The following is a 72,089-nucleotide window of genomic DNA, read 5'->3' as shown; positions in this document are numbered from 1 at the left end:
GTATATTTTGGTGATATTTTAGATTAAGCATCACAGAGAGATCAATAATTCAAGTAACGTCTTGGAAACTTCTACTGTTCTGACTGACCTGTCTCCAAAATTTCTGAGGTTCAGATTGTGGCTTACTCATTGTTTGAACAACTTTGGTTAACATGTCTTCTGATATAGCAAATCCTATACAACTCTTTTTTTTTTTCTTTTTCTTTTTTTTTTTTTAGTAACAGAGAATATCTTTCTAGACGAACCCTTTGATTTTATGTATATGTTAGGAACTTTATTCACTTCACAGAAAGAAGTAGAGAGGGCAGAACTGAGCCCTTTCTGAAGAACTGTGAGAGTTTTCCCTAAATCTAGAAATATTTTCCATTTGACAGCCCATTAGGATATACATACTACGTGAAATATTTTTCATCAGATAGTAGTAAGCTGTAAATACATAACACAGAATTATTTTTTCTTCATTTTGTCCAATGGACCTTGCTAAAACTCCAGCACCATACTACGAAATTGTTTGTGATTTGCCACTGAGAAAATGTGTGTATAAACAGCATCATTAAGCCAAGTTGTTCCAGTTACATGTATTTCTTTCAAAGTGAAGTGAAAATAAAAGGACTTGACAAAATGAAGCCACGCTCATGCTCACATTTAGCTTATTTAGAAGTCTGGTTGCTCATTGACAACACACTGCTAGCCGTAGGGAATGGGGCAGGGATGGTTTGCAAAAGATGTTCAAATTCCTCTGCAGGTAAGCACCTCACTCCTATGACCTATATATGATATGGATTACACATGGCTTCCTCCTCCCCCTCATCCCCGCAAACTTATGAAGTAGTGGCATAAATTCCTTTTACAGATCCTGTTTCTTCGTCTTTAGCTATAAAGCTGGCAGAACTGTAAAATCCGTATGGTTTTTTTTTCCCTTGTACATCATGAGTCTAGAGATAGATCAGAAGACATTATGAATATGAGTTAGAGTGAATGTGACAACAGCCTGAAGCCATATTCCTTGGGCTGTAATCTTGTTAAATCTTGCTAGCTAAGCAGTCAGACGTTTCCTGATACTTAAATGGAAGAACTCAGGTGTATTTGGTAGGAGTGACTGTGCTGAATTTGCTTGTTGATATGGAGTTAATGGGTCACTGCTGATGGCATTATCTCTCAGTCTGTGGCTTCTAAACATACTATTAGAAGAATGTGTCAAACTGAGTCGTGAACTTTAAATGGGAATTCTCATTGCATAAGAAGCACTTTAAATGTCACATCCCAACATAACTTTAGCAGCAATTTCACTTGAACTGATTATTCAATAGAATAGCTAACACTTTGTCCCCTTTTTTATGCCACGCTAACGTTTTTAGAAGGAATTCTGGCTCAGTTCATGGGACCAGTGGTTTGAGATTCAAGAGTGCATTTTTCATTGAGTCATAGTGAAATACCTATCTCTCATCTTTGCTTCCCAGACATAGAACAGGAGAATTCAAACATGGTAATAAAGTAGATAATGAGAAAAAATATGTATATGTAGACAGGAACTAAGAGAATTATGAAAATTAATTTTACATGAGATCTGCAAATGAAATCTCATTGCTTAATACTGATCAGTGTCTGCTTTGGAATTCTAATGTGTCATATCCCCAAGTTCGAAAATGTTTCCCTCATTTTGCTCACGTTCTTTCCACAAGAATCTGAAATGCCGCTTTCTTAAAAGAAATCCAGAACAATTTCAGCTATCTGGCTTTTGACTCAGTTCTTAAGCTTAGTTACTGTTTAATCAGTGATTTTTCTAGAAAAGATAATACAGTTATCTGGATATATCCCCCTTCCCTGTCTGTTTTTTCCTTCATCCTTTCTGATCATGTCAAGAAATTTTCTTTGGGGACCTGACTGCCAGAAAGCTTGGAGATGGTTTACACTGCAAATTATTACACAACATATTGTAGTAGTTCGTGAAATGCTGATGTTTAAGAACTTTGCTGCAGGTGACAAGATGATGCACACTCAAGGTGATAGATTTAAACTACCTTTAAAGACATAGAGACTTAATGAAAACCTAATCTGAAGATCCAGCAGGGTAGCATCTTTATTGCTATGTGCAGAACAACAGCAACAACAAAGCTTCGTAATAGTTGATTTTAATCCTTGGGTATCCTGAGGCCAGGGTGAATTATTTATTCATGTTCTATATATAGACATTTCTAATAGATGTATAGACATGACCTTTGATTACTATGAGTGTACATTACATTATAATACTCTTCAAATTGAACTATTTTAATGATTTTTAGCTTTTAAAATTCCTACCATACCTGGCATAATTTTAAAGCTCCCATCTTGTATTACATGACATCTAGTCCATAAATCACAGGCCTTAACATCTCTGACAAATATTTCTTTGACTACACCATTTCTCTTCATAGAATAACTTGTGTTTGAACTTCAGACAAAGTAGATCTTTTTTGTTAATTTTCTGGCTGGCAGATTTGGTCTTCTGAAGACTACAGTTTAGATAAGAATGGATTAAAAAGAGAGTTTGGAAGCTAGAGTAGATGAGCTTTTTACAGTCTCCACCAGATCCTGGTTCTCAGCTCAGTCAGAATCCATGGCAATGTAGTTCAGAAGGCAAGTAACTGCCTTGATTTTGTGTCTCAGGTTGCACTTGAGGTCAGGCATTTGAACAATATTTATTGTAGTTTTGGGCTGGTTCAGGTAGCCCATACCTTGGTAATCTATAGAAAAAAAACCCACACTGAGAGTGTTCATAACTCACTCTTCAGTTAATACCTTGTTTTTACTATGCAATTCATATTGAATAAGCCCAAATTGCATGCTCACCCATTCTTCAAAATGCTAAACTGATTGCATTTTTTCTCTTCTATCATGTCATATAGAAATGAGTGAAAAAAATATGGTTTCTTTCAGGAAACAAACTTTTCCCAATTTAGAATGAAAAAAAACCCCAACAAATAAATTTAGAAGAAGTAAAGCAAGGTGCAATTTCAATGATTTAGCATTATTACTTCAAAACTCCAAAGCTGGAAATAGTCTAAGTTAGCGCAGTACAGAGATCTGGACATATTTTTATGTTGAATTCAGCCACTGGCGAGGAAGCTGTTTTTTCCCTATGTACCAGTCTGCTGCATAATAGCTGGAGCATCCCAGTGATCTGTTCATCCATTTGACTGAACTTTCTGAAACTAGCTAGGAGCATTTTTCTCCCATACTTCTCCCTGCATAATCTTCAAAATTTGAAAAGCCTGTAAAAGAGGGACATCTTTTTACTGGCAGTCCTTTGCTGACAGCTCTATACCACAAATCAGGTATGTTCACCCTTCTCCCCTCCCCACTGTCATATTGAATGTTTTTCCTGAGCATTCCTAGTTGGCAGTGTTCAGCCTGTTTTTTTAAGGGTCAGAGACAATGGCACTGTTCTGGCAGTTGCTGGTAAAAAAAATTCAAAATATTCATGTTTCTTTGAACAAAAGATATTTTCTTCTCTGGTACAATCCTTCAGCAAAAAACATAGAAACCTTTAATGAATGGGTTTAAAACTTTTGAAACCAAAATCTTCAGGAATTGTTAAAGCACTTGAAACAAGATGGGTGGCCTGTAGCTGTAGCTCTGTAAAGGCTGTCTGGGAATGCTATTAAGCGTTGTGCAGAGCAAATACTCTAAGAGTTCTTCAGAGAGTACTCAGTGTGACAGGAAGGGAGGAACAATGTATGGAGAGCCTGCAATGACACATTCTTCAAAAGCATCTGTCATGAACCTCAGAATCACATCTGTGCAGAGCTGTGTGAACCTGAGAAAACTGGCTTGGTGAACAAACTTAATTCCTCCCTGCTTTCCTACTGTCTGTAATGCTTCTTGAGCATAGTTCAAGAACTGGTGGAGACAGATAAACCAAGAATCAGTGGCCTCCAAGACTGAATAGATACAGCTAGAGACATTTTATGAAAACATGGGTTGAAAATACCTGGGAATAAGATAATGCTAAAGATGAAGGCATTTAGCATTTTTTCTCTGCAGATTTGGACTCTTTCCTTAGGCGAGACTATGAATGGAAATTAATATAGTGATCTCTCCCAAGGGTTTTATCCACAGCTGAGTAGGACTGTCTATGTTGACCTCAGTGACACCCTGCCATGGATTCTTAGTCTCATTTGGACTATTTCATGTTTGAAAAACTGTGATATAATTTGCTATATTTGAAAATTACTGTATTATAGCCACCTAGAAATAGAATTATGGGGAGAAAGGGAGTTCAGGGTCTGAAAACATGAGCAGCATTACAGTAATGTTTATACAGCACTAGAGAAATTAAACACTTCTTTCACAATAATTCCTTTCTAACTTGTTCCACTGAATATCAGAGTGGTTTTTTGTCATAAGTCTGTTAATGAACATGAATTATAAAATGAGTTTAGTTTTACTGTCTTGGAACTTTTAATCTTCATCATTGATTTAAAGAATCAAGGGCATCGAAGAGATGGAAGCATAAAATAAAAAAAAAAACAAAAAACAAACAAATCTGTAGACACAAACACATAACTGACTCTTCTAATGTCATGTTTCCCTTCCAACCTCATACAAATAAGCATGAGCCTGCAAGGTGCTAAACTCTCCCAGTTTCCACAAAAGTGTTTGAATTTTCCCATGTTGCAGGTCAATCCCAAGGATTCCCAGACAGCTAAAAAGATCAGTAGCACACTTCACTCCTGCAATCTTTTCTTTGCGGTTATGCTAATGGTGCTGTGGTTGCTCTGCACCACACAAGTGTCTACGTATTTTTTTCTCTGAAATTGCAACATCTTCCTCTTCTCCCAACTCATATATTGGTGTTTTTAAGGTTCTTGTGCAATTTTGCTCTTGTGTTCCGGTCAAGTTTTTCCATTTTCTGTATAACAGGTCTTCACACATAAGCAAGACAAAGTTTACCTTCAGTTAAAAGAAATAGCACCTAGCTATAAGCTTTAGTCTCACAAGAGCTTAGCTTTTCGTTTAGGACTGAATAAAATAAAGACTTCTGGGGGTGAGGCAAAGCACTTAGAGATTCTTCTGCTACTTTTCTTTCTTTTTCTCCCATCCTTGTGCTCAAAATGCAAAGTCTTTATCTTCTTCCCTTGACTGATCACAGAGAAATGGGTAGGCGGAGGTGGAAAGGGCAGGGAGGAGAAGAGGAAAGAGTTTTCTTTAGAAAAGCATGGAACTTTCCCCAGAATTGGAAGTATCCTGGAATCACAATGAGGGGCATCCAGCCCAGGCAGAGAGAGCAGCAGCAAGCCAAGTTCAGTGCCTGTCCCTACTTATCCTTTCCTGCCATGTTTCTATCCCCAAGAAAGGTTAAGCTGCATGTGAAGCAGAAAGAGGGCTTGGAGGGTCTGTCCAATCAATCCTTTCCCTTTTGCAGCACTGGGGGTGGGGGCAGGCGGGAACAATTGGGCTGAACTAGCTTTAAATCACTACAACTGCTTTTTTCTTCTTTTCTCAACGGTTAGCATTAATAAGAATGACAATAAAAATGCTCCTGCTCTGAAGTGTTTTTGGTGCTTGATTTGTGCTCGCTCTTCTCTTAGTTTCATAGATGCTTAAGAGGCTTAAAAGCCCTTAAAAGCAATGTTTAAGGACCTGAGCCGTTCTCTTTCTTTTCCCAGTTCCCTTCTTTCCGGCCCTCCAAAGACGTTTCAAAAACAAAGCTCTCCAGATAGGCTTGTTTCTCCGTCTGTGTGGCACCCTCTTCACATTTTCCTCTTTGTGTCTCTGAGTCACTTGTCTCTACCAGTCGCACCCCAGCTGACTGCAGCTCTGTTATTTCAGAACTTGGAGCTGGTCTGAATTTCCCAGTAGAAATTCAGAGTGATGAGATATTTCCAGCCCATTTTCAGGGTTTTTCTTCATGACTGTTGCTAGCCTCACTGCCACTTGCAAGCTTTTGTTGAAGAGACCGCTTACTGAAGGTCTTGTGACAGTGGGAAAATGTCACTTGAGTATGGTTTGTCTAAATGTGAAAGTTGTGCTGAGATGCGACTGGGCAGGAAAAAAGCTGAGGGGTGACAGCTCCAGATGGGTGGCCAAGGCACAGGGTCCTGGAGCTGCCAGGAGATGCATTGCCTCCTTTTGGTGGGCAGAAAGTGACAATGGTAAATGCTGTAGATATTGCAGTGTGGCTTTCAGCAACAGGCTCCTGAGCTGTCTCTTCCCTAGTTAGAAGGTTCTTGCTATATGCCAGTCAGTCCCCTAGCTCTGTCTTTGCTCACCACCTTCGCATAACTACAACAGACCAGCATGCCCAGGGGATAATTACCTAATGAGTAGTTTTTATCTGGGCGTTGGAGCGGTAGGGGAGTATCCCAAGGGGAGAGAAGGGCATGTTCAAAGATAGTTTCAGAAACCGCCCTTCTGAGAGACTTGTTGGTCATTGCTCCCCACAGCAAGACGAATGGTACAATTCCACCTTCCCTTCACACTGCTCGTGCAGTTGTAGTGGCTTATATCATTAGAGTCCATGCTTACCCTTCCTCCCTTACATAAACTGTAAGTTACACTCAGACAATGACATTCGCTGTATTGGTGCAAACACCGTGACAATGTCAGGCCATATCAATCATATCTATGAATAGCTGTCTGAGTTCATGCAGTAGATGTTCAGGAAATAAATTTGAGAACATTCAGAAGAAATAAGAAACTGAAAGGTAGGAGCATTGTTAAAGGGATAAGAGAAAGCCAAACAAGTGTCGTGTATACCTCGTGGATACGATAAGCCTCAGTGTCTGAAAGGGAGTAGTTAAGAACAGAGCTACAGATCAAGCATTTTATTTATCCCTAGGTATACAAGATCTTGAAGCACACTTCTGGGCAGCGAAAAGTGTTGGCATTATTTCATATCTTACTTGCCTTGACTAACAAAGATGAGGTTTCTGGTTTAGGCACAAGCAAGCTTTCTGATATATTCTGAGATTTAAAAAGGAGAACCCCAAACTACTTATGTTTGTCATTTCTTGATCTCATGGCTTTTCAGCACCATCACTTAGGATGAAAACTGACTGTCAGTGAAAGACCTGTCAACACATGGGCATCTGAGCTTGGGTTAGTCTGGTGATTGACAGAATGGGTACGCTTTTGCTCAATACCATTAATTTGGAGTTTCCGTTGATGCCAATTTTATTAACAGTGACTACTGACCATTAAAATACTCTATTCTCATGTGGGAGGCAGAGTCCAGAGTAATGTCTGAAATTATTCTATATCCCAAAAGCTCGGAACCATAGTAGGCTTTCTGAAGCTTGCTTTTGAATTATGCTTTTGGAATAATTGTTACAGTTTCAGATAAAACAGGGAAAAGAGAAAAATTCTGTGCAGAATACTTTTCTACTATCTACTCATAACTTTTTCTCAGACTACTTGATAAATTATAGTTTTTTACCATCTAGAAGTTATTTATCATTTTTTTCAATAAAATACCCTTCTTTGGAGTTTCTCTGCTTTTCTTTAAAAATAGAATTACTATTTTTAGCAGGCTCAAAATGTTTGTTACAGCCACAGAAAAAATGGTCTTGAGGCTTTCTGGTCTGAGTCAAATTGTAAAAACTGTTTATAGAAATGAGAATTTCTTCTAGAAGTTTCTCATCAAAGTTCATTTTTTATCTAAAAAATAACCTTGTTTGATGGAAAACGTTATGATCTAGTTTCTTTTCTTTTCTTTGTCATATATGAGGAGAAGAAAGTTGATCCAAATATCAAGATCAAGAAGGGCTAATTTGTAAAGTGTGACAATTCAATGCATATGCTCATGCAGTGTTTTTCAAATTCTTCACAAGCTGGTTGTCAGCCTGAATTAATTCTCAAATACCTCTGGAATGTCATGGAAAGGTATGATGATGTCCTTAAACCGTTTGCTTGTTATAGGTAGAAATAGAGACTTGATGGCTTAGCGGCTTGCTCAATATGATGATAATTTGTGGAAGTGCTAGGATAAGTACAGAATTTCAGAATATTTTTCTTACTCCTGAAGATCACATTGCTTTCCAGCATATGAATTTGGGAGAGAAAATGGGAAATAATAGTTTTTGAGTGCTTGTGCCTGCATTTATTTTTCCATTTTGATTACTGAGACATGTACACATCTTCCAGCTTTGTGGGTTTTGTTTTGTTCTCTTTTTTCGATGAACTGACATTTAAATTGAGATCTTTAAATGGACTTTTAGCAACTCAGGTACTTGCTTGCATTGATTTATTGCATAGACTGGTCATCAGTAGTTCACAGAGGTTAAAGTGCATACTACTGATATATTTGTCTTGCATTTTCTTTTATCATTTGGTTGCTACAGTCAGTTCTTCAGCATTTGTAGATAGAGTATCTGAGATGTTCGGCTGTGGGTTAAAGACGCTTGGCTGGCTCTGTGTAAGCAAGTCTGGCAAGAAGGAGAATATAGCCATGTTCAGCCAATCTATCCTGCGTACTCATCTGTTTGCATGGTCACTAGCTCAGGAATCTGTGCTCCACAGTCAGCTGTCACCAATTTTCTTTTATCCTTTACATCCTCCTTGTCCTTTCTTCTGTTTTATATGTATTTCACATGTCATATTTCTGTTTTATCCAGACACTTCTCCTCAACTTTGCTGTCTGGCTGCTTATTCAGGATAACAGATAATTGGCAATATGGAGGTGAAAAACCTCTTGTGTTTTAAAGAGCACTGCTTCTCCACATTCACCTAATCAGGGCTCCCTTGTCCCTGGGTGATTAAGAATTTGTCCACAGAATGGTTTTCACATTCATCTGTCAGATGGCCTCAGCAGTTGACTAAATAAGAGAGTCTGTGTTTTATTTTGAACTGTTGCCTTGGGATATAACCATCACAGACACTACAGTTACCATCCAATTATCCTCTCCCTCCTTTCAGAAGGATCTATTTTTACAATATTTTTAAGGAAGAGGAAAAAAAAAAAGAAAAGGGAGGCAGGGAGAAAAAGAAAAGCACAATCCCCTAGCATGTCTTTATTCTGGCCACTGTAACTTTCTATAGTCAGCACTGGATGTCTCACACTCTTGCCTCTGCATCACTCCTGAAAGGACTGCAGCCTGGCATCACAACATCCAGATACAACATGTTCCCCATCATCCTTCATCTCTATTTATCTCCCTGTGGAGACATCTCTGCCTTGTAATGGACATCTCCACTACATATGTTTAGATAGTGTCATCTTGAGTAAGAAATAGTTGTTAAAAGCACCTCAGTAAAGAGAGGGGGAATAGGCTTCTGGAAAAGAAAGTAAAACTAAGGCAAGAAGATCTGGAGTAAAGATCCCCTGGACTCCGTTCTAGTGTTACTTTTGGAAGAAGAGTCACTGTAAAACCTAGTATCTACTGCTTATTTGTTGAAACGAGTAAGGAATTTCACCATCCTTTGCTGAGTATAAAGTAACAAATGCAAATGGTGACACTCTTTAGTAAATTTCACAAGTATTATCCATGTTTGTGGTGCTGAGTTTAGGACAGAGTTAGAACGTTTGTAGGGTTTTTGTGACATCTTACTTTATGATGAAAGGAGCCTTGAACTTATTTTGTTGAACGTTTGCTGGATTACTTCTACAGAAACATGTACTTGCTTCGCTATCCAACCAGATGGACAAAAATGCAATCAGGGAGGAAACTGATCCGTAAAGAGAGAAGAATGGCAGTTGTTCAGCTCAGAGTTCCTTAAACACAAACAGTACCACAGGAGAGCTGGACCTAGAAAGGAGAAGCTGTCCTGCTTGTCCCTGGGAGCACAAGCTTGCCCTAACAGTTTAATTCAGAACATCCTTTATGGCTTAGCAGACCAAATGAAAGCCATAACTAACAAGACCTTTTGTAGTTCTAATTCCAGGTAGCAGTTTGTACTGTTATTATTGCCAAAGCAGCTTGTAAGATGCTTAGCATCTGATCTACAAGGTTTTATATTTCTCTTGGTCAGGCTTTGATGGAATTTCTTATTTTCAGCTGTTTTATTCCAAAAATTGTCCACAAAATGCAGGTCAGACTTCTGTCTCAGTGATGTAAGGGTTAAATCTGCAGTAACTTCCATGATTTATTCTTATTCTACCCCAGCTCTAAGGAAGTAGAAATCACACTCAGAATCTCATCCCCATTGAAACTCATTATACCAATTACGTGATGGCAGCATTTGTCAGTGTTATTTCTTCATTACTTCAAAAGAGAATTACTAGGTACATGATGATGCAGTTGTCTTATACGTTAGGCAGCAAGGAATAAGTTCGTAATGATGCATTTACTATATCCCTTAGCTCACAAGCAGAGCCTTTTCTGAATATTTACACCCTTAAAAAGCTTCATATGGGTTTAGGCAATATATGCGTCTCCGTCTGCATTTTGAATAACTGAATGTGGTTATATGCTTTGTCACATGTTGAAACACTGCAAGATTTTTCTGCATTATGTTTGGGACCTAGTGGTAACTCTTTGTGTTCACAAGCATTAATCATCCATGGTGTTGGATACCAAGGGCCCTATCTTCACTGCCATTTATCACGGTGTAGGCTTCCTTTGTGTCCTGCGGATGCACTCACCCTTACTCATGAAAGCACACCCCTTCTACAGGGTGAAAGGTGAATGAGCCATTGCTCTGCTTTTAGGTTTTCCTCTAATGATGATCAATCGGCCTCATACATAAAAAGATGAATACGGCAGTTTATATGGCAGCTGCCTAACTTCCAAGCTGACTTGGAGAAGAACGGGTCAGGGGAATTACATGACTTTGGAGAACATTTTTCCTATAACACTGTTCAAACGGAGCAAGTTTTGTAAATATATAGAACATGGTGTAGTTCAGCTAACTGGCATACTGTTAGTCCAGCTAGCACTTTCTGTCTGCATCAGTCCACCTCTTTTTTGTAGGTTTATTGGGTGAGGGGGGAACTGGTTTTTGGTTTTGCTTTTTTTTGGCCCTAATTACTGGTAGAAGGAAATGAAGGCAAATATATTTGTATAGCATAATTCATCACTGTTGCCTCCGATGAAAGACTACCCTGAAATTTAAGAGACGGCTGCAATTACTTCAGCTTGTGAGGAAAGACACCATTGGACCAAGTATCTTGTTTACACCTTGGGAATCTCAGAACAGAACAACTCTCTTCCAAGCATGGCACTCTGAGGCTCACAGCCTCTGCAACATTCATGGACTGAGATAGCAAGTTTTTTTAGACAAAATCAAGATGAGTTCCTCTGTAAAGGTAAACTAAGGTGACACAAGAATTTATATAGAGGACTACGGGTTACTTAGAGATGACCACCGTATCATGTTAATGTGATCATTGTATGGAATAATTGCACTTTATGTCAGCACTTCTGGCAGCATGGTCTTCATCACTGAGATACTTCCCACTCCCCAAAAGCTGAAAGCATGTCAGTCCAAACTTAACTGCAAAATTGTAAAATCAGTTACATTGTATTAATCAACCTTTTCTTTTTCTCTTCTTTGACCTTAGCATTGGATAGTAGTGCAGTCTGGGTTAAACAGAATTTACCCATTTGTAATCTGCATGTATGTTTGCATAGTTCTCATACACACAAACTACTGTACCACTGCCATCAAATCCAATACAGTGTACAGGCAAGCTGGAGGCAATCAGGAGACTCCTGGAGTACATCGAGGATAACTTCTTAAGCCAGGTAATAGACAGCCCTACCAGAGGGGATGCATTCCTGGACTTGATAGTCACCAGCACAAGTGAGCTAACTGGAGACATCAAGATTGGAGGCAGCCTGGGCTGTAGTGATCATGCACTGGTGGAGTTCACAGTCCTGAGGGATATGGGTCAGGACCCTGAATTTTAGGAAAGCAACCTTCCAGCTGTTCAAAGAGTTAGTCAGTAGGACCCCCTGGGAAACTGCTCTCTGGGTCAAGGCAGCAGAACAGAGCTGGCAGATCTTTAAGGATGCTTTCCATAGAGCACAAGAGCTCTCGATCCCCATGTGTAAGAAATCAGGAAAGGACAGCAAGAGACCAGCATGGATGAGTCAAGACCTGCTGGTGAAACTAAAGGGCAAGAAGGAAATGCACAGGCAGTGGAAGCACGGGCAAGTATCCTGGGAAGAGTATAGGGACGCTGCCCAGTTGTGTAGGAATCGGGTCAGGAAGGCCAAGGCGTGGCTGGAGCTGAACTTGGCAAGGGACACAAAGAATAAGAAGGGCTTCTATAGGTATGTCAGCCAGAAAAGGAAGGTCAAAGAAAGTGTACCACCCCTGATGAACGTGAGTGGCAAACTGGTAACAATGGATGAGGAGAAGGCTGAGGTACTCAACAAATTTTTTGCTTCAGTCTTCACCGGCAATCTCTCTTCCCACACCTCTCAAGTGGATAGACCTCAAGGCAAGGACTGGGAGAGCTAAGTCCCTCCCACTGTAGGAGAAGATCAGGTTCGAGACACCCTGAGGAATCTGAACATACATAAGCCTACAGGACGTGTCGAGATGCATCCCAGAGTCCTGAGAGAATTGGCTGCTGTAGTTGTCAAGCCACTCTCCATGATATTTGAAAAGTCATGGCAGTCAGGCAAAGTCCCCTGTGACTGGAAAAAGAGAAACATTGCACCCATTTTTAAAAAAGGTAGAAAGGAGGACCCTGAGAACTACCAACCTGTCAGCCTCACCTCTGTGCCTGGGAAAATCATGGAACAGGTCCTCCTAGAAGCTGTGTTAAGGCACATGGAGGACAGGGAGGTGATTCGAGACAGCGAGCATGGCTTCACTAAGGGCAAGTCTTGCCTGACCAAACTAATGGCCTTCTATGATGGAGTGACTACATCAGTGGACAAGGGAAGAGCTATGGATGTCATCTATCTGGAGTTCTGTAAGGCCTTTGATACGGTCCCCCACAACATACTTCCCTCTAAATTGGAGAGATATGGATTTGATGGATGGACTGTTCAGTGGATAAGGAATTGGCTGGATGGTCGCATCCAGAGAGTAGTGGTCAACAGCTCAATGTCCGGATGGAGATCAGTGACAAGTGGTGTCCCTCAGGGGTCTGTATTGGGACCACTACTGTTTAATATCTTCATCAGCAACATATAGACAGTGGGACTGAGTGCACCCTCAGCAAATTTGCAGATGACACCAAGCTCAGTGATGGGGTTGACATGCCTTAGGGATGGTATGCCATTCAGAGGGACCTGGACAAGCTCAAGAAATGGGCCCATGTGAACCTCATGAGGTTCAACAAGGCCAAGTGCAAGGTCCTGCACCTGGGCCAGGGCAACCCCCAGTATCAATACAGACTGGGGGATGAAGGGATTGAAAGCAGCCCTGACAAGAAGGACTTGGGGGTACTGGTGGATGAAAAGCTGGACGTGAGCCAGCAATGTGCGCTTGCAGCCCAGAAGGCCAGCCGTATCCTGGGCTGCATCAAAAGAAGTGTGGTCAGCAGGTTGAGGGAGGTGATTCTGCCCCTCTGCTCTGGTGAGACCCTACCTGGAGTACTGCATCCAGCTCTGGAGTCCTCAGTTCAGAAAAGACATGGACCTGTTGGAGCGGGTCCAGAGGAGGGCCACAAAAATGGTCAGAGGGATGGAACACCTCTCCTGTGAGGAAAGGCTGAGAGAGATGGGGTTGTTCAGCCTAGACAAGAGAAGGCTCTGGGGAGACCTTACTGCAGCTTTTCAATACTTAAAGAGGGCTTATAAGAAAGATGGGGACAGACTTTTTAGCAGGGTCTGTAGCGATAGGACAAGGGGTAATGGTTTTAAACTAGAAGAGGGTAGATTTAGACTAGATATTAGGAAGAAATCTTTTACGATGAGGGTGGTGAAACACTGGAACAGGTTGCCCAGAGAGGTAGTAGATGTCCCATCCCTGGAAGCATTCAAGGTCAGTTTGGATGGGCCTTTGAGCACCCTGGTCTAGTGGAAGATGTCCCTGCGCATTGCAGGGGGGTTGGACTAGATGACCTTTAAGGGTCCCCTCCAACCCAAACTATTCCATGATTCTATGATTCTACAGTTTCCTGTTATAAATATGAACTATGTTTTTGCCTTGGGATATAGATATCCAGCTCTATGTGACTTTGTACCTTTTAGTGAAAGAAATCCATCAGCTAGATCCTGATAAGAAATCTCCAAATCCCATCCAAACTCCGTAAGTCTTCTTATAAAGCAGACACAGGTATTTTCATTAACACACATAAGAGCAATTATAAAAATGAGCATGAATTTCTAAAAGAATTAGAGACATAAATGTGTAATTATTATTGTAAATTAATTTGGTTTGCTCAATTTAAGTCTCAAAAGACAAGGGAAGGATAAAGAAATAAACTTGTTGGACTGAAGTTATTGGACTGCATTTACAGACTGGGGCACTCTTGTTGCAATGTTAGCAAGCAGTTTGTTGTTGTTCTTACCCAACTCTTCTAAAAAAATGCACACAATGTTGTTTTTACTGAGTCAGATGAATTAATTTTTATGGAAGACTCCTGAAAGGGTCAGTTGGATTTTTCTTTTGCCAATGAATATTTACAGCATTCTTCATTTAAGAATGCATACAGGGAATTAGAATTGAAGAAGTACAATTACTTTGAAATATCTGTCCCTGAAAGCTGGATATCAGACTGGACAGAGTCCTTATTTTGAGCTGGGATAGCAAATACTATTCATGCCAAATGCTGTCCTCTATTTCATTTCAAAAAGGAACCTGAGCTTTGGCTAATTGCCATTGGGGTACATGACTTCAAAAAGGTTTCTTTCATGTTTCTCTGTGGTTGTGCAGGACTCTGAAAGCTTGGTACTTTTAAGCACCTGAGTGCATATTTCACTGCAGTGTGTTACCTGTCCCACCTGAAAGGACTTACCCAATAGACGTTCTTAGTACATTTTTGCTAGGTCAGACCTAGAGCAGCATAAAGACAACTAGAGCTCTGACCCAATGCCCAAGAAGGGTAGTACTTCTACCAAGATTGTTGGAGATCAGGTTCTTTAATACCTGGATCATAAAAGGGTATTTGAACAGAGTTCCTGGGAGATGACCCTGGCTGTCACACTCAAGGATATTCTTATGTTGTCTTGTCCTGTGTCAGCTTCTTTGGAGCATAAATATTCACCAGGAGGAGAAAGAGTGTGTTTTCATTATGTGTAGATCTTCTTTGTGGGAGGAAGAAGATTGGGATTCCAATTTCTTCTCTAAAAAGCACTTAAAACCTAACCTAGAGTACTTAAAACAGTCAACTTCAAAGCCCTGTTCTTCTCTTAATTTTTTTAATATTTCTTTCTTTCTGTGATTTCATGTTCAAATTTACTTCTTTTGCTTTACAGCATTCATTAATTCCAAATGATGAGTGAAGTTAACGAGAAATTTTCATCCCACTGTGGTGCAGATTTAATGCTTGCTTAACAACACAGAGAAAGAGTGTCTCATATTGAGAGCAAAGAGAATGCACAGGCTCTTCCAAAGGTAGGGGTTATAAAAATAAATTGCCAGCATCTTCACCACGGTGTGTTTCTCAGGGGTCGAGCTGCCACTAGTATATTATGTATGTTGTTTTTTTAAAGACACTAATTATTTTACATTATGCTTATTAAGCCCTCCAAATCATTGTTGTTCACCAGCTCCCCAATTTCCTCAAGTACAAGCAAAAGAAATAAAGGCCATCCATGTCTTTGACATGCTTTTGATGAATATGGCCTGTATAACATTTACCACAACTCAGAACAGAAGCCATTATTTCAGCAAAGCCTGTTATTGTTCATTAGTACAAAGAGTGTGTAATAAATACAATGAAAGACTGCTTGGTTTACTATATCTTTGTCATCTAAAGCAGTTCCATGAATAACTACAGGGATTTGTCTTTGAATGACTTATTTGCTTGCTGCCTAATAAATAACATGTAATTAGGGTAATATATTGTTTCCTAGTTATGCTAGCAATGTAGTGGAGGAAAATAAAAGAATGATTTCAGATATAAAAGAATAGTAGATAATTTTAACACTATCCCTTAAAATACTTGGACTCATTATGTATGGCTTAAACTGCTGGGAGGTCTATGTGTAAAGGAAAAGCAGGAAATAGGTTTCATGAGTTCTTTATTACTCAGGTCATGAATTATTACACAGGTAGTATAAAACTGCAGCAACTGTTCTGCATGCAGAATTTCCCTCTGTTTGAATAAGGCACCCATGGTGACCTGACACTGGTGAATGAAAATAGGCCATGCTAGTTCATAAGTCTGGATGTTTTACTCCATCTATCAAAGTTTTTTCAGGAGTCAGTCCAGTGTATTTCAGGGTCAACAGTGAGTGGGTGTCCATTCTCATCAGCTGGCTACACTGGCAATAAATGTTGGATGAGGCGCCTTGAAAAGACTTCACGGCACTCAGAGGAGATGCTTGTTTACTGTGTGAATGTTGAACAGGGTGTATGCCATGATGTGTAAGGGCAGTGACAAAAAAAGCAGAAGGCAAAAAAATTTTATTAGCTTTTTACTAGGGAAACAATGAATTTGAAGCCACCAGTGATACTTTAATGATAAAAAACTTGTTCAGTAATATGCTTGCATACTAGCATCCTGTGTTACAAGAGTGGATATAGAAAACCTAGGGATGCTTTTCAGGATTTTGAGACAGTGTACATGTCCCTTATGCCAATTTTAGAATTCTCTTGAACTCCCAATCCCAAATCATCCACCATTTGCAGAGTTCAGCATTAGCAGCAATGAGTAACAGTGGCCTTTAGATATCTGAGTAGATGAGTAGAATTTCCTTAGTCACATGCAATTTTTCTCTTCTAGTGCAAATATCTTATTTATCCCCTAATGTCACAAGCTGAATGAGTTGTGCATTCTTTCTATTCCCAAACAGCATCAAATATAGAAAAAGATCAAATTCAAGCACGATTTGCAGCCAAAAACTTATTCAAATAGTATCTCCAAATCTCTTTGTGCTGCTAAATGAATTACAGATGAATTTTAACTAACAGTGGTACAGATCTTCTACTGTTTTTCCTTCAGTAGTATCTTCTCAGTCCATGTTTGCTAAGCCTGTTTATAAAAGATGTGATAGATTCAATACTTGGTCTTAACCAGACTGAAAATACTTGCCTGTGGAAGTCACCACCTCACACAACAAACGCTCTTCCTGACCCATACTTCTGAGGCAGCATGGCCCCAGTTGTTGGCAGGGAGGCCAGAAGACAGGATAATGTTGAGATAATCAGTGCAGGCTGCCGAGGAGATTGACTTTCCTCAATAAAAATGAAAATGGAAGCAGCTATATCAGCTGACTGGTGATGGACTAGATTTGTGCATGCGAATGTTGGTTCCTATCGTCTGTGGAAGTGACTGCCCCATGGACAAGAGCTGACCTGATTGAAAGAGGCTTCATTGGTGAGTTTCATCTCTCTTGCCTTCTGTGCTGGGTCTGGCTGAGATGGAGTTAATTTTCTTCATGGCAGCCCATAATATGCTGTGCTGTGGTTTTGTGGCTAAAACAGTGTTGATACACCAATGTTTTGGCTATTGCTGAAAAGTGCTTACATTTGAAGCTTCAAGACCTTCTATGTTTTACCCTCTGTCCCCAAAGTGAGTAGGCTTTGGGTGGGCAAGAAGCTGAGAGGAGACACAGCCAGGACAGCTGACCCAAACTGACCAAAGGGATATCCTAAGTCATGCTCAGCAACAAAAGTTCAAGGAAAGAAGGAAGAAAGGGGGACATTTGTAGTTCTGGTGTTTGTCTTCCCAATTAGCTGTTACGTGTGCTGAGGCCCTATTTTCCAGGGAGTGGCTGGACACCTGTCTACCCATGGCAAGTAGTAAATAAATTTCTTATTTTGCTTTGCTTGCATGTACAGCTTTTGCTTCACCTATAAAATTGTCTTAAACTTGATCCACGAGCCTTCTTGCCTTCCCTCTATTTTCTCCCTGTCCTGCAGCTATGTGGGTGCTTGGCTGCTGGCTAGGATCAACCCACCACAGTTTCCTTGTAAGCTTGGGACAGGTAACACACAAAAGCAAGTAGTAATTCCATCCAGAGTCCTAGGATTTCTCCAGCTCCTTTTGATTCCTGCATGGTATGTGTTTTGCACCTGCAATCTATTCTCAGCAATTTGAAAACCAACTGTATTCCTGAAGAGTGGCTATGGGCAGCTGACACTGCACACATCGCTTTGAACGTCTAGCCCTAAGGCTCTGGCAAATGCACTAAGGTGAGGAATTTTAGAGATAAGATTGTTCCTATTGTCCTTAATTCACCCCATTGGATTTACCAGCAACTATTAATCACTGTATGGTCTGTATCACACACTGTTCTCCCAGCCCTATGCAATGCCAGAGGCACAATGGGACGAGATGGGGAAAGGCGATCAACTCACAGTTTGAAGTGAAATGGCAGGTCTGTTCTTCTGTGGGCTCAGAATAGGCCAGAGTAGAAAATCTGACTTTGGTGTGCAACATGTGATAAGTTTTGAAATCTGCAGTGTACTCAATCTGATAAGCAAGGCCTATATTAACCCCTTAATTGCAGGATTTCCAACTCTCTTCAGTCATTTTTCCGTGGACTATTTAGTAAATGACTGATTTTAGCGCACATCTAGCCTGCTTAATAGTATTATTTAAAGCAGTGGGTTATTTTGGGTAAAACTGTTATAGATTTTTAATAGGGAACTGCATCAAACCTCATTTAAGACATAAAGTGCCTGATCTTCAACAGCTATGAATTGTAATTAATTTATATATCATTTAGTGGAACTGACCCTTTATTTCTTGTCCTACTGCAAATGGATCCTCCATGTGTTTATCTGCTGTCAATGATGTTTTAAGACTTGTTTATTTAAATCCTCTATCCGATCGTCTATTATAAATTTCATATGATGTCCTTTTAGATCAGCTGTCTGCATGAGCAAATTTGAAATATATGGGTGTGCACACAAACACACACATGCCTGGCTGTTCAAGGCCAAGTTTCTAGGAAAAGTAGAGTTTGCAAATCTGACTTTTATAGCCCTTCCATTACCCTCCATCTTCTCTTTATATTTTTGCACACAGTGAAAAGGACCAAGACGACCCCTCTTCAGTGCTTAAGGATTCCCAATGCCAGTTGAGGGAAGCGAGTGCTAGAGAACTGCTGAAGCAGAATGAACCAGAATAGGAGAGAAGCATTTGCTTGAATGTTTTGCTAAATGCACTTTAATGCAGCGCTTGTATCAGTGCCTGTGTTAACTCCGTATCTGTTAGCTGCAATTCAACAAGGTGATCAAGTAAAGGCATAATGTAACTCTGTGCACAGTCCCCCTACTTCATCAGCAATAACTCCTAAGCTTGAAGATAAGCATATATTTAACTACCGTACTGAGCTGACTCTTTAGTGAATATGTTTTATGTAAGGTTATCTAGAGTTCTAATTTGGGGGCTTTTTTTTTTTCCCCCTATTTTGAGGCCAGGGAGTGTTGCATCAAAAGTCATTTTCCAAGCTAAGGATTTTCCCTTCCCTCCAGTTCACAACGAGGCCATATCCTGTGTCTGCCACTGTCCATGAAATAATTAATCAAGGGGGAAAAAACGTGTCTTCTAATCAACACAGACAGTGTAAACAGAATAGTGATGTTCCTTAGCGCAATAAGACAGCTAAGTGTTTCCTCTTTACTAGTGTGGGAGAGACAATTGCAGGGACAGGGAGGAAAGCTTTCTCCATTGCGCTGGAGGGGGTGTGCACCATTTATCAAGCTGACTGCTCTGTCATATCAGTGGAAGGACCCTGGAGAGCCCTGACCATGAGATTGAAGGTTGGTACCAATTTACTGCAACACAAATGCATTGAACAGGAAAGAGAAAGCTCCTAATCTCTTCTATTTTCTTACATTACCCTGAAGGCTAGGGAATTAAATGAAACAGTAGCTGGTGACAACTTTAGAGAGTCCTGAATGCATGACAGAAAAAGTATTAAAATAGCTCAATAGTTTTATTTTATATGTGTGTGTTAATCTCACCCCTGCATAAGGAACCAGGTTAGAAAAGACTGCCTCTTGGATATATGTCTCCTCGAGAGAAGGAGAGAAGACTACTGAATTCAGTATCTGTCTGGTTCAAAGTTGGAAGCAACATTTTAGAAAAATATATAAAATGTTATTTTCAAAAACAAACAAAGCATATCCTGGGGTCTTGTCATTTTCTGTTTGTTCATTGACTTTGGCAAACTTGCGTTGCACCTTTGATCTTTAGCCAGTGCCAGTCTCCGCAAAATCATAGAAACAGGAGAATTTGTTGTGCTGGTCAGCCATCCTGCTCACCTCCTCCAGAGTCCTTGCACCAGTCTCTCCAGAAAAGGGTGAAAGAAATCCCCACATTGCACCAATGGGAGGCAATCAAAATCTTGTTGAAACACTTTAGCCAGACAGTGCTTTAAACATTAAACATCCAGCTTTATTTCCTGATTAGTCATTTCTTAGTTTGCATTAACAATTGCAATGCTGGGTATTTATATCTACATAAATGTCCATCCCCTCATTAAATCTTGCTTATTTCTGATATCACTGAATGTTGCATGGAATCCTCTCTTCAGAGACTGCAGTGTTACTTCACAAAAATATGAAAAGAAAGCCTTTATACAGCATCATCTCCTGTACACATTTAATACTTGTTCAAAACACATAGCACCTTCCTTTACAAGGCTACCCACAGGAGCAGCTGCATTCCAAGTGCCGCTAGCAAGATATAAATAATAATAATACTACATGGTTATATATAAATGGGAATAAACTTAAGGCATCCCTATACCTTCAATTTAAAGGACTGCTAAAGGCCATCATTTCCCATTTCCTAGTGGGCTGGGGGAGTGGGGAGTCACACAATAAAAGGACATACACAATTATTATAGCATTACCATTTGCAATCCTAGAGTTAAAGGTCAGTGTGGTTTGCTACTGTAATACTTCCAGGGATTTATAACTTGCCTGCATAAAAATTTGCTCCAGGTTAATATTTTCTACAGTGAGTGTTAGGCCGGATATGAATTTTATTTTTTATTTTTGTTTGCAGGATAAAAAAGAAGAAAAAGCTTCACTATAGATACAGTTCCAGTCCTGAGTTGTTTTAAATTTATGCTCTCTTGTAAACATACACAGTTTAGACTTTAGAACACTGCTTTAGAAAGTGAGATGGGAGAAAAAGTGAGCCAAAGTGATTTCAGAGTTTGAAAATAAAACAAAGCGGTAATATTGAAATCGTCATTTTCAAGTTTTATAAGGCCCTAAGCATTTGTGTGTCCACATACATATGCTGTGTACAGATTTTATTATTCACAAAAGTGACACATGTCTTAAACAGGTAATTCCTCTTTCATCACTTGAAGAATAATTTTATTTGTGACGTAAGAAATAGTGATATAATGGGAAAAACATCACAGTTCTGCAAGATAAGTAGCATCTTCCTCCCAAGAGAGCTGCTAAGCAGCTGGGCCTCGGATCAGTAAGGTATTTGAGCATGTGTTTTCCTAGGGAACGCCACTGCAGCTGGGGCAGGGGCTGGCGAGCTCTGCAAGTCATTGCCGTGCATCGTGAGGGCTTCTGCTGTCAGTCGGGAAGGTCAGTGGGGAAACTGCTGCCTCCCCAGGCCTGCGGTCCCCCTTCACCTTCACTTCGATGACCTGTGAGGACTTCCGAAAAGCTCCCCGCTCCTGCCCCAAGGCCCGGCCGAGGGACCAGCTTTCCCCCCTCCAGCTGGACACGTGTACATGCCAGTTGTGTTTGCAGCCCCCTCGGCTGTCTTAGCATCTTCTCGGCAGAGTCTTGCTGCAAATCAGTCTAAACACTGCGAGTTTATAATAGTCTTCTTTGAAGCCAGCTTCCCATGATACTGCTCCTTGCTAAGCCACGTTTCTTTGTTAAGAATTAATCAGGCAGATTAAGTAGCTTTTGTCCTCCCTCTTCCTACAGTTTTAGCTTATCCCTTTCGCCATATGCCCTGTCTAAAAGAGATGTACCCACACTAGAGTGGTGGTCCTGAGGACCGGGAACAGGTGGGACATCTCTTTCAGCCTTTTCCCCACTTGATTTTTCCCCCTGCTGCTTTCTCAGGAGAAACTCACATTTAAGTGGTAAACCCAATCTTCACCGGGTCATGTGGCTTTGAAGAAAGAACTGGGGCAAGGGGCTTCGTGTTTGAATCCTGGAGAGGGAGATCCCTCTGTTCCCCACCCTGATCCTTCACGCTCCTTGCAGAGAGGAGGTCATTTACAGACCTGTGAAGACTTAGGCCTGCGAAGGTCTCATCTTTCTTGTCTTTCTTTTCCTCCATTGTTGTCAGCCTCTATTTCTTCTCCATCTTGATCTTTACTGGCTTTGCTTATTTGGATGTTAACTCCTCCACAGCATGGCATCATTCTCCAGTACTGCCGTACACGGTCTGGCCCAATCTCATGCACCTCTGCACGCAGCTGTGGACAGACCTTTAGAAAGCACTTAAACCTTTTCTGTCATTTGAAATCATTATCTAGTTTATGTTTGTTCTTATTTTCTTCCACTTCTATGAATTACTCCTTTTTGTGTTTGTTCTATTTTGTCAAATTACATCACAGAATATTTTCCAAGGGAAAAATGTATAATTTCCATTGAATCACAGTCCCATGAGAATACTAGTTTGTCAAATGTTTGCCCTCTGTTCAGCAACTCAGAGTCTTCCCTCATGTTGAAATATGCCCCAGACTTTAAGAAATAGGTTTAAATACTACTGCTGCTAGTTTTAATTCAAAAGGAAATGGATGACAGCAATCCACTAAATTAACCTGAAATAAAATTGGGTCTCACTGTACTAGTACTTTTCAGCTCTCTCTTGCTGTGTGTCAGAGTTTCCTATTTTAAATTTTCATTCAACATCAGCCCAAAAGAAACGGTGCTTCCCTTTGTCCCACTGTAAATTGTAAAGCTCTGCAGTGGAGAATTATGACGGTGAAAGTAAAAACTGCTTTTCTTACATTGGCTAAATTATTTCCACTTTGTGAGGAGACTTCTGCTTTGTGAAAGCTTGTTAAATCCCTTGTCTAGGCATTTCTTCTGTTCTTAAAAGGTAAGTGGCCTTGTGGCATTTTTTTCTTTTCCCCATGAGAGGGATTTTCTTTTCGAGTGTTTTGTATTAATCATTACCCATATTGTAAGATCTAATCCTAAGAAGCGTCCAAAAATGACAGAATCTTTTAAAATGCTATCTTTTTGAGCACAAATGCTAAAAGAATCTATTTTAATGTGAGTGCAGTTCCTGATATCTTTTAAAATGCTACCTTTTTGAGCACAAATGCTAAAAGAATCTATTTTAATGTGAGTGCAGTTCCTGATATCCTCAGCTGCAGTGCCCTTTTAGGTAAGAAATATCATGACATTTGATCTACTGTCATGGAGGCATCTGTGCAGTCTAATTCAGGATGGGTGAGAGAGATGATAAAATACTTCTTTTATTAAGAAGGATAAGAATTAAATTGCTTTCTACAGAAAATGAAATCATGATAAATGAAGTAATTAGCCGCTTAGCTTTTACGTTTTGGGGTGTTGAATATTTGGGTACTGCTCATAAGAAGCGGTGGAGAGAAAGTTCTCCAAGGGTCTAATCCTACAGGGGCTGATCGCTCCTGATTTCCACTCTTTTGCTTTCTTGGGGCATCTATAATTCCAATGTCTGGAGGGTGTACTTTTTATTATTGTAGAGCAGTAGCTGAAGAAAGGGTATATTCACAAACTTTTTGAAAAACCTAGAACTGTCTGTTTGTTAAAGAATGCAGTCTTGTTACTTGTGATGGATGTTTAGTAGGAAAGGGGATTTAGCTGTTTTGGCATTGGTGTGTACTTGCACACAGACAGGTTTGGGGTGGGTTGCTGTAAGCTGAATAAGGTGACAGCAAGTGGCAGTGTGTCACACATCCATGAAAACTGCTTGATTCATTTAACAGATCCTTTCTGTGCAGTCTAACGTTTGCAGATTTAACACGCCATCAGTCTGACTAATTAGGCAGGGCAGAGTGCTGGGCTGAGGCCTGTGAGGGGTTTCCAGTGCCTCATCTCGGCCTCTCACTGCACTGTGCCTGGAGAGCAGAGCCTGTGGGTCGTGCATCCAGCCGGCGGTCACAGGAACGTGCCTGGTCCCCTGGCACAGCGCAGAGCTTTAACACCACGCCGCTGCAGCCTTCGTGTGCCACCACGCTGGTCCCACAGGCTCCAGGGACCTGGGGCTGTTTCAGCTGGAATAAGGGTAAGACTCCACCATGGGAAGAAGATAGGTTCATAGGATGGAATAGGCCCTGTTGTCGCTGAATCTAATCGCTTGCTACTGCTGAGGGCCTTGTCGTCTCCTTGTCCCGATCAGGCTCAGCCTCTGAAGGAACCAGCGGGCAGTGGTCGTTCTACCAGCGCTCTCAGCTTTCCGAGAGCCTTTCATAAGGCGTAAAAACTTTCAGAGATGTTTTGTAGCCCTTCATGACACTGTCAAAAGTAGTCCTCAGAGTCTGACATTTGGGGGCAGACGGCAGGTAGGTGCATCAGGGAAAGCTGAATGAGAAATGACAACTGCACAATGACATACATGTGTGGGCAAGCTGCAGGAGGGTGTGTGAGAAACCACATTGCAATCTGAATGTGTCCCTAGTTAATGAACCTTAATAGGTGTTATGAGGAAGGTGGCTTAAAAACACATAGGGCTTTTACCTTCACAAATGAGTTTAAATGTTTCTGCTGTGATTTATTTCTTTTGTAAAGTCATAATGGTTACAAGAGGTGCACTGGAAAGCAAGACACTTAACAGCCACTAAATTAGTAGCCATGTTGTGCTTTGCAGAACAAAGTCTTTGGTTTATTCAAATTAACCTACAAGTACACAATTTCACAAAATAAAAGCCAGCAGCTTTGGTAGGATCAGAAAGAGCGAAGGGGACTCTTACGCACTAAGGAACCAGCCCTGTTACTTACTCTGAGGCTTGATAATTTTAAAAAATGTGACAGCTAAAACCCACTGGCACATGCTGCAAAGAAGGATGTGATAAAATAATGCTACTCATCTTCAAGGCTGTCAGTTCAGCAATCAGTACTTCTATTCATCTCCGCGGCCTGCTAACTCAGTGCTACCATGCGATAGATAAACCCTAATCCAAGTGACAGCGTTCAAATCAGAACTGATTTGATTGTTCACATATGATACCACAAGACACCAGAAGCCTAAAGAGTTTATAAAAATGCCTGGATGTCTCTTGTAGGCACACTTCCCCTCAGAATCTCTTGCAGTGTAGGATACACCAGCTCTTAAACCTGGGGTAATTTGTAGGTCATGAAAATGCTTTGGTGGCACAGTCAGTTCTTATCATAATCTAACTCTAGCTGGAGCAGGGAATGCTCAAAAATAAAATGCGGTTCAGACCTTGTAAAACCCACCTGTTCTGCTTTCAAGTCTCCCTTACAGGAAGTGAAATCCTTTTTTTTCTCTGCAGAGACGAGACTTGCTCTTGAAGAGATCAAACATGAACACATTTGTTTCCATGCATAAAGCACAGTACATGGGAGAGTGGTTTTATGGCACATACATCGGTATCTCGAAAGTCATCCTTGCTTCTCAGGATGCAACAGAGGTCCTTTCAATAACAGTCGCAACAGAGCTGCTATTCAAACCTGAGGCAGTAATTGGGATTTTGCAGGTGTTCAGTGGGAGCATTACATTTAGGTTTTGAAACCTAATTCTGAACAAGACTCTGATGATACTTGTACATTGTGGAGATTTCAAAGTTTAGTATGCCTTTCTTTTCTTATTTTTCACTAGTATATCCTGAAGTTTTAGAGCAACGCTTAGGAGAATAATTGTTCAAGTAGTTCAAGAAGACAATGGCGATGGGGTAATTGAAAGCAGAATGTGACCTGTAGCTGTTCAAGATCAAGAATGAAAACTGAACGACTTTTCAAGGAAATTGTCAAAGTGTCTGAATACAGAGTGAAATTACGGGACTTCTAGAGGCAATAGCTTTTCCTCTTGTGTCCAGGTCATTTCACAAAACAAAGGGGAAAGTTCTCTTTGTAGTCTTATGTTAAGGGGAACAGATGTCTTGGTTTAACAAGGTACTTAAGCCTGTGTCTAGTTTTGAGCTTATGAGAAATTCTTTAGTCTTGTGCTTTAAATACTCGGCTGAACTTGGATACTGAAGTAAAGGGTTTCTCTGTAATCAGACTTTGCACAAATTATATACACACATATTTATTTATTTATTTAATTATTTATTAGCATGACCGTGTGGTTCTTTTCTTTTTCAAAGGACATGAGTGAGAAAGAAATGCTTTTTTTGTACATTTTGTGCCTAAAATAGATTGTTGATCTCCTAGCTTCTGGTACTACTATATAGTTTCTATTTCTTCTTTTCATATTGATTAAAATATGTAACTGTTTTTTTTTAAGCATGGATTTAGGTGTACATTGAATAATATTTTTCTCATGTTATCCTCAAGAGAATCCTAATTTAAACTTGTCTCAACCACAGTACGCTTCTTTTCTTGGTGCTCTGCTTATTCTGTCTTTGGTTTTGCTTTTGTTAGTTTGTGGTTGTGGGGTGGATGCTAATAGAGAAATAGAGAGAATTCCTTGTGAATTCTAATCGGTGTACTGAAACTTCACAGAGTTGTCTTGAAAAAGGAAAAAAGTGCCATGTGGAATTTACAAAAACATATAGGCAGCCTAGGTACATACTCCTCTGTGGCTTCAGTGGAATTTCAGCACTTGTTAAATGTCCCAAGAAACTTGTGTAAGCTTTAGGCACCTAAAAGTCTTTTAAATTTGATCTTGTTACAGGTGGGTTTTTTCAGTACTTTAGGCCACTGTTGTAACTACTGCTATCTCTATACTACATGTAGGGTTAAACTACCGATCAAATTGTGAATTTACATTGTGCTTGGAAACGCACATCTCACTTGGCAAGTTTACTTGTGTTGGTGTCATCCTCCTCATCACGTCCGAGTTGCATTGGACAGCTGTGGTCTCTGTCAAGGCAGAGCAGCTTGTCCCAAACAGGTCACGTTTCTCTTGCTCTCTCTATATGAAAAGGTTTCTAACCATTTCCACATGTACCATCCTGCCCCAAGTTTTGATCTGCCTGCTCCCAGGTCACTACTACTTCAGTATTTAGCTCAGTGAAGATTTCCCACACTTAGCAAGTGCATAACGTACTCAGGCCTGGGGACTGGAAAGCAGGCAGAGCCTCCAAACCTGTGGAAAGACTGAGCCTGCCTATGCTGAATGGTTGCTGGTCATTATAGCAGTACCTGCTGACTGGTCCCACTATGGTATGGGTACATTTGACAGGCCAAAAATATTTAATCTTGCCCTGACAGTGCTACCATACCTGAGTATATAATACCTGTTGTGGCAAGTGGTTGCTTTATCACTAGTGAAGGGATCAGAAGCTGTTCCCACAGGTGTAATTTTCTGATTTTAAAATCTGTTAGAATTAATAAATAAAAATGAACTGTGGCTATTTGTTAGTGGTTGTTTTGATAAAAAACATGCTTTTGCATTGCTAATTGAGGTTAAAAATAGCTTTAGAGTTTGTATAGTTTTTCTTTATTGTTTTATTTGATAGTAAGAAAAGATATAACCTTGCTGAGAGGGTGACAAATCCAGTTACAGACAACCAGTACTTGACAGGTTCTATCAGAAAACCAAACAAGGGAAGAGTATGTACGCCTGCTGCCAGCTGTCACAGTATTGAACAATGAATGTTTGATGAACCTGACCCGCAAATACACACATCCCTGTGAAAGTCAGCTTTAAGTAGTGTCTGGGCTGACAAAATTAACAAGAAGAGGCCTTTGTGGATAATATATATAAATATATATAAAAAACTTATTTATTTAGGTCTCTCTTGATAGAGCACGCCGGTAAAATTTGAAGTATGACTGCATTTTTGCTAAATGAGATGTGATGGAAAATTCAGCCATGGTCTAATGGCAGGTAGCACTGCTGAGGCTGATGGAGTTGCGTCCTTTTACAGCAGAGATTAACTTGGACCATGCTGTTTGTATCATGAAAATCTCTTTTATTCTTAAAAAATTTCACAATGAATCTTGCAGATAGGTACAATCTGGTAAAGCTCTGAAGATCTTTTTTTGAGTTTAATAGCTTTGTCTGACTTCTTGCTACAACAAAATAGCATGACAAAGAGCAAGAAAATGCAGTTAGAATTGTCCAACTTCAGCAAACACTTTGTGCACCCAAAGGGTAGTAACTCTTCGGCCAAGCAAACTTCTATCATTGCAGTGAAAACCTCCTTGTGAAGACAGCTTCCTCTAAGCAGCAGATCCTGAGGTGCATTATCCCATCTCATTGTGGTCAAGCAAGGTTCCTTGCTTTCTCTTCTGTTACTGTTGCTTTTACCTACTTGGGGAAGATTCTTATAAGGCTATGTCCCTAATACTAGAATGCAGGTGCTAGCAATGTTCTTCAAACTGGAGGAGATGTTAACAGGGAACAGAGCGTATGGTACAAGTGACTTCTTGACCTAGTCACACTCCTGGGCAACAACCCTTTGCACTCATTATTTTGTTTTTCCTGGCTACAGCCATCATACAAATATCTGAACGTACCAACCCAGAAACAATGAAGAGCAGCACAAAAAAAGAGAAAAGAACATCGATGTTGAGCTGCTTCTGGCTCTCCTACACTGTTTCTCTTTTCACTAGGAGCTCAGAGTTTGGACCAGCTGTCCTAGGTATTCTCTAGGGCCTTGTACCTCATCCTAGTATTGAGGCAAGCTTTATTTTACATGGAAAATACAGCTAAGGACTGGATCCTAAATAGCCCCAAAAGTAGGAGAGAGAGGAAGATGCTCATGCCCCAATTCAGGGAAATCAATACTTATCAATCTACTTATTTTTGCCTTTATTCCCTCCTCTCCGACTTTTTTCTGTTTGCCAAAGGAAAGAAATTTAGACTCCCAGTGTTTAAATTACAACTGACAGTAGGCAAAGTTTGTAGGAGAACTTTTGTCTTTCATTAGAGTGGCTGATGTAGTCAGAAATAACAGATGAACCCTTTTGGAAGACAGATCCGCAGCTGGTCTGGTTTTTTTTCCCAAACATGTCAGTCTCCATAACAGATACGATCTTTCCTTACAGAATTTGTTGTGCTAATAATATTCTCAGATTGTTACAGCTATAACAGTACTAAATCAGTGCTCGAGATAATAACAGCCCATCTGATTTAAAAAAAAAAAGAAATAATCCCATAAAATATGGGAAGTCTGATCCCTTGGTTATAAAGCAAAAAACCTGTATTTAAAATAAGACCAAACAAAACACACAGATTCCTATGCTTTCTTGCACTTGATTATTGTAATCTGAGACAATCTTCAAGATCTTATTTCTCAGAGGATCTCTATCAGAAATGCCCACCCAATGCCGTATGATGTGATTCAAAACATAGAGTTCTGTCTTGGGAAAGGCAGTAGTCAAGGACTATTATCTTGAGTTGTGTTTCAAAATTTGAAGGATATTAATATGAATGACTCAGTTTGGTACTGTCTTCTACACGTCATTGTCCTGTGAGACCTTTCCTCAGCTGCTGAGGCCAGCATGCAAGTGAGCTGTTGGGTGCAATTCCACTGAAGTCAATGGTGGTACTTTCCCTTCTTAGGATGTGATTATTTAATATGTTATCTGATGAGATGTCTCTTTCTTTTACTTTGTCTATTTCTCATGCAAAAGGCAATTTTTTTTTTTCATGGTGACAATGAGAAGTTACATATATGCATGAGCATCTGGTTTGTCACTGACAGAGAAGAAAATTTGTCCCATAACCTGTTCTCATGCAAACATGAATGGATTTCAGTGGCGAGTGTCAGGGAGAAACTTGATGTCAAAATTGTTTTACATCAATGCCTTTTTTCTATATCATAATGAAGGGATAATAAACTGCGATAATAAACTGCAATAATAAACTTCAGGGGCTTTGATAATACAGCCTGCAGGTGGCTAGTAAGGATAAGTGAACTGGCCCACTGCCTGGCCTGGCATTTGCTTCAATAGTTCAGTTTTGGCAGCTTTTCCCAATCTGAGATTAATGCCTCCCCCTTCCCACCTCTGATTTAACCTTTAAATAAATGTACGCCAGTGAAAGACCAGATATTTGAGTCAAGAACTGAACTAATATTTATTTTTTTTATAATAGGGCCATTCCCAGGTTACCCCTTGCACTACGATTCCTAGTGCATGGCAGTACTACTTATCTCTGGCTGCAGGACCAGGCTGTGTTATTTTCTAAGTGTATTTTAAGAAAACTATTGAGTTGTACAGTAATTTTAGTAATTATATCATACCAGGAACAATATGGTTTGACTCTGTTGTTCAGAACTCGTTCTCCCTGGTACTTTGGAGAACATCAGATTGGTGTAAGTAAGCGCCTGCTGTGAGCTATATTTACTGGACTATTGAGATAGTATTACAAGGAGACAAACTTGAAGCACTGTCTATTTGTATGAAGCAGAGTATAGGCTTGGTTGGGTGATGCACTCTCACACTGGCTTGCTTTGTAGTTCTTTGGGTTGAGACCACATGTGCCGTGCTTCCCTCCTCTGTGGAAAAGCAGAGAGGTACTCAAACTCTAGTTAACCCACAGCCTTTCCCACAGTGGAGACAATACAGTTAACTTCCGATAGAAGAGGCCTGATGCTGGTGTCTCTTTCATTGGTAAAGTGGCATCAACTTAGGCTGACTTACCTGTGTTTCACCTCTGTGCAAGTGAGCTATGAATCTGACAAACAAATAGACATCTTTAATAACAATAATAATCAATATACATATATGAAATAAGTAAGTTTTTATATATTATGAAGTATAGTTAAAATATTTGCAATTATAATTAGTAATAATGCTCCGAAGCTCTCTTACTAAGAAGTGTAACATTTAGGTGGTTGCAGGATTTTGGAAGAAAATGCTTCTGACTTTGCTTTAATGTTTCTCCTTCCTTTTTCTCACCTTTGGCGCAACTCATATGTTCTTCAGTATCCTTTGAGTAAGATGCTATGATTTCACAGTGTAAGCATATACAGGTTTACATTACTTTCTAAAATCTGTCATCTATCACTTCAATCTCTTTCTTTTCTGACCCTGACACTGTCTTATTACTAGTGTTTTTACCTTGCTCATGCTTTTCATTATTTTTCCCATTTACTCAGCATCTTCCCTATTCTGTCCCACTTCTTTCACCTATTTCTGCTTCCTTCTGTCCCTGTTTCTGTCAATCCTCTTAACTAAACTCTTTCCCGACCTCCATGTCCCTGCCCTCCCTCACTCTCCCAGAGGCCAGATACTGCATGCAAGCTTGGTGCTGTCCCTGTGACTCCGTGAGATATTTGAAGCTTACATCTTTTTGTCCAGCTTGGCGATTTACATTTTGGATGAACTCAGCAATGCTTTAGAGCTGGGCCAGCAGCCGGGTAAATGTCGGTGCATCAGCTGGGCATGCTGGCTCAGAAAATGCTGCCAAGCCTCTGGCCTCGGAGGCTTTGCCCTACTCCCTCAAAGAGGCTGAAATACTGGTCTGATGTTCACTGCTCACACCTCAGTGCCTCATGGTGAGCAGGACAAGCTGCTTCCCACTGAAAGCCCTCTGGGGTAATAACTGGAGCTCTCCAGGGACTCCAGGATGCCTCTGCCGTTGCCTTCGCCTGGGCTAAGTCTCATCTGAGTTTCATGCTACCTCCTGTTCAATACAGAACTGCCATCCGCTCCTCCCCCGGTAAGACGGATACTTTCTGACCACATTGCTCACTCCTCTCTTCCCTCCATGGCCTGACATGGTGAAAGACTTGTCTGCGGGAATGGTCCTGGCTGCTCCTGAACAACCGTGTTGTTCACGGCATGACTGAACTGGGCTTGGCTGCTTGTGAATAGGGCTCCTGCATTTTGGGTTTTGATGCATTTCAGCACGATGAAGAGCGGGTATCTGCAGGGAATGCAGCTTTGGAAATCCCAACATCCTGGAAGTGCCAAGTAAAGGCTATTGACAACTGCACTAGAAAAAGAACAGTGCCTGTTGAGAAATGGTTTAAGAAGGTAGTTCAAGAGAGACTGAGATGACTGTAGCACATAAAGAGATCCCTGTGAGATGCCGCTTTTGCTCTGTATGTGAGATACACTGTTACTTCTGTGGCTTTGAAGTGCTCACATTAGGCAAAGCACTATGCAAACATGAAACAAAGCTTGGACCCTTCCTGGAAAAGCTAAACATTTGAATATTGTCCTTGCACAATGGAAAAACAATATATCATTTACCTCCAGGTTAAATACACCTTTCAGGTCAGAATCTTTTATTGATAGCTGCATTGTTTACTTCTACCTTTACAGACTCCTGGATCAATGCCTTTATTTTACAAAGGATTTTTTTCTTTTTCTTTGATGGGCACTGGCTCTTGAAATATTGACATCCCTGCTCCGAGCAGTGGAAATAGGAGGCAACATCTTGTTCTCCACCAAAAATTCTCCTCCTCAATCAGGCTCTGTCAGTGACAATAATGTTGGCAGCTCTCACTTTGGAAAGCCTGAGGTATAATGTGATTTCAGGCTATTCATACTTTGCAGGTTTAAGGGTTTTTCTTCTCTTTTTTTTTAAACACACCCCCCCCCTTTTTTTTTAGAAGAGATTCTGTACTTATCAAACTTCTGTTTCCTTGACTGGGTTGCTATCAGCTGTCACGTCATTAAAATCTCGCAGCAAACAGAGAAGACATAGGCTCTTGTGCCACAGCTTTGGCTTAGGTTCAGCTTGTCCACACAGTTAACACTCCAGTTCAATTCATACATTTGTAGATGTCATTTTTCTGTCCATGTCTGGTTTTTGATCCTGCACATGCAGCCGGCAGGACTAAAACAGTCTATACTGCTCACAGCTAGGATTTAGTCTGTTCATATCTGGCATGTAGGCAGTGGTTTTGATACAATTTTCTGTCTTACCACGAGTTCTCCATGGTGTTTTTCATGACAACAGCAGTACTCTGTCAGACTGCCTTGTTCAGGTGGGTGGTACTAACCTTTTCTGGCATGGGGTGGAGAATGATGTAGAAAATATCACAATGGCAGGATGCAAATTTCTGGGGTGCAGTAACTAGTGTGGGTCACCCTACCTCAGGAATGGTCTGTCAAGAGAAGGACTTCAGAGATGGCTAAAGAGAACCAAAAAATCAGCCTAAAGAAAACTGCCCATATGAAAAGGGATTGAAAATAATTAGCCCTGTTTAACATAAAAATGAGACAAACAGGAAGATATATAGAAGAGTGGAAAAAAGAGTGGATATTAACAGAAGAACAGAATGACATTCAGAAGAAAAGTAATGTGTGGGCTTATTCGTGTGTGAGGTTTGCTGTCGCAACCATTCACTAAGGCTCTGGTGGGAGTCTTTCTCTTTCCAAAATGCATGTGCACACACAGAGGTATGTTTTGAATGAGAGGAAAAACTTAAAAGCTTCAGGGCATATGCCAGTGGTAAAGAAGGAACTGCCTGTAGACAAGTTATCCTAGAATTTTAGATTTAAAAAATTGTTCCTCTAAAGCATCTTTGAAGCACTGTCCATTTAGTATTGGACTTAAACAGGCCATAGTAATTATCATATTGGCTCAGACAAACATCTTCATAGTAAAGTACATTTTTGACAACATGTTTTAAAGCAAAATTAGTAAATTTTTGTTCCAGAGTTGGCTTTAAATAACAGAGCAGAGCAAACTGAGTAGAATATGTATCGTATCTTTTCATCTTGCTATTTCAAATACATGTCTGTGGCATTTTAATTAGGAAAGAAGAAACATAAGCTTCTACAGGCTTGCTCTGATTTTGTTTTTTGTTACCTACATAAGATGCTATGTGGTGCTTCTTGGGGCAGTGGGGGGAGAGGTGACCTTGTGACTCCAACTTAAAATCAATGACAGTCACATGGTAGCTCTTCCAAAAAACGTGTTTTTCAGAAAAGATGCTCCCCAGTTTTGGGGAAAGATATGGATTGACTGAGGATTAAGAATTAATTGCCTCTTCCTGAAACATATTCTGCACCTTTTTTGACTGCAACCTGTCAACACAATTAGAAGAATTAAACACTCAGTTCTGCTTTCCAAAAAAAGGGAGTATTTGATGGGATAAAAACAGGAATGTGGTAAACTTATTTGTTAGGGGGGGGAAATTAAGGAATTGGAGGACAGAAGAAAGGAATTTTAGCAAAATGAAATTAACAATGTAAATTTGAAGTCAAATAACTCCCACACATAGCAGATAATAACATTGATAGCCCTTGGGCTGCGGGAAAAACCACAAAATTACCTTTTTTTTAGATTTTAGGGTGGAAAATACCTAGCATATTTGGTTGAATATTCTTTCCCTTTGAAGAGCTGTTATGAGCAAATTGTGATTTTTCTTAAAAGCACTTGTAGTTTGAAATTATTTGAATTGTGTCTGTTCCTTGGTGAGTGGTTAACCACCCAAGCAGTAACTTTTATTGCAATGGGACTATTCACACAAATAATTGTATGTAAGTGGGAGCGAGAAAATCACAAATTTCATCCTTTGCCATTTCTGTGAATAACTTTTTTTTTAATTGACTGTAAGTGAAAGCATCTCTCTTTCATGCTACAGTTCTCTTCTTAACTGCCCCAAGGATTGGAGAGATAACATTGGCACACTGAAGACGATACCATCAGCAGCAGTCTAACTTGTTCCTCTGGTGAAGGTTGTCAGCCCTGCAGTGGATGTTATCATTGAAATAGCAGATATGTGTACTTGCTGATCGTATTAGTACAAGCTCAAGTTTGTGGTCCATTTGAAGTTAATATACTGGATCTTGAGCAGGAGTAGCTTTGCTACAAGCACGTATTGTACTCTTTCACCTGCACATGGAAGCAAAAATGTCTGGCAGCGTGACAGGGCAGACAGCACCAATGTCTTGAGGTCTTTCTACTAAATCTGCCAGATTAGTACACTATGAGCCCTAGACACTTCACGCATGGAGGGCAGGTTGCCAGCACTCCTGATAACATTTGTATCCTATCTGGGTAACAGCAGTGGTTTAATTGAATGCGTCATGGGGGAAAATGTAGCATTTTAAATCAGTTCTCTGCAAGTCGTACGTGACTTCTCTTGATCTGTCTGAGACCCACGGATCACAGTTTGGGAATTACTGCTACAGCCTGATCTCAACAAGATTGCTATAAAGAGTATTTAAATTTTCAGCTATGATTACTTACTTAGTTGTGAAAATAGTTATGCTGAATGGTAGTGACATATTTTTGTTGATAGAATGAGAACAACTCTGTAGTCATTACTTGATATTCATTTAAACCATCTTTATCACCAAACAGGAGTCCAGTCCCATCCCTTCTCCCTACTACTTGTTCATCATGTGCCCTGCTTCTATATTGTGCCAGCACAACTAACTGCACAGCCCTGTAGCAAACCACATTGAGAAACTGATCAGCTAAAAATGCCTCTCGTCTCCCTCTGTTTAGTCATGTTTTCAGTTGGATCAGGTTCCCAAGCTTATTACTTTGCAAATGCTTTACCAACACTATGTAGGGATTAGTGTAAGAGCAGCAACAAGAGAGCAGTGGAACAGGGGCGGGGTGTGTGGGGGTGTGGGGGGGTGTGTAGAAAGATGGGGACTTTTTTTGGAGGGTGAATTGAACTATAGCCTTAAAATCAGGCTTCTAGTTCAAACACATTCAGAATTCTTTTTCTATGGACATTCTTCAGTTTTCATTTAATTCACTGTTTTCCTCCAACTTACTTTGCCACCAGCAAACATTCCTACATTTATTTCTGAACAGAAAACAACAAAGAACCAACAAAGATACAGAGTTTTTTGTAATATCTTAACATTTGTAGAAACTTTTTTATAACACTTGCTCAGATTTTTGCGGCTCTAATTAGTTCTGTGGAATGACGACTGATTGACTTACCTGAGTATAAGACTTTGTTGAATAGACAAGTAGTGCTTGTGATTAGAATTTGAAAAAAACATTTTTTTCCTTCATATTTTTTTTTCACAGTTCCACTGGGCTGAATAATAATCCTCCACTGGTGAAACAACTATTCATTCTTGTTTCAAGGGGAGGAAATGGACTGGCCATTAGGAATAAATTGAAATAATCACTTTCTATCAAAGTGAATACAACGCTATTGTAAAACACTGGTAATCTAACCATGTTTAAAAACCATGCAAAAAATAGTAGTTTTGCACCTCCTTTTGGCTACTTAATCAACAACGCATGAAACACGATGCAGTTCTCAATTCCTGAAAATTTGGCTAGACAACGTGACCATTTTTAAGCACAGAATATCAATGTTTAAATTATTAGGTCACCTCCATTTCCATAATATTTTTCACCAAGTTTTTAAAGTGCTACAGTAGTATAAATACTTTCCTATATTAAGTGATTTACAGAAAAAGTAGAGATAACAAAATGCTGTATTAAGTCTACAGCAAAATTCCTGTTATTCCAGACTGGGATTTCACCCAACAGATCTAAAATATTTTTAGAATATAGAATGCTTCTCACTTTCAAATGTAAGTATGTATACAGACACATACATGAGACCAGATTGGCAGATAATGTAAATCAGTGCAATTCCATTCAAGTCAGTTATTTATAGCAGATGAGGTTCCGGCCATATGCTAGTACATATGTATATGTACTTGCAACACACACACATGTATATGTACGTGTGTGTGACATAAAATCACTTGTGCATGTAACTATGTAATCACGTACAATTGCTCTCTTCTGCCAGCAAATTTTCCATTAGACTGGAAAAATGGAAAACTCTCATGTACTTTAGAGATTAATTATTTCTGGTTATGAAGCACTCAGTGTTTCACAGCCTTCCTGTTTTTTAGGGTCTCCCTTGCTGAAAGAGTGGCAAGGTTATTTGTCTGAAAGTCATCAATGATAGAAATAAAAGACTTGGGGGGGAGGAAAGATGGAAGTTTAATTTCACTGAATTTGTCCATGGAGAATACATTCAGCTAATATTATGACTTTTAAAACGTGGTATGCTATTGAAAAACTATTTATAAAGCTTTGGTATATACATGGTGCCTAGTATGTAAAATCTGCAGCTCTGTGATTTGAATCAAAGAAAGAGAGCTCCACCTTGCAACAACTAGCAGGTCTCAGGGCAGGAGAGGGCTCCTTTTCCTGCACCGGCTACCATTTCAAGGGACAGAAGATACTGATGGGAAGAAAACACTTGAGCAACTTTATAAGGAAAGTAGTCAGTACCAATTGGAAAACCCTTTGAAGGCAAAACAGCTATTCATAGAATTTCAGGAGCAATGGATTAAAAGATGGAAGAGGTTGATAGTCAAATGATCAGAGGAAGTATCTCAGGAAGCAGAAGCTCCCTCCTGATCTTTTGTGTATGTACCCAAACTACTGCTTTTCCAGATAGGTGTTTCCATTCTTGAGTGTTTTCTTTCCTTTTTTATTTCTTTCTTTTTTTTTTTAGTGTGTTTGTTTTTATGCTCTATAAATATACCGTGAATTATTCCCAAGTGGACAACAAACCTAATTCTTTTCTCAGCTACACCTTCATAAAACCAATATAATTCTGTCGAAACCAATAGATAGAATAATACCGTTAGTTTGCAGAGTGTTAAAAACAGCCTTGTTCCTGCAAAGGAAGGATATCTGTTGTTTTTTGAGCTTCCTATTATCTATATTAAGCCTCTAGGCTACTTGTTAGTTCTATTGTGATTGCTAATGCTTGTTCCTGTTTAGCACTGGGATTCTCATTGCACGGTCTAGGCATAGCTTGTTCTGTCTTGGCGTTAAGTGCTGGTGAGATGCAATCAAATTTTATACCTTCAGACCACCATAAGTGACACAGAAGGAAATGATTCATCAACAGCAACTGCTTTAATGAACCTCTCCAGCTTCACAGAGTATTTGCTTTTCACCTGTGATCCACATATTACAATATAATCCTGAAACATACATGTGAAGCACAAACTGCAAAACCCAAAGGAAAAGAGGGAGGTCAAGTCAGTCAAAGAGTGATCCCAAAGCTGATTCAGACCCAAAGCTTGTTTCTAATTCAGCATCAACACCTCTCTCTTTGTGCTCCTGACTGGCTTGCTGCTACTACCACCTGCTATATCTTGGCTTTTTCAGTACTACGGTCTAGGATCACTCAGCACTTTCTTTAATCTCTCCTTGGTGTATGTTTGATACACTTGTAAGACTTTTTTCAACATCATAGCTTCCCGTAGACCTTTATTTCCTTTTCCTTCTCCTCTCATCTTCCTCTCACTTTACTCATGATGTGTTCCTCAGGGCTAGCTTTTGCTTTTGTGTCTCACCATTTCCAGCAGCTCATCACCTTCTTGTTGAGATGCTCCTGGTGTAAAATCAAGCACCACTGGCATGTGATGCCTGCTGACATAACTGGGGACTGAAGTCCCACAGAGGGGAGGCTGAGTTTTATAGAACTTTTCAAAAATTTTGCTACTGGAAGTATAGAAGCATAAGAAGTAAGGCCTAATGGAAAACTAAAAGGATGGAGGATGAAAGTGAGGCACTCCCTTAAGATTGTAGGGGGCCAGAGAGGATTCAGATTTTGTTGGTCATGACAGTTCCCATTAGGCAACACATATTGAAGTAGAGCCACGTGTGTTTTGCTTCCTACTACAGGATGAATACTTCTGAGGAGGATGTCATTTATGGGAAGGAAATATGTGGAAAAAATGAAGATAAGCCTAAGTAAAATGCATTTCTGAAATACACCTCCTGTGAATAAAACTCATTATGTTCAAAAATCTTCAGAAATCTTGAGAGAGTCTGCTGTAGCAAGGCTCAAAAATTATGTGTTCACAAAACAACTGCAATGGTCTAGGCTTTGACTGTGGAAACCTTTGGTTATTTCACATTTTTGTAGCTGCAGGTAAAAATTACAAATAAGGTTGGCTCTAGGTATTCATATATTCAGACACTATCCTGAAGAGTTTACAAGCTAAGCACCAAAGAGTATATATAGATAATCACATCTTGAATGGAACAGTCAGTACAAGTAGTACTTTGCAAGTTCAAATGAACAGCTAAGATTGTTAGAGAGAGAAAATGTCATTTTACTCTCTTTACAAATTGGTTAATGAGGTGCCATTGGATTAAGTAACTTCCCAAAGGTCACATAAGTCTGTGGAAAAACGATGAAGTGAAATTGGCTCTCCAAGGTGCACAGTTTGACAGTGCAACACTGTCTTTATTTCCATTCCCACAGTGTTGCCTTTATTTAATCTCTGCTGGCATTGGTTAAAATTTCCTTCTAAACTTAAAGAATATTAAAAAAATCTCTTAAAAACCCAAAAGCCTTAAATAGCCCTCCCAACCTGTTTTCCTGAATGCTTTCTTGTCCCTTGGGTTACAGAAGTAAATTGTGTTATAAACGTATTCAATTGTGTAGGCTCTATTCTCATCAAAGAAAGCAAACCTTCACATTAGGAAACCTGAGGGGAAAATGTTTAAAAGGGAAGACGATATATTTCATATTGGAAAGATTTGCATGTGTTCAGCATTAGATAGAGAGCTTTAGAGAAAGCTCATAAGAGTCTGAGCACTCAGGCTTTTCTGGGTTCCCCTCTGGGGAGGTGATACTGCACTTGGTTAATATGTTATAAACACAAACTGGCTAGCACTTGCTGTATTTACATTGCACATTAGAAGTTTGAGTTTCCATAGGGAATTCAGAATTCCTACTCTTATGGAACTGCTTCTCTCTGGGGAGACATAACAAGCCACTGCCGTGATCAGCAACAGCACGGAAACAAGAGGAGAAAGCAGTAGCAGAAAGATTCTTTGCTCCACTCGTTTAACCCACAAGCTCCGACTCCACTCTCCATTGCTCTATGTACAGGATTGTTGATGATAGACTACAACTCTTTCTTATGAGATCTGTAAGAAAGACCTTGTGATAAAAGCCAAAATCTGCCCTCCACTATGCAGGATATACTTTCTTAATGAAAACACAAAATGTTACTAATTTGTCCCATTTCCTCAACATGAGATTTTAATAATAAAACACTTCTGTGTTTCTCTTTCTTACTGGTAGCTTTGCTGATAGACTGATGCTTTTGACATCTTTTTTAGAAAGTAGAGCATAATCCTGTTGTCCTAAACCATGTTCTATAGCTGTGGAGAAAATATTTTTGTTGTATGTGAAGCTGTGAAAACCAGATTTAAAAAGAGGACATTGGAGTGGAAGTGTGCGTGTGAAAATTTACATCCCTAAATCCTATATAACAATCCTGACAACTGTTTCTCTGCTGTTGCCGAACCCTCCCCACACTCCCTTTTCAGATGGTCCCCATCTCGTAGTTTCTGTCAGCTGCTGGGCAACCCATCTGCTGTGCTTATTGGGATTTCACTGTCCCTGGGCACTTACAGGGTGTCTCAGTGCTTACTGGTAAGCTCAGTGCCAGACACCTCAGTCAAGCTGGCAGAAGCTATGTGACGTGGCATCTGAAACCTAAGCCAAGGTTTTCTGGTAGCTCTTGCCTCATGGCTACAACAGGGTCAGCAGTACGTGGCCTTCACCATGCCTCACAGCAAAAATCTTGCCCAACTCTAGCAAAGTCAGAAAACTTGGGCTTATTTATGTCTAAGGTGAGTTTCACCTCTCATCTCCAATTCACTGATTTGTAAAGCTCCTTAAAATAGCTCAGCTGTCAAAGCCAATGTATGAACCCCCCGTCACTATACTAATGTAAATTATTACTTATCTAAAATTTTTAAAGGTGCAAATATATGGCATTGCAAAATGGCATTTGACAGCGAAGTGTGACTGCACTGAGTGACGTGAGCTTTCAGTCTGTTGTGCTCCTAGAAACAAATTGGAGTGCTTTCGCACATCTCCTGTCTCGAGGTCTGTTTGCGGTTACTACAGTGACTTCTCTTTGTTCTGTGCTTGAGTGCTGTAAGAGTCAAGGGCTCATCTGTCATGTGCTATAGATAATCTCAAAAACACCTTAGCAGACAAGGTATGAACCCCAGGGCTGTTTATATTCATGAAAACTTTTCCCCCCACAGAGGTCACATTGAGTAAGATAAACCAGTGTCATCAAATATGCAGCATACATTGCAACAGGGGTCTGGCACTGCAGACTTCACTCCTTTTGTGAGTTGCGTCAAGGAGGACTGTTTTTGTCCTTAGCTTGATCATCAGTTTCAAATGGCCAACGCTCTTGTAGTTCAAATGTAAATGAGAACATGGGTTACAACTATCTTCATTTCTCATTACTGAGATGACAAAATGCATTTTCTCCTACCTGACTGCTTGATAGCTAGAGAGCAACTGATATACAGATATCGTGGTTATAATATGGATATAATAAAATAGGCCTAATAAAATAAAAGAGCTGCCTGACAGCAGTGCTGCAGAGGACTGTCTTTCTGTAGTTGCAAGCTGCAATATGTGCCTGATATAGGATCAGGTCACAGGTTGTATTTGTACCCACAGCAATAATGATCATTTATAAACCCCATACAATAACTATTTTTTCCCCAAGCATTTTATGACTTGATCAGGGGAATGCCACTACAAACCATTGTACATGTACCATATAGTACTGCTGTTTTCAAAATTCAGCAGTTTCACCTGAAAATAAGAATCAGGGGTATCTGGATATTTGCAGTACTCTCCTACATATCCCATGACCAGTTTTCCCTTGACTTCAGTGAGTTTTGGATTAGATCCTTTGTAATTTAAAACCAGTCTTGAAGGCTGCTCCATTATACACTCCTCACAAGTACACATATTGATACTTCTGTTTTGTCTTATACTACCAGTGTAAATAACTTTGCAGCCATCACTGACACCCTCTATTTCATTTTTAAATAGCTGAAATCCAAAATGCAAGTATCCATCAATTTTCTAACAGATATTAAGAGAAAAACATCTAGTTAAAACTTATTAGAATAATAATAACGAAGAATTTAGTGTGCATGTTTTGCATCCACACTTGTTTTATTTTGCTAAATAGCCTATGTGGAATACTATTTACTTCTCCATTAAAAAAAAAAAAAAAAAATCCCTGCTCCATTCTGTTTTGGTTTGTGGGGTTCTGTTGTCATTTTATCCTAAAGTGCTGTTTCCTCACATTTGCATCTACCAGCCTTTTTAATGTGATATTCCATTTAAACTGCCTTTTAATTGTATGTGCTGCCTTGGCAGAACATGACTGATGTACTAGCGTTAATTAGGGCTCCAGTCAGCAGCCTATGCCAGCTGGAAACTGAGAAACAAGCGTAAATTATTCTGTCATCAATCAGCTCGAAAATGTTTGAATCACTAATTAGTTTGCAATTTGGGTGACAGTTTATCTGACGCAGGCGGTGTCAGAAACTTCAGATCTTAGATGAATAATTTGCCAGCAACAAGCACATATTCCCTGCTTTTAAATACATGAAGGTTTATCTGCATGTTGAAAGGTGGCTCAGCAGTCTTCATTAACTTCCAACTGGGACTATGTAAATCAGGAATCAGTGTGAGGCACTTCAGTCTGTGGTGGCTTAGCAGATGATATTTAGAAAAAGAAAGCCTCTTTTCTCTCTTTTTTTATTAATAATTCATAAACTGATAGACGAGAATGTTTGGGCTTTAACAGCTTAAAAAAAAATCACAATGGTTAAAAAAAAAAAAGGCAATCACCCCCTTTTACATGAAAATTAGTTGTGCTGCATCTTGCTGTTTAACTGATTTATTCTCCTCCACTGTCATGTGTCTGGAATGTTAAGCAGCAAGTGATTAGCCCTTGTCCTTTAAAGCAGGATCATTATTGGGGTTTTATTAAATGGCAGACTTGTGTTTCCATTTAAGGGATAAGGGGGGAAACAAGAAATTGCTAACTGGAAGCAGAAAAGGTTATCTGTGTCTCAAAAGGAGAAACTATTCAACATTATAAATGCAGTCAAGAGGGTCTTAACATCTATGTTATTCTTATCTATAAGAGAGATAAGTTTGATATCTTGCAACGCATACAACTGTTGTGTGGCCCATAGATAAAACGAAAGTGTAGAAACAATTTAGGGAGATAGTATTACTGGGTAGAGAGAGACCAATGTGTCTTCTACCTACGCATCCATCCTTCTAGATCTGAAAGATGTGTGGCTGATATGGAAAGGTGCAATTACAGGAGCACAGAGGAGAGCCATTAGCTGACCTCAGTGCCAAATACAAAAGGCAGGTGAGGACATGATTTTCAGGTTCTCTATGGCTGGCAAAGGGCATGCTTGCTGCACTCAGAGCCTTGGCAAGGTGAGAGAAGGGGGGGAAATGATGTTGTGTAATTATGATTAGCTGGTGCCACTCTGAAAGCACATCACAGCAGTAGCATAGGAGTGCAGCTGCTTAATAGGTGTGCACGAAAGGATTTGAAGTAACAAATCAATGACAGTTTGGTGATACTCCTTTTCCCTTCTGTCCCATGTCCCCCTGCTCTCAAGTTCTATTTGTTATAACCAGAACAAATCTTTCCCTGGTATGTCCTATCTTAACCCCTTATCTACATTGGTTTAAAACTTTACTAAACTTTGGCTATTTTCGTACATTTTTTCCATATATTAAGCAGACTTAAAATAATTTTGTTTTCAGAAATTTCTAGGAAAAATGAATTTGCTGCTTCAGGGGAGAAAAAAACCCCAACTAACAAAATATATTCTTTTGCACATGTTAAAAATTGTGATTCTTGCAGCTGCTTTACTGAGAACCTTTAGTGCTTACAGGCACAAACTTTTTAAGTTAAGCAAGATAGATAGTCCACATGACAGAGCAGTGTTTTGCACCTTTTTCATAAAAAAAAAAAGGTAAGGTTGATCAAATTACAAAATCCTTACATAATTTCACTTCGCCAAAGGTCGGGCGAGATTAGATGGAAATAGGGTAGATGTAGTCTTTGGAAGTCCCCTGGCAGGGGGATCACAACAAGGCTTCACACACCGCTGCAAATGGGCTGTGCCCTGAGAAAGAATCAGTACCTTGCAAGGAAGGAGGCTGCAGGAGGTGGCCTCAGGCCTCCCGGGGTAACCAGCCCTCTATCCTGGTGGCTGCCACTGCGTCCCTTGTCCAGGCTAAGTACCTTCCATGGATGGTCCTTAATTGTGCTCCTTATTTGCTGGGTGCCCAAAGCAGGGCCTGAGCTGGGAAGTCCTGACTGCTGGCCACTCCACCTGCAATCAGGAGGGAGGGAGCTGCAAATACAAAAAGCCATGTGTAACAATAAGTAGCCTACGAGATCCAGTTTTCATGATATCAGATCGAGCACCAAACATGAATGGCACTTTTGACCTTAATCCCTCTGTCTCAACTCTCTGTCAGCACAATGCAGGAAAAATAAATTCCTGTTTGTCAAGCACTTTCATGAACTATATAAAAAGCACATGAAGAAATTAATGAGTCTGGCTTTAGAGTAAAGTTTGAATAGTGGAAAATAAACAAAGCTTCGGACTGCACACTGCAGAATGAAGATAAAGCAAAATAGTGAATAGCTGCTTACTCTGCAAGCCCTCCTCTATCTATACATTGAGTAAGGCTGTGGTCTGTGTAGGGGAAAAAAAAAGCGAGCTACATGTGAATTTCTTTTGACAAAAACTTTTTAGTTGTTTCTTTGTTTTGTCAGAAAATACTGGTTTCTCAAAACTGCAACTTTTTATGGAAACACATTCATCTGAATGATGTTTTTGTCAAAAGGACTTCCACGGCCCAGAGGAGAATTTCTTGTCAAAAGCTAAGTCGGAGAGCGATAAACCCACAGAGGCAGACCCACTCCAGAGTGGCCACCAGCTTAGTTGTTAGGCAACACTTAAATGCAGTGCTGCTGTAGGAGAATGCAGCTGTCTAGCAGGAGTAGATGATGGTTGGAGGTCATGCGTCTGGCAACAGCCCTCCTCCTTCTTCTGCATCATGTAGCTCTCTTGTTATGTCCTATTTATTACAGGCAGAGCTGATGCTACCTGTGCACTTTCTTGACACTTCCCATCCTGCTTTCCACATCCCAGAGGAGACCTGAGATCATTCAAGCACTGGAAATCTGTTCCTTCTTTTACTCTTTCTCTCCTTGCTTTTATTTCAAAAGGCCTAGTTTTTGTTCCTAAATGGAATTTAAAACTAGCAGTGTTTTATTAATAAACAGCACTGCTGGACCCTAGAAATCTTTCTGAGGATCATATAAATACTGCAATGCAAATGAACACAGGGGCAACAAATGAGACAATCTTAATTCTGGTATTTTCTCACTTTTGACTGATTCTTCAACTTTAATGTAGAAAATACACACGCACATGCACATGCTTAGTCTGTAAACACTGGCAGAGTGCGGAACTGCAAACTCTATGATATGTCTAAGAAAAAAAGAATCACCAAGTCAGTTTAAGCTAGTGTATATGGACTAAATATTTATATAGCACGGTAGTGACAAAAGACTTCAAAAAATCACTGTCCTATTCTATATACAGAATCCCTGTTCTCAAAACCCTACAAACTAAATAGATGTGACAGATGAATGACGAGAAGAGAAACTTTCTTCTTCAAAAAGGAAAATGGCAGCTAATGCTTAGAGAAAGTGACTTGCATAAAGTTGCACTGGAAGCCTTCGACAGCATTGGCAGCTGAGCAGCAATATACTGAATCCTAGTTTAAAGGTTTAACCTCTTGATAGTTATTTTTCTCTTTGTTTGCATGAGGTGCAGATAACTTCTACACCACCACATTAGCTTTCTTTTTAGATGATAAGAGATCTTTTTTATGTCTGAGTTCAGCTTCTATGAATTTAACTTATCCTAAAGAGGAATTATGTTTGCCTTTGTTGTGGAGCTTCTTGGGACCAAGGAGAGGTGGGGTTTTTTGTCTTTAAATGCTCAAACTTAGCTCTAGAAAAATAAGAACTGAGGGAGAGGTATTTTATTTTAATGATAATTTTTTTTAATTTGTAAGATGAAGTCAGAAAATTCAGAATTCTGCTGTTGTCAGAAGCTGGCCTCAGAGAAGTCATCCTGCAATTAAAGGAACGGGCTGAGCACCAGCTCTGTGTGGCTCAGCTGGAAGAAATTAATTCCCAGAGACGACTCTGTTACCTCAGAACTTGTTGCTGAACAAAACTGTCATGACATCAAGGAGGAGGGATGAATTAAAATAATAAAAAATGGATTGTTCAGTATCACAGAGCTCAACTTCCTGTCATGTCATTTCTCAGTGCCTTCTTGGTAGTTCCTTCAAGTACTATGAAGTATTTTAGAACTACTCTGGTTTTGTTTTTGTCTTTGTTTTTTTTTTTTTCCGTTCAATGTAATTATCCTTTTCATACATAGATGTTGTGAAAGGATGGAATCTCTACTGTTGTACATCAGCTGGCACACTTTGTCCCTGGTGAGGGAGAGGGGTGCCAGGAAAAGGGTTAGCATTTGTTTACCCATTACTGACACCAAAGTGACTCGCGAAGAGAACATCTCAAATAGCTTTTGAAACTCTTGTTTCAGAATGGGGTAAGGTTTATTTAAATGACCGTGTTCCAAATGGAATACAATACAAGAACTTTTCTCTCCTAGTTTATTCTCTTGATTCCTGCCACTTCACACATTTTAATAGACAAAATGGATGCGGAAGAAAGATGGGGAACAGGAAGTCCTTAATCTCAAGTGACTGTCCTTAAAGGAAGTAAGTTCAGAGAGTATAATGCGAACCTTATCACAGAGAGTGAGCTGAGACAGCAAATATTTTAAGGTAAAAATCATACTGATCCTCAGCAGACTGTTACCAGTGAAAGACCAGTGAAGACTGAAAAGGGGACATGGGTCTGGATGAGCTGTTTCTTAATTTTAGACATTCAACCTCAATGCTTCAGGTAGGATCCTGCATGCTACGGAGGTCCCTGTAGTGGGAAAAGATAAGCATCTACAGAGTGTGGTAAGTGGCTGGATTGTCCATATCCCCCTACTGATTACAGAGGAGCTAGGATCAGCACACTCCTCACTTGAAAGCAAAGTCTTCTTGGAAAGCTGGATTTCTCTGCTTCCTACTCTGTTCCTGTTTATGGGGAAAAATGGTACTCAAGGCTATTTCCCTCTCCATCCCAAACACCTCTCACCTTAAAGGGCAGGTTGGAGGACACGTTAATCACAGAATTAGTCTGGAAAAGGAGGTCAGTGCCCTGTTCCTTCAGACAAGCTTGTATCACTGCTACAAGTTCCTACAGCTGTCTGGTAGTCCGGGAGCAATGACTTCCTTTTAATTTTTCTTTGCCTTTTTTAGGATGGGAGGAACTGTTCCGTACCCCTGCCTGGTGATGGCTTCTTCCTGCTGAAGAGGGCTGCATGGCCTGTAACTAGTCTGTGCCTGGCTTCTCGGAGTTAATGTGGAGCATTTTCATTTCAAGGAAATCTTGAGATATCCTAAAGCACTTGTGAACTAAAAATCACAGTGGTGAAGGTGCAGTTGGTTTTCTTTAGAGGATACACTGTATTTTAGAAAACATTTTCCATGTCTCACCCATTCTGTCTTTCTTAAATTGGACATTTATTAGCTATAATTGTTACATAATTCACTGATACTTAACAAAATATACTCCTGGAAAACCTTCTAATCAACTGCCAACACTTTGGGCATGGAAGCAATCAGGAGTGAGTGTGTTCAGAGGCTGGGATTTTCAAGCAGCAGCGAGGGAGTCAGTCATCTAATTAAACTGAATGGGAATAAGGCATTTATATCTTTCAGAGCAGCTCTAAAAATCCCAGCCTTGTTTTCTTATGGCTTCAGCCACAGATGTTCTTATCTAATTCTGGATGCTTTCCATTTTCTCTCATTCAGGTGCCCAGGAAGGGTCAATCTCTATGCCTGATGTTCTTGGAGTCTTTATCACCTCTCTATCATCACTCATTCAACACATTTTCTAACGGATTTTCCTCACTTACCCTTATGCTTTTTGGTGAGAGTGTTTAAGGCCATGGGGGTGACTTGATCTTTGTAACTGTGCTCCTTCACTGCCCTTTTTAAATTTTAATGCACATTCATTGGATCCTGCTCAGGGAGCTGAGTATTATTGATTGTGTGATCTTATAATGTACTTTATGTAAAAAAAAAGAAATCTCTGTCTTTAGTTCTCCCTCTATCCCTGCTGGTTTGAAGTAATTGTAAGCTATTAAATGGGAAATGGACTTTCTCTGAACTAGAGAGATATTTCCAGTACTTAGGTGTTAATCTAACTTACTGATATTGGTTCTTTATGACCGAGTCTTGTTTTATCAGCATGGTTATCAAAACCAGCTTCTTCCAATACTTCTGATGCAGCAGAAATTGGGGTGAGATTTGGAGTTGGACATTTATTTATTGGGGATGGTGGGAGGAGTTTATGCCTTTGCAATATACCAAGATTAAACTCAGGACATTTAATATTGAGAACTTAGATTCAATGTGGGATTTTTATGTTGTTTTTGCCAGGAAAATATATATTATTTCAACTTCTGTCCTCTGTACTTCCCTTAGACAAACCTGAAAAATGTAGATAATTTTTTTAAAGCCACAGAATGAAACAAGGTGCTTAGTACTTCTCAGGAAGTCCTTGATGTCTTTCAGGACTGGGTCTTTCCCTGAGTTATAATGAAAATTACAAAAATTCTTCTTTTTCTGTAATTCTGAGATAGTATCAATGCTGACAACACTCTCTCTTCTCTGCCTACTGTAATATCTGCCAGGGGATGAAGTGAGATGGTCTGAAACTCAGCTTTGTAAAAAGCTGGTTCTCTATCCTCTGGAGTTGTATCTCATCAGGGGGTAATGAAATCCAGGTTCTTCCTCCTACTCACTACTATCATCTCCTCTGCTTATTCAAAACTCTGAGTGGACTATTTTGGAAACTGTTATGACAGTGCTACGTTCCTATGTGCCCCACTCATGGTGCGTTGTTGTACACGGTCTAAAACGCAACTGCAAACTATATTTCTACTAGTTTTTAAAAGCCTTTGGCATCATGATATATGTTATTTCTGGTGACATTCTGATGTGCTACAACTGCTTGAAAAGACCTGGTGTTAGATGTAAATTCTCCACTATACGGACATAATATTTTCAGTTCTCTTAATACTGCTTTTATCCTTTTGCTGCCAAGGGGTAAAGCACCATTCTGGAATAGGACTTTTTCAAACTGCATAGTTTATACATTTATATCATCCTGGATGCTGTATGGTAGCCTGTTGACAGGCTTTCCACATGGCTCAACTGAGCAACTGATGGCACAGCATTTTTAACTTACTTAATCAGGAAGTCAAGAATGTAGTTTAATGTGCTTTATCCTCATGTTTTTGTTAAATGTGTCTTTAATCATTAAACTGATGATCAATGCCTTCAGAAAAATGTATGCGTTTTAGACTAATACATACAATTTGGACAGTACTTTTGTTCTTGCTTCCTCTTCAGAAGGTAATAAAAACAAACGCGAAGATGAAAGATTCATTTTGTCTTCTAGCATCAGATTGTCATTAAGTGCAATTTAGCCCACCTCAATAGTAAATTAGACACCATGTAAGGATCTGGTCCTCATTTTAATCAGGTTTGAAGACCATCATGGGGGAAGGAGGTAGTTATAAGTAGGTTGACTTGATCAGTCAAATGAGCCATTCAGCAGCAAACTTCAGATTAATGAAAATGAAAAATAGAAGGTGTCACGAAGCTCTGATGTGTGTGAGCAAAGCTTGATGCCATGGAGTGAGGAAGTAGGTGGAAATAGTGGAAATTATGGAAACAGATCTGGAAAGTCTTATATGAGCATTGTATGTATTGAGACACTATAGAGAACCCAGAAAAGTGTAGGAAAACTAATCAAGCCACAGAAACTGATAATAATCAAGACTGAAATTCTCAAAGCAGTACAGTGCATTTAAAAAATGGATTTGGGAAAAGTTTCAATGGAGCTTCTGTGGATAAACTCCCTGAAGTATTTGAAAATCTTAATTTAATTTTCTGAAGTAAGTTGGATAAACAATGACCAGAATAAGATATAAGAATAGCCTATATTCTCATATATGATAAATACTCGATGGAAACATCCAGATGGACTAAATCCATAATAAGGAATAAGACGATAACATTCAAAACAGAAAAAAAGGGATTTTCATTATTTTTTATTTAGACAATGAGATATAGCTCAGCCATAAAACCTTATTACTTTCTCCAATGGAGCTTCAACCATTTATCATAAGATTTTTAAAACTAGTTAGGACAAAATACTAGAAAATATACCACAGAGATCCTTCCTGCATTAAGGACAGAGTAAATAATGACTTATTTACTCTTTGTAGTAGCCAAAAGCTCATCACCTATCTGGATGTTCTTTCAAATACTGTAACTTTGACAATTTCTCTGACAGTAATAAAAAATGAAGAAAGTAATATATCATTCTTTTTTGACACTATTTTATTTGCAGTAATAGTAAACCCATACTGAACTTTCTTTCAGCTCTGGGCCAGATGGTCTACACCTTCACCCCCATTCCCTCTACAGTAGGCCATTAAAATCCATTAATGGATCCCAGTGAAATGGAAGAGACTTTAAAAGTATCTTGGAAGGTTCATGTATTTGGAGTCAGAGGCACCAACAGAAGAAAGTGGATCTTGAATCAAAATAAATATCTAAGCAAAGCCATAGCAAGGTATTCTGGTCCCTAGGGCACAATTTCCTCTCCTCTTGTAGGTGGGGTTGTAAACATATCAGACTATAATCATACTTTCTCCTTTCTTCTACACTGTGTTTATCTTTCTATCCTCTCTGGAAGCAACTATGTTAAGGCTTCACAGATATATTTGCCCCACTGTGGGAGACTTTCTTACCCCTTCTTCCTACAGCTCTGCCTGGATATTTAACTACAGGCAATAGCATAATGAGTACAAGAGAATGTCTCTTGAATTTCAGAAACACACTTAAGTACTTTGCAGAGAAAATGTCTCTGCTGCGCTATGGTCTACTATTTCCAAAGTTCAAGGGGAAGCAAAATAATGAAGAATTGTATCTTTGTTTAATTGAAGAGCTGCAGCAACTTTTATCCTTAAAGCTAGAAGGAGCTTTCTGTAAATCAACCAATTTGTCAAAAAGCCCTATCATGAGTATTTATAGACAAATCACTATATGAAAATTACTGTGCCCCACTGAAATCCATAATGAAGTTGTCAGTGAAAAATAGTGGTTGTTTGGCCATACTGATGATTATTTCTAGTGTGATCAGGTAGGGCTTGCCTATGCAGAGCTGTATGCAGGCATTTGATTCAGGTATTGAACACCCAATCTACTGAAACTAGTGAAGGCAGATGGGTATTATCTTTTTCTCTCTCTCTCTTTTTTTTTTTTAATGTGTGTCTTTAAAGGACGATATTGCTACTAGTCCTAGTTTCATTTCTTAAAGCTATGTTGATGTACTGGTCAGACGGGCAGTTTCAGCACTGCAGGATTAACTAGAGAATGCCTGCATGTGTTTTCTCTTTAGTGTTATCATTATTGCAGGTATCCAGCTTGGCCATTGCTCGAAAGTATAAAGGAACTCATTCTAACAGTAATATATTTTGACTTAATAAAACCCAAGCATTAAAATTCAGATTGATGTTCACGGTACAAAAACTTTGTTTTCTTTTTCTAACAGAAAAACTAATTGAAGGAATGAAGACATTTGTAGGTAGCTTACAAAGAAATCCTGCTTGCAGGCAGGATTAATTGGCAGAATACTTTATGATATGCCAATATATTCAGATGGGGCAAAACGCTCCATACTGGTAGAGCTCTGTCACATTTCTAGTGCCTTCCCTGTCCACAAAAATCTCTTGGTAGCATGGTGGTTTTCATTTGGTCTATATGTTTCAAAAATAAATTCTCATGCAATTTCTAGAAGTGAGAGAAAATTCTTTCAGGGCATGTATTTCATTTTAAGGATGCAAAGTGAATTGTAGGCTTGAATTACATGCTGTTCTACAGCAGAGGCTGTTCAGCATTTCTCAGGCTTGAGCCCAGAGAATCAAAAGTTTTCAAAGCATTTTGTAAAAAAGGAACCTTGGTTTACTAAAGAGATAGGTCTGACACTTCTCTTTCTATACCTGCACACTCACATTCTTGGTGGCAAGTGCAGCAATTGCTTATGTAAAACACTGATAATCAGCAAGGTAATGACTGTGTGTCCTGGTTTCGGCTGGGACAGAGTTAACTTTCTTTTTAGTAGCTGGTACAGTGCTGTGGTTTGGATTTAGTGTGAGAATGATGTTGATAACACTCTGATGTTTTAGTTGTTGCTAAGTAGCGCTTATCTTAAGCCAAGGACTTTTCAGTTTCCCATGCTCTGCCAGCAAGCAGGTGTGCAAGAAGCTGGGAGGGAGCAGAGCCGGGGCAGCTGACCTGAACTAGCCAAAGGGGTATTCCATACCATGGAACGTCATGCCCAGTATATAAACAGGGGGGAGTTGGCCGGGCGGCGCAGATCGTGGCTGGGGAACTAACTGGGCATTGGTCAGCGGGCGGTGAGCAATTGCATTGTGCATCACTGGTGGGGTTTTTTGTTTGTTTGTTTGTTTGTTTTTTTCCCTTCCTTCCCCTCCTTTTTTGTTATATTCCTTTTCATTACTATTATTATTATTATATTTCATTATTACTATTGTTAGTATTATATTTTACTTTAGTTATTAAACTGTTCTTATCTCAATCCACGAGTTTTACTTTTTTTTTTCCCCTCTTTCCTCCTCCTCACCCCACTGGGAGGGGGAAGGGGGAAGTGGCTGCGTGGTGCTTAGTTGCTGGCTGGGGTTAAACCACGACACTGTGGCTTTACCTGTCTTTAGTGTAATTTGAGGCAGTTGAGAAAGCTATGCCATATAATTAGACAAGTTTTGGCTGTAGAGGCAAGCACCCTGTAGACTTCAATTTGAGTACCTCTGCTCATGCTTCTCATTTTTTATATTATCGCAGACTTACCTTTTGAAATAGTCACAGCAAAACCTTCTACACCACCAGGTCCACCATTTATATGCTGATTTTTTCAAAATGGCCTAGAGTGTAGGTGTCCAGGCATCACTTCTGACTTCCTCATTCAGAAGCATTATCAATCCTGCTTGTAAGACGTCCAACTGAGGAATGGGAATCCTGTTATAAAATGTACACTCATTTAGGCATCTCATTTAAAGCTATCTGGCTAGCTTTTTCAGCATAAGTAGCGTTTTCTATCCTTTAATAGATTCAGAGGACTGGATCACTCACCTCACAACTGTGAATGCTCAACACTTTGCAGTTTATTCAGTATAGTCTTAAACAGCCATATAGCAACGCACAGTTAGTCGCTGCCTATAAAAATTTTGGTTTATAACTTGTCTGGAACAGCAAAGATGCTGCAACAGTGACAGGACACGTTGGAAATATAGATACTGCCAAAGATGGCTTTCAGAGCTAGAGCTGTCTTTAGTCTTCCACTAGCCCTCTTCTCCATTCAGTGGCACCCTCAAACTCCTGCAACAGGTGAGACAGAGGTCTGATTGGCATCCCCTCCGTTACTTGACAACTTGAGTGATGCCCAGATTGAACTTTTTCTTTATACTGAGTGAGAATGAGGTGAAAATAAATGTATGGTCATTTAATAGCTATGCTTGAGTGACCTACATTGAAATTACTCTGGTAACCTTAATATTGGGATTTCTTTACTTCTGAGTGCTCATAATCCTACCAATTATTCTTTAAGACAGTACTTTATATGCAATTTTCTGAAGTTTTAAGAAGCATCCTAAAGCATTGACTCCTCTGTCCTTTCAGTCCCTAAAAATCACATGGTATGAAAGTGAGGCACGAAGGGCATTGCCTTCCTGGACCTACATCACTGGAGCCAAGCGGCAGCATTAGCCATCACACCTGCTGCACTTGCTGGCAGTGAGGGTACCTTGGGTCTGTTTTGGGCTTCAGAGAGGGTGAGCAGGTGCAGTTTCTTATGCAACCTCCTTGGCTTGTTGAGTCCTGTCACAGCCACTCCAGCTTGTTTCTTTCAATCTTACCACTTAACTGTCACCGTCACATTCTCCTTCGTGGCCTAGTTTCTCTCAAATCCTGTAGATGCTCCTCCCCATTGCAGGCCTGTGCTCCCCCATCATACTCACTGTTTTAGTCGTCTTTTTCTCCAAATGATCTCTAATGGGCGTCTTGCATTTTTTTTCCCCCAAACTCTTTTGTCTTCTGTACTGTTGACGTCCCTTCAGCTCCATCCTGGCTAGCTAGCAGCGCTGACTCCCTTTCCATAGTTCTCCATGAAGTCTCCATCTCTATTTTCCTTGACTCTGTTTTGTAGTCCTAGGAGATGGAGCTGAGAGAGCCTCAAGCATCCTGAGTAAATGGTAAATGCCTCAAGTATCCCCAGGTTTTGGGAATCTTAACTTCTGATATTGAAAAAAATCTCTTCTGTGAACATTTAACATCCGTTTTTCAAAGGCTTATATGTTGACTAGATACATTAGACAAATTTCTCTGCGGATGCTAGAAAGTGTGTTTTCAGTGCAGACACTTCCACCTGCCGTATTTCAAGTACCTGTCTCAAAGCATTGGTGTTTCAGAGTTTCTTAAAATAAGAATTGCCAGTACTTTTAACACAAACAAAATACTTTTTCAGAAACACCCAAAACATTTTGTCTAAACTTGCTTGCCAGTGAATTCATCATGAGGTGGTTAATGGCAAGGTAGAACTTCAGCCCCAAGTTGGATGATATTATCAACATGATTTTATAGTCAGAAGTATTAAGCAACTCTAACAATAGGAAATTGTAATAAGAGCCCTCTGGCTCTTTCATCTCATCCCTGTGATGTGATTCTGTGCATAGATTTACTGAAAGAAACAGGAAGGAAGAGGCAGTTGGTTAAAGGGGACCGTATCATTCACCAGGCTGGCATTTGCTCCGTATTGTCTGACATGATTTAAATGGAGCAGCCTCCACTAGCCATCAAAGGGATGCACTAGCCCATGTGTTAAACTAGGATTGCCTGCTGCAGGATGCAAAGAGAATTCATCCCCCATGCTCATTAAATTGAGGGCTTTAAAATATTCTCTACTTTCACTGGACATTTAGTTTATGCTCTCTTTAAGGATGACTGAGTTGAAGTCAGCCTCACGGTGAAAATTGGCAGTGACTCATAGTGTTTCTGTGAAGCTATGCACTTGAACCTGGATTTACAACAAAATGGCTGATGCGTGCCTAGTAAGAATAGTTCGTGCTTTAGAGAAAACTAAAGAGTGCCCCACAGTCTGTATGCCAGGCTGTATATGTCATGGAGCAAAACTTTTTAGTAGACACTTCCTTTGATTCAGATAATTTCTCTGCACACTGGAAATCAAATTCATCCATACTGCTTTTCTGTACCAGAAAACATCTTTTTTTCAGGGGATAGAAAATAGTTCTTCATTCATCTTAGACTAAGTGTTGGATTTCTCAGCAGTCACATAGCAGTTACTTAAACAGCATAATTGTCTGATTTTTACTATTTGATGGCAAGTGAAAGTGAGGAAACAATAGGAAACAAGAAAATAAGAAACTTAAAAACTATGCCTTTGGTGTATTTGAATTGAGTGGCAATTTATGGTTGTCTAGTACTGAAGGTTTTAATGACACTTTTTGTTTCAAAGCCAAGAAAAGTTAAATAATATTTATCTGATTTAGTACGGTTAAGCAAGATTATCAGCCAAAACATAGTATTTTATTTAAAGGAAGTACCCTGGTGGCACTAACAACAATATCAATTATAGAAATGTTAGTAACAACAAAAACATTCAATTTCTCAACAAAGGTCAACAGTAAATCTATCTAAAATATGTAAGGCTCATAAAAGTAATGGGTTTGCAACTGTGATTGAAACAGATGTTCACAAAATCAGCATTTAAACATGAAGACACCATAAAATAAATGAAGACAGGATTAATTTAACAAGTTATCTCAAGAGCAGAATAAGGAAAATGAATGAACAGTTACTCATACAATTCAGAAGGATCTCTTTTTTTCTGTAACGTAACTGAAAACAGAACTGAAAACATTGGGTCAAATTCATTCACTACAGAAGCTTGCTGAGAGCAGTATAGATCTGTGTGTGCAACCAGGGGCAGAATCTGGTGTGTTGTATGAGGAAAGAGAGCTGTCATTAAAAAAATTGTCTATCCTGTTGTATAAGAATGGAAAGCAAGCCTAATTCTCTTTGCGCAAGTTTCATATTGACTCGGCTCCTCCAACATACACGTACCTTACCTACATAACTTTTAGGAATCAGATCACACTTTTGGAGAAGAGCCTGAAACATTTTAGTGTCTTCAAATTAAATTCATCTGGCTTCTCTCTTGAGAACACCTATTATTTTTTTACCTAAAAGGGAAGCAAGAACTACAGAGACAGCCTATATTTTTTCATGCCCTCTTCATCTTTTCATTCCCTGTTTACTTACATATTGTTTTCTTCCTTCCTTCATTCCTTCCTTCAGAAAGACAGACGGATGAAAGAAAGAAAGAAAGAAAGGAAAGAAAGAAAGAAAAAGAAAAGAAAGAAAGAAAGAAAGAAAGAAAAAGAAAAAGAGAGAAGGGAAGAGAGGCAAGGGAAGAGAGGCGTAAAGGAAGAAGGAGAGAAGGACAGAAAGAAAGAAAAACAGAGGGAGAAAGGAAGAGAGAGAGAAGGAAGGAGGGAAGGAGAGAAGGAAGGAGGGAAGGAGGAATGGAAGAAAAAGAAAGACAATGAAGGAAGGAAGACAGGAAGGAAGGGAGAAAAGGAAGTAATACTTGTCCTTACTTATTTGAACTACATAATCATGTATTTGGAAGACATTTTTCTGTCAGCTGTTTCTTCCTTTGTCATTCCTCTCTAGTGTGGCTATTTGAAGGGATAATCTGGTATTTGACTCCCAGAGATTCAGGAACTTTTAAAGAAAGGACCAAGGTTTTGACTAAAGGTTTCTGTCTATTTATACAACGATCATGGTGCAAGCTTTTAAACGGGTCCTGACTGACACGTAAAAGCTGCAATTGGTTCAGAATGCTACAGTGCCCCACAAAACATTAGTTTTAACAGACAAATAGTATGCTATATTTTATAATAAACAGTAAACTAATAAGCTATGTCTAAGTTTAATAAACACTTCACATACACTGCTGTCCCTTTTTGTTTATTTTCAGCACCAAATTCAATACTGAGGTTACATTTTTTGTCTAATTGACCCTTTTTCCTCTAGTCTGACAGACTTCTAATAGGAGATGCTGGTAGAACGGCTCTCTTCCTAATCTCAAACTCTCTGCTGTTTATTTTTGCTACACATATCATTCTGGGGATTAACAGAGAAGTCTTCGTGAATCACAAGCAACGCAAGTACCACTGTTTGAGAACTACAGCACTCTAACCTGTAGTCAGTAAAATACACATTTTTTTCAGTGTAAAAGTAAGAGTTTTAGCTTTAATGACCTACAGATTCATACATGCCTGATGTCTTTCCATAGGAGAATGGTTACATGACCTGAGAATTTAACACGTCTTAGTACAGACTGCCACAAAGCCAAATTCACAAATGATGCAAAAGAAATACAAAGGTCCTTCTCTGGGCAAGGTTCACCTAATCATGATATAGATCCAAGCCTACAATCCCCTTTTTACTGAGGCAGTAAGTTTTGCTGGAGTGTAGACTAATGACTTGGCACATGGAGTTTCCTTAGCACTGTATTGGGCTGCGTCTGCAGGCCTCTGTTTATAACTTTCTGTCTGGTACACTAAAAATTGCCGACACAGTGAGCTATTTCTTCATCCATTGATGTTTCTTCAGTCTTGGATAGTGTCTTTAGCATATTTTATCTAAGAGTACTTTTCCAAAAGTAGTTCCTGAAGTATCTGTCAGGAGAGTTTAACGTTATTTCTTCATTAAAAGACTCTATATACAACCCAGGTCTTTTGAGCTTTTTATAACATACTTTGAAAAAGAGCTTGAGGTAGCAGAATATACAAAACCAAACAACAATACGCGAGTAGAAAGAGCACAGAAGTATCCCACCTTCGGAAGCAATTCACTGCTTCAGTATTCAAAGCATATGCTTAGTGCATATTTACTGAGTAATTGAACACTCAGTGGATGAAGTCTTAATTTAACATCAGCATTGGATTTTCTTCATAGTTAACTTCTGTTATGAAGGGGGTAAGCATTCTCCTGAAGGATATGCATCTATTGGCTTGACTGTGGTATGAACTTGGTGTGTAGAAAAATAACATTAAAAATGGCACCAACTGGAAAATGCAAACCTACCTGAATAAAAAAAATAAAAGTAGCTGTTTTCTAGGCCACTGACACACAGGTTTCATAGACCCTCTCTTTATTTTTTAAATACTTTTGAAGTAATTAAATGTGAGACTAATTTTGGAGAGCAGTTTGCACTAAAGTTATCATTCTAACTATATTGTAACTTTCCTTAATGGATACTTTTGTCTGCCATGGTTTTTTTTTAACACACAACCAGTTTCTATTTAACATTTGAATAATTTAATTATTATGTACTTCATAACGCAAAAGCAACCACAGCCTTCTGCTGAAAGCAGCTCATAGCTTTTAGCCTCTGAAACAAAGGGCAGTCTTTAATGTCTTCAGCCATAACTTCACACTTCTTAGTGCAAAGTGTGTTTCAATCTTGTGCCCATCAAAGTTTTTTACACATCTTGTTTTTCTCATTTGGACCTTGGAGAGCTGAGAGTTATGTATGTTTATCGTCACCACCAGGCTAATTGCTGGGATTTCTCAAGCTTCATTGGTAAGCATTAAATGATTTAGTCATATGGTTTAGTTTTAGGTAGTCCTGTGAGGAGCAGGGAGTTGGACTCAATCCTTATGGGTCTCTTTCAACTTGAGATATTCTATGATTCTATGATTCTAAATGCTTGTTTGGTCTAACCTTTCTCCTTTTAATCCTTGGAGGGATAAAAGACAGCAAAGGAAGTGTCTGAGATTATTCAGTGCAAAATATTCTCTACTTTTCCCCTTGGCCTCCAATCAACTTGTTTGTAAGGGTGAAGGAGAGAGCTACAATTTTAGCTCTGCTTCCTTTCCCTCCTTCCCCTAGCAATGAGGCAGTTATTCTAGTTCTCAAACTTTCAGATTTTTTTCCAAAAATAACCTTTCTTCTCTGTAATACTCATTTCCTTCCAATCTCTGGTCTAGTCCAAAGCCCAGCCCCTACTCCATCTTCAATATACCTATTTCCACTTGGAATAAATCCGGCTGTAGCAAAGGTGACCTCAGAGTCCTGCAAACTTCTCCCTTCCCAAATCCCGTACCTGGCTTCCAGCATGGACACCCAAAACCCCTCAGTGTCCCCTTGCCTCTCAGACCTTTTGGTCAGAACCCCCTGCATGACCCTCTGCTCCAGATCCTGGTGCTCCTAGAGTCCTCCCCAGCCCCAGTCCCAGCCCCAGTCTTTCCCACTAACACCCACTTCCCTAGTGTAGCTGTTCCTCCCCATGAGCAGGGGCTCCTGTGAGAAGGGGCAGCACATCCTTGCCTCCGTGAAGGTGATTACCCATCACCTTTCTCCCCTCTTTCCCACCCCAGCTCAGCCCTTGGATGCTGTTGTGCAGGAGAAGGGATGTGAGCTTGGCTCATACAGCCAGGGCTCTTGCGCACACAGAGCATACCTCGAGCCACGCCTGGGCCTGTGACTTTTTACCCTCAATTTCCCATGGCTTAAAATATATAATACACTTCTATGTGTGCCTAGTTGAGAAAAAGGGGTAGAGGAAAAGCATGAAATGGTGAAAGGAAGAAGTCAGAGGCCAAGAAGGCATTTTTCTGGTGCTTTTCACAGTATCTTTCCCCTTCCCTTACACATAGCCTGCACTTCCTAGGCAGAGAGCTGGGGTCCTGGAGCTATTGCTGACCAATCTCCACCTGAGCCAAATGAAGGGCACCAGTCTGGTAATGGTCAGTCCTCCTCCATCCCCTTCCAGTGAGCATAAGGACGAGTTTGACGAAGGAGAATTTGAGTGAGGAAAGAGAAGTAAAGGGGGAAAAAAAGACAAGGAATTGGCAGGGAAAGGCTCTGCAACGACTTTTGAGCCAGAAAAAAAAAAAAAGATCATTGAGAAGCCAGTGGTGAAAATTTAGAGATTAAGAAGAGATATTTGGAGGCTGAGAGAGAAGAAGATAGCTTGCTCTATAGCAAGCCTTGCAGCACTGTAATTCCCTACGCCTTTCTCTCTGGCCATTGCTTCTGGCATTTTCTCCCCTTTGAACTACTGGAGACTCCCTGGGAGGAGGTTGCTGGAAGTGCTGCATCAGTGAGGCATTCAGATCCGGGGCTAGCAGTAATTCTCATTTCTCAAAACAATCCCTCTACTCAGCCAGAAAGTCATCTGGTAGGTTTTAATCTTGTCTTTGGATATTAGCTGTTGTTTGGGATCTTCTGATATCACAGCTTAAATAGGTAGGTTGTATGTGAAGGACTTTCCAACCTGGCAAAAGATAATAATCCTACTATTCAACAAAGTGCACTTCATAGCCTGCACAGCAACACAGGTATTTGAAATGAAAGCCCATTGTTTGGAAAGCATAGGTTTTAAAAACTACTATACCTCCCTCTGTGTTGTAAGAATTCAAAGTAAATTTTGACACTCTTGGCATTTTGCACCTTCTCGTCAGAAACAAAGGAAAAAGCTAAACCCACATCACTTTATTTTATCTTCAGTCACGTAAAAGATTAGGTTTTCTAATTACTTTTGTCTAGTGGTGTGGCTTTTCTACTGGAAGGTTCCTGGCTATTTTTTGCTATTAGTTTTAAAGTGTTCATCATCTTTCTGTTTAGTGATGTTCACCCCTGATGTCTTCACAAATCTGCCACCCCACCCCCCCACCTTTTAGCTAGGGGATAAGTCTGAATATCTAAGAAAATGTGAAGGCTGCAATCTATGGAAAACATTGCAAGTAAACCGGACTAGAAACAATTTTCCCTCCTGCGCATCTTACTGAGACAGTAGCAGTATCTGCTGTTCTTTACCAGTGTAACACTAGCGTCTTTGACAAGTGGTCTGTTTATTTCAAGGAGAAGTAGCCCAAAGTCAGGAAAGATTTTTTGAATACACAGGACTTATGCTTATATCCTTTATCTCCCAGATTTTCCCTAATATTGGGCCGCAGAATACATCCTGTGTAACCATATGAATACAAGACAATGGTGATATCCAGAGCCTTCAGGCTGGCTATTGGCATGTGTATCAGTAGCTCTAAATCCCTTTTCTGTTTGATTTGGAGATGTACATTAAATCATGGCTAGCTCCCTGTTTTTTTTATCAGAAATTCTAAATCAAACCTAAGCAACTTATCTGGTGGAAAGTACAGCTGAAACCACTACACTCTTTGAAAGATCTTCTTGTGAGTATTGAGTATTTTTCCACTGAAAAGCTGTTTTGCTAATGAAATGTTTCATCATATTTGATGCTAGGTTGCTGCCCTCAAACACAGTTTTGTGGGAGGATTTGAAGATAACAGCAAGAGAGAGTAGGAAGTAAAGAGGACAGTAGGTTTCTGTCAGTGTGCCCTAAGCCTTGAATGAATTGCTTGGAGCTGTTTCGGGGAACTTTACACAGAACCTTACACAGTTTGGAACTGCAGTTTTCATCCTCACCATTAGTCCCCCAAAGCAAAGCCCAGCTACTAAGTGGTATGAAGCAAGAATGTTATATGTCCTCCTTACAAAAGTAGTTTGAAAATTAAATTTGGCATTCTCTCCTAGAACTATCTGCTTTCTAATACCAATTTGTTGTTCTGTTCAGCATGGGCTGTCACAACAAAGTCCACATTATCAACTGTAAAACGTAATTGAGTCTGTGAAGTTTTTCCAAAATAATGTCATTCAAGTCAGTTCATCTGCTATGACAAACAATATTTTCAGTCTCTTGGCCGTCAGTGTTTTCATTAATTTTGGGATACCTCTTTTTGATCTTTGTATCCTTGTAGCGTCGAACACAACTCTGTTATTTCTATATTGAACTTCAAGTACATGTCTATTGGAAGTGGTTCAGACAGTTCTTTTGGGGTAGTAGAATATATCCATACTGGAATAGCAGAACGCTGGTGGCTGATTTTTGTATTAATGGTTTTCCAACAACTGGCTGGGTTTTGCATGCAAGTAAAATCTCACTGTTACTCCATGACCAAAGAAACATCTTCCAGAATCCCCAAAATATTGGAATTTCAGCAACGGCTACTTTCCCCCAGAGTTAATGCTGTAGAGTGAATGGTTATGATGTCACCAGAAAAAAATATAGCAAAAGATGTTTGAGACTAGAACTTTTATCTAGGCCTTTGTTCCATAAAAATAGAGAAAGACTGCTGCAAGCATACACGTCCTAGTTTTCAAGCCATGAACAAGCGTGGTCTTCGACACTGTTCCTGAATGTACTGTCCGTAATGAGCCTATAAAAGGATGGTTTTGCTTGTCTTTTATTTCATTCTAAATGTTTCACTTGAGCTGTTGTTAACGTGGCAGTCATGCTCAGCAAGTATAAAAAAGGTTGTTGAGCACTTCAGTTGAATATAAGGAAGGTACTCTTTTGCTTTTGGTCCTTATGTCTGTCTTAGCTTTTTATTTAGTTTTTAGTCAATGGAGCCAAATTTTAAAATCTTTTCTTTCTTTTCCCACTCTGAACTACCTCCAGAACATTGTGTTCTGCAAATTACAAAGGCTCCCATCCTTCCACTGAAAAAAACATTGCCAAGGGTTCTTTGTCTGATTACAGCAGCTCATTCTTACTTCTACCATGCCCTCTGCCTTTTCAAATGAACCATCTTCAGTTTCCTAGGCAGAACGATTATGAAGCAGCAGCGTCCACAGCGCTACGGAGCCCAAAGGGGAAAACCATGACTTTGCCATCAGCCCACAGCCAAAGGGGCAGTGCAGACAGGAGTCACTCTACGTTTCGTTGTTTGTCCTCAGTTCGGGGTAAGCACTAAGCACACCGCTCGTGCAGCCCTGGCCCAGCTAGACCTGCTGCTGTGGGAAGTCCTGTCAACTCTCCCTATCCTCTCCCTCCTTTCCCAACCTCCCTTGGGAAAAGGTAACCCCAGAGGGGCTCTTCTCCACTCCACTGCTTCCTAATTGCCAGAGCAATAGGAGGACTTCTTAGGGCATCCTATTTTCCTGTGAAAGCCATGCTTCAGCCCATAGATACATGACTTGAGTCAAAGACACATGGCACTAACACACAGCTTTTCTGCCTGCATCTGCTATATTTTTGACCTGTGCTTACAGCTAGCCTGCCTCCATGAACACTACAGCTCTCAGCAAGGGCCCTACCCCATTGTGGCACAAGTTTGTTTCCTACCAGGAAGGAAATAGTCTACAGCCTGTCCGGGCTGCAGCTCTCTGCCTGGCTTTAAATCCTAACAGAGGACAGCTCCTGCAAAGTGTGCTCATATTTCATTGGCAAGGAGCAGCAAGTATTCAGTATGATATATAATGCATGCTAGATCTTTTTTTCACCTAAAATACTGTCACAGACTCTCATAATTTTATAATACACACAAGAGTATATTTTGGATGTGTCTAGGTGATAATAAAAGATGTTTAACTTATTTTATCCTGCAGGAGACAAGCAAGATCTGTTGAGTTGAACCAAGGTTGATCAGGAAACATGTACAAAAATGCTGCCACAAGCAGGATTTGGGGGCTGTGAGGCTGCATGTTCATTTTCATTCGAGTAACTTGGTGTGCATACTCCATTAACAAGGGACACTAGTGGCAGAAGATCGACAGCCTCCTTAGACTCCCTGTAAAACTGTGCCTGTTACACAAAATGTAAAACATTTTAGAAAATATTTTTCAATAAAAATCTTTCATTCCAGCTGTGTGTGTGGTTTTATGCAAACACAGGTAATGCAAAAAGGAGTTGCCAGCAATGCCAGTTCATCTCTTTTCAGATTTAGTCTTTAACATTTAGGTTCACATATCCAAATATCTTTTAGCACTATTTTTATAGTTGCAGGGAACTGTATTTTTGAATTAGGGATTTGACTTTAAAAATGCTTTAGGTATGGCAAAGATGTATTATGAATTCAGCAGTTAACATGCAAAATACATCATTGAGATAGATTAGGAGATGGTGAAGCCTATTTTTCTGTCATTACATAGTTCATGAACCTCCTGTTCCACAGTAGTCCCACAAACTTCTTAAAGTTCCTTACAGGTTAAAAAATGAACATCAGAATATGATCCTTTATAAACAAGTAGGCCATATTCTGGTACATTGAAGATTATCCTGTTTCCCAAAGAGATCCTTTTTGTTTAATGGAGATAGGGCAAAGTAAAGCACTGCTCAGCTGGCGAGGTTATGGCTCTGACCAAAGGGCATGTTTTCTCCGTAGCAGTCTGCAGGCCTTGCTTCCACAGCTGGCACGATGAGAGGACTGATGGTTTTCTGTCACAGTTTTCTCTCCGTAAGCTTAATTTCTTTCCTAGAGAAAGCATGGCAAAGAAGAAGGGAAAAAAGTGGGAGGTGCATGATGTACAGCCAAGCTTTATTAGGACAGGGCTAGGACACGTACTTGGATTTGGCAGCTGAAACATGCTTTCAGGTCCCCAGCACAAAGCACCACAAATCTCATGGCACGTAACAGCACTTCAGACAGATGTCGATTAATGTCAAACTGATGTGAAATGAAAAGCTTCTTTTCAGTTTGTCAGATCATGACTTTTTCATTTGGGCTGAGCTGGCCTGAAACAAAACGTTCTGTTCTAATTTTTCTCATTCGAAAACAAACAATCTCCCCTCCTTCCACAGCAACTTCTGGGGCTTTTTGCTATGAACATTTATTGAGCCTGTTTTCTATCACCTGCAAAGAGCCAGTTAGATAGAAAATACCTGGCCACCTGCAGTTTTTTAGTTGTTGAAATCTCTGACTAATGTCATCATAAGACCGCAAATGATGGAAAGCCCTCTGGAGATGATGGAAAGCCCTCTCCTCTGCCCTCTCTGACTTCCTGATGCCACAGAACATAATCTGACCTGCACAGCTTGACCAAAAGCTCAACAGGCCTGGGGTATAACTTTAAAATGCCACTTTGAATCAAATCCATGTACCAGAAGGTCCTCCACAAATCACACTGCTTTGTTCTTCAAAACAGGCTTGATAATAGTGTTGCTCTTCACTAAAATTGCAGTAGGAAAAAATCATAGAGCTGCAGCACAAACGTCTTCAGCAGGATTTCCAAAATCCTTACTCTTAAGATAACTTAGGAGGACAGATTCCTTGCAATATGAGAAATACTGCTGTTCCAAAGTCACTTAGGCACTACAAAAAATCCAAATTTGTGTAATTCTGCAACACATTTTACAATATAAATAGGAAAATGCAGCCACATATTTAATCAGAGAAACAGCAAGAGAATGTGCCACGTGTATGGATTGTGGCTAAATCAGCATTTTCCTAGGAACTGTCGTTGGCTGAGCAGTATTTAAACTCAGCAAAATTTGCCTCTTTGTTTCATGAAGCACTTCTGAAGCCAGCTGAAAATATTCAAAAAATATTATAAGCAAATTATCAGCATTCTCTAGGTACTTTCTCCCATGAAGTCTCAGGTGTTGGTGTTGAGAATTCAGGTTTTGAAAGTGGTCACCTATGTCACGTTTGTTTTTTTCCTCTGCTTGGAAGAACAAGAGCATATATCGATTAAACACCTTTCTTTGATAACAAATGTGTGTTTGACTGCCAGACCAGGCCATCTCCAAAGATCTCCACAGGCAAAGCTGAAAACAGTCTGTATTTGCAGTTGAATAAAAGGCTTCATAGAACTACAATTGTGAAGATGCTTCTTATTTGGCTAGTAGCAGATTCAAGTAATTTTTGTCTATACAGAGTTCTGCCAGCCCTAGATTAAGTACATGAACGTTGTGGAAATGTTTTACACTGTGTAAAAATGTCACTTGGGTATAACTTAATTTGTACATTTCTCTAGAACTAGGAGAAACATCAATGTTGCATTAGTCTCATGACAAATCCTTCAGTTCTTTTTCTGGCTAAACAGCCACAGTCTGATTAAGTTTTGCTTAAAGATTAATATAGTCTATATATGTTTTGCGCAATATCCTTAAAAACAATAGTATTATACTATAATCTCAGTCATTATCTGATTTTTTTCCTCAATAAAAAAGCAAAGTCTCCTAGAGTGGAGACATTATATAAATTGTACTGTTTAGTAATAGCAATGTTCATTATGAGAGGCTTAATTATGGTCATCATTTACAAAAAAATCAGTCTTGTCACAGAAAGCATAATAATAAATGTTTCTTGTTTAAAAATTAACGAAACATTTTTTTTTCTGAAGGTATGAAGTTTACTAGTCCGCAGGGCGTCATCACTTTTATTTTCCTCTTTAAAAGAATTAATATTCATGAAAATCAGATTCCAAATAATTGCAAAATGAGAGTCTTTTTTATACTACAATTTGGGTATGTTTGTTTATTTACAAGGAAAACCACACAAAATCCAAAAAAGGGTACAAGAATAGAAGACAGTAATTTTTAGTTATGCAGGAATTATTTTGTACACAGGACCAAGTTGCACTCTTATTTACACTAGGGCAAGTAAGTGGCAAATTTAATTCTATTCCAATTTACAGCAGAGTGGTTAGGAGCTTTCTTACTTAGGGACTAATACATAATGTGAGTAGCCTAAATTACACCTTACTATGAGTTCCTCAAGGGAAGATGTGCTCCCGTGCAGGAGTCCCATGCAATGCCTCTGCACAGGGCTTAAGCTGGGTTTATAGGCATGGGGCATAGGCCTTACAATACCTAGATTCATTAGGATTAATTTTAGCAAGTCAAGAGGATGGAAAGCAGCTTTTAGCTTTCAGAAGAACTTATATTTTAATGTTTTTGTAGCAGGCTTCAGTTGATGTGTAAATTGAACCACATCATTTCTAAAATAAAGCAATTTGTAGTGAGCTCACTGACATTTTACATGTCAGTTTTAATTCAGCAGTAGTAACTCTGAGTTTGGCAAAACATGGATTCTTCATTAGAGGAGGCATTTTGTCCTTAGCTAACCTGGCAAAGAAGATTGGAGGGGCATACTTTTGAAACTTCATAAAAGTTAGCCGGCTGTGTTTGCTTCTTGCAATCAACAAAATAAAGAATACGGATAAAAAATTGTTGCTCCATCATATCAAAGAAATGGTCTGTTTGTAACCAGTTTTGTCTGTGAGGGTTGGCTGGGATCTCTTTTGGGACCAGAGTCTACAAAGACTAGGCTCAGACCAGACTCAGAAATCTCTCACCCTTCCAGAATAAATTAGCAAACAAAAAAACTTCTGGCAAAGAAAAGGTTTTAGAAGCTAAAGTGTTAGGATAATTAAATGCATATTTCAGCAGTATTTATTTGGCATTGATTGGCTGAGGCCACTTACTGTGAAGAGTTGCATAGTTAATTTGAGTGCTAGGCATCTCCTAAAGGAGATGACCTTGGGGTCATATAATTGTAACAGTAATTTATTTAGTTGAAGAAACGAATATGTTCTCAATTAGCTTAGCAGGCGTTATAACACTAGTGGGATTTATATTTGCTTATGTCACTCTGCTGTAAGGATAAAGTTATTGGATCTGTTTGCATGCATTTAGTCCCCCAGTTCATGATTCTTCACAGAAGAGATGTGAAGGTTTGCTCATCCTGATTAATAGGTGTCCAATCCTAATGCTGCAGATATTGGCATAATCACTCAAGGGACCTGAGGGACATACACACAGCAGTAATACTGGCAGAAGACAGTGTTACCTACTTAAATCTTTCTCGTGCTGATTTTTTTCCCCCTATTACGGATTCTAAGGCTTCTCAAACTTACCCCATAAATTGGTGCCTGGATCTGAGATTATTCCACCATTGGGGCTCTTGGAGGTTTATCACAGATATGTTATTCTGCTGGGATTTTTTTTTCCCCCACTGCTTTAATCTGCTGTCACTATAAAACGGGAAAGCAGTAATTCATTTGACTGTGCTCTACCTCAATACTGCTGCAATCCTCTGATCTAAACTCCTTAATGTATTTCTTTTAATTTTCAAATGTTGACACATATTCACTGTTCACTGGTTGGGGTACATGTCAAAGAATGTATAATAGGCATAATCTACCTACCCCACACCACAGCATGTGATTTATGGAAAGTTGCAATCTGGAGTTGTCCATTATCAGCAACTACAATCACAACTAAAGCAACCAGCTGGATTTTGTAGAAATAGCTCCACAAGAGAGCCGGGGAAAAAAGGCCATTAAAAAAAATAGAAAAGAGGTTTTCAGGTTCATCTATCTTTGGGGAAGCAGAAGAGTTAGTCTGTAAAGGCTCACCGTGGCCAAGGTGTGGAACTAGGCATGACTTTCTGAGCTCTGCCAGGAGAGGTCTCTGCAGGACTCATTACTGCAGGAGGTGCAGGGCAGACCCCCTTTGTGTGGTCCCAGCCTTCCCCTCTGTGCTATGCCAGAGGGAAAAAGCACAGCAGGCCCATGATGTATGTTCCAAATCAACTCTATCTCTAGCTTGTAGGCAGCTCCGTTTCATCACATGCTACCATTTATACAAATTAGAGGCAGGTGAGGAAATCCTTTAGTGTTTAGAAACAGACTAATCAAGTTGTTAAGACAGGCTGGCTGAGTTGGTTTGCTTCATTTCTAATAAATAACAATCACGTGCCCCAAGAAAAGAGTTGAGTGAAACAAAAAGAAGCACATCTTCCTACGGTTCTCATTTGTAGTATTTCCCAATTATGCAGGGCACTTACACCTGTGCTTTAATCTCTTACTTACACACATGCTTAAATATTTTATTGAGCAGAGCTGGACGTCACTCAGCCTGTGTAAGGAGGATTCCTTGATTGCGTTATTTTCCAAGTCCTCGGGAACCTGCTCCCACTATTTCCCTGCTCGTGGGAAGGCTCCACATGCACACAACACTCCCACAAGTCAGGGGGTTTTGTGGGAGTCAAGGAAACTTGTATCTTGTGAGTGGAGCTCCAGGGTATATACCCTATAAAGCTACAAACTCCATATGATATAGAATATCTGGCCTTCAAAGTGTGCAATAAACCTCTTTGTGTTTAATTTTCCATATTTTGCAATCAGTGACGGTGTTGAATTTTGCATATAGATGTAGGTAATTCTGTAGCCAGTGTCATTTTACAAAATTTGTTAAGGAAAAGATATTTTCAAATGAAGCTCATTTTTCTCCTAAACCACGAAGTTGTACAACTCTCTCTGCAGAGGCTTGGGAGAAGAGATGAGGAAATCAAAGAGCTGTTTAGTTCTCTTCAGTCTCAAGCTCCCTGTTTACTAGGAGAATTGATGAGAAGAAAAACCCAATGAGAAGTTTACAGGCATAATAGAAAATATTTTAGTAGCACTAAGCAGCATGTTTTCCATTTACTACTCAGTGTTTTGAAAGAAATTGATGGCAACAGTGAATGAGCAACTTTGATCAGGATACTTATGTTGGTGTTGGAATATGGATTTTAGTGGCTATGTACGGACACTGGGGCTTGGAACTTGACTGTGATTTGCAAACAGGTTAAAACATACTCTTTGTGCCTTGAAGACCATTATGATATTTCATTGTAAAAAGATGATTTAGTCTTAGGAAAACAATAATCCTAAAAAATTTCCTTTCTTTTCTGGTAGGGACTCATCCCCTCTTAAGCACTGCAAGGTGTTAGCAATTTTCATTCTGTCCCAACTCATACTCTGCTCAGTGTGTGAGGCCTCCTGTTGATGTTATGTGAAGGCCTTTGGGCCAACACAAAGGCTATTGAATCTTACAAGTTAGTATGCACCTTTGCCTTCAAATTAATTGACTCACTTGTAGCCTTACAACAGCTGTGACAGTTATGGCTTGTTGCACAAAATGCTGTATTTTATTGATGAAAGCACATTTTTATTCAAGTTTTCACTTCTTCGAATGGAATAATTTTGAAGAAGAATTCCTGTGTAGGTTATGAGTCCTGTTTCAAAGCAAGTGCTGTAATATTCTACAAAAGCAGTCTGAAACACCAAGATTTACTGTATGGATTTTGCAGTGACTATTGCAGTGTTCTGTGTTACTGCTTTATGTAAGCATTTTCAGTCTATCAAGCTAAACATTAGTTTAAATATTGGAGTGGTGAATCCTGTAGTACCTATTCAGATCCAGTGTAAGTGGGCAGAGCTTCACTGACTTGGAAGAAATTGCTTCTACTCACACCAAAACTGACCATGGTCCATAGTGGTAACAGCAAATCTCTTTATATAAGTTAATCGATAGTCTAGATGTAATCTGTATGTAATAGGAGACATTTATTTTACGGCCAGCCCAATATTTTAACTTTGTGGTGGAAAGGCTGGAAGAGAGGGGTAGAGGAACTCCCTCCCTTCCCTCACTTAACACGGGAAGAAGTACCAGACAACCACTAAGATGCTTCATCACTTCTGCGTTTCTGTGGCCTGTTCTCCAGGGTCTCCCTACCCCTGGCCACGTACAGCTTTGTGGATAACATCCCAACACCAGCAGTGCTCCCCTCAACCTCAGTTTCCCTCACTATGACAGGAGAGTTCTTTACCACACTTTTTGTTCTCTGTCCTCCGCCCAGTAAATCCTCTCAGCAAGTAATGGTTGAAGGGAAAGATTTTCCTTCTGGTTGTGTGGTTCAGACAACCCAAAGTCAAGAGTTGCTTGGCTTGGCTGGGCTTTTTTGTCCATGCTCTGTATTTTGTATTCATAATGATTCTACTAACCACTGAAAAAAATGTCCTCTAGGATTGTAGTCAACTGCAGGGACAAAAGGGACAGAACAGCAGGGAAATGATGACATAAGGAAAACCTGTGATGTTGAGTTGAAGTGTGTATTGAGAAGAATTCCTCAGGACAAGATTTCCCCTGGTGCAGGTAATCTTCTATTAGCATTAATGGCGCTTAGGCAGGTGTGCTTCCTAGGAAAAAATACATACCTTTGTGTCCAGATGCATGACCAGTAACCATATGAGGAAATCTTCATGCTCTGTAGTTTAACAGTAGATCCAGGTTTCCTCTAGACAGAGTAAGTTCTGCCTCTTGGTAGAAAAGAGACCTTTCATCTATACAGTTAAGACATGCCTGAGATATGGGAATTCAACACGGCAGTCTTGCTGAAATGAAAGTGTCATGGGTTATATCAGTACATTTTTAATAAAATTCTCTTACCTTGATCAATCTATGCCCTTCAATTTAAAGCTGAGATTAATTCTCCAAGACACATTATGGTATTGTATTAATACTTGAAATCGTCTTATAAATGCTTGCTTTCATATTTGGCATAACTATTGTACCACTATAGAAACTGCTTCTATTGACCTTTAGATTAAAAATATGTTGGATTATCATGATTGACACATTTAGAATGACTCATTCTTGCCAAACACAGCATAACAACTTTTTAACATTCCCTTTTCTTTACAACTGCTTCCACTTTCATTATATGAAATATGGCTGTATTATATACCACCTCTCATTGCCTAACATGCTTTTTTCAGAGTTCAGGAAGATTTACATTTGGAGCTAAATGTTTCAGTGATTGCTCTGTTGGATTTCATTATACCAGTGTAGTTAATCAAAGCAAGTCTGGCCTTGCAACCATGATTCATTGTATGGTTTTTTGAACTTAGTCATTTATACTGAATGAATATACACATTATCACCAGAGTACCAGATTTGCTTTAACAGCCTGCATGACACTGTACTGTAATGCCTTAGTAAACTGCTTATGCCATGTGCACACTGCAGCTGCTTTTTTAATTTTCTTTTTTTTTTTTTCTTTTTAAGGAATTCATTGAAAGCCATTCTCTTTACCAGCGAGAATGAGGGACTCACTGGGAGTGTAGTCAGTGCAAGGGAAATGGTATTCTCTTGTGGTCCTAATGACTGCTACTTCACTATACACAGGAATATTTTCAGATCTGCACACTTTGTCTATGCAGCTGGGTGGTCTGCACAATAGTCATTAACGATAAATCCCCAAATAAGCATAACATGCTCAAGTTTGGCTGAGGTTTATTCAACCACATGCTTTATAGTGGAATTCAGTTACAGGCAA

The sequence above is a fragment of the Gymnogyps californianus genome, chromosome Z (genome assembly GCF_018139145.2).
Source record: "Gymnogyps californianus isolate 813 chromosome Z, ASM1813914v2, whole genome shotgun sequence".
NCBI lineage: Eukaryota > Metazoa > Chordata > Aves > Accipitriformes > Cathartidae > Gymnogyps > Gymnogyps californianus.
This window is presented reverse-complemented; position numbering follows the sequence as displayed.